This window comes from Salvelinus alpinus, chromosome 37 (assembly GCF_045679555.1).
Source record: "Salvelinus alpinus chromosome 37, SLU_Salpinus.1, whole genome shotgun sequence".
In the NCBI taxonomy this organism is placed as follows: Eukaryota; Metazoa; Chordata; class Actinopteri; order Salmoniformes; family Salmonidae; genus Salvelinus; species Salvelinus alpinus.
The window spans coordinates 11,203,771-11,275,859 of NC_092122.1; the positions used below are offsets into that span (position 1 = coordinate 11,203,771).

Sequence of the window (72,089 nt, forward strand, 5' to 3'; positions counted from 1 at the left end):
GTGTAGGGTTGTCTATCATACACTTTCCATCTCCAAGAGGAGAAAAACTCCTCAATCGGATTCAGGAAAGGCGAGTATGGAGGGAGGTACAAGTTCATAAACTGCCCATTGATGTTAAACCATTCCCTTACCTGAGCAGCTCAGTGGAAACTGACATTGTCCCACACTATCACATAGGTGGGAATGGGATTCTCATTTAGCTCTTGACCATGCTGCTCTTGAACCTGCTGCTCAAATAAAATATATCTTAGATATATTGGCAATAAATAAATCTTAGAAGGTGCTGGGTGTTATATGGCCCGAGTGTAACATGGTGATGTAGAACACCATGGTTGCTGATAGCAGCACAGATTGTGATTTTGCACCTCGTTGACCAGGGACTTCAACAATGGCCCGCTGTCCAATCATGTTTCGGCCTCTCCTTCTCCTCTTTGTTAGTTTGAAGCCTGCTTCATCGACAAAGATGAACTCGTGGGGTCTGTCCAAGGATTCCAAGTCAAATATTGTCTGTGTAGAAATACAATATACTGTATGTAGGATTGTGGAAGTCATACAGAGACAGTGCTATACTGTAGAGTACAATTAGGCTTCTGATTCACATACATTGTATGTACTGAAGAGTAATGTCATTCACATAGTATGTGTTAGTACTGTAGACAATCTGGATTACAGTAAATGTTTCTGAATGTACACTTACAGTCGTATTGCATTATCTTGAAGGACCATGCCAACTATAACGGCCTCTTGCTCCCGAGTGAATATAGCTGTCCTTCCACCTGCATGTGGCAGCCTTCCAATTCTACAAAAAGTAGTTGTGCAGTTACAAAACATATTCATGCAGTACAATACATACAGTGATTAACTTTACAAATGTCTATTGAAACAGCTGCATATAGTGTAGTACAGTAAATTTGCAATGACAAAAATACAGTAGTATACTGTACCTGTTCTCTTCTCTGAATGTCCTTACTATGGTGGACACAGAAAATTGTCTCAAATTGGGTTGCACTCTAAGTCCTGCTTCCCTCATTGTCAGTCCATGGACAAGAACATGGTCTATAACTGTTGCTCGAATTTCATCACATATTTCCACTCTTTGTCTTCCTCTTCCTCTTCGTCCTCCTCTTCCTTGCCCTCCTCCTACTCTTCCTCCTCGTAGCCCACCTCGCATACGTCCTCGTCCTCTCAAATTGTTTCTTCTATCCATTCTCAGACTTTCTCCTTCCCACCTTCAACAACCTCTTTGCTCTCTGAACTGGCTTATATTGGTTGTGTCGCATCATTTGAAACAGGTTAAATCAATTTTGAGTGGTTGTGTTCAATCAATGACATGTGTTCTCTATTTGTATTTGATTGTTGCCACTTGTGTTTACCAGTATGGATGACATGTGCATTAGAGTGCAGAATGTGTTTTGAGAATGAGAATGTGTTTAGAGTTTTGCTGAAAAGTCTAAGTGAGATCTGCAAATTGTGTTTTACCATGTGAAATGGTTTAAGGTATTGACAACAGACTGCATAATTAGCTAAATGAGTCCAGGCAACTGAGAACTTTGTTCAGCCAATGGGTTTTAGTGTTTTAGCAATTGAGGAAAACTGTAATCCCCATCTCTCTTCCTCCAACTTATTTTCTCTCTGTCAGTGCTGTCTCACCTGTTGCCTGTGCAGAGGTACAACGCAGTAGTTTGACACTGTTCTGAGGTGTGTCTGTGTTTCCTATCTGGTCCGAGTCAGTCCAGGTACTGACTGGGGATAGAGGCTCCCTACTGTCACACGGCACAGCCTGTTCCCCCATGGCCTAATTGGCTCAACCCTGCTTACAGCAACACTGTTACTAAGCTATTGCTCTCTCTGTGTGTGTGTGTGTGTGTGTGTGTGTGTGTGTGTGTGTGTGTGTGTGTGTGTGTGTGTGTGTGTGTGTGTGTGTGTGTGTGTGTGTGTGTGTGTGAGAGAGAGAGAGAGAGAGAGAGAGAGAGAGAGAGAGAGAGAGAGAGAGAGAGAGAGAGAGAGAGAGAGAGAGAGAGAGAGAGAGAGAGAGAGAGAGAGAGATTCATGTCTCCTCTAGCTGACACATCTTCTATGGTTAGAAGTACAAATTTTATGAAATGTCCAGCAAGTGTCACGCACTCACAATCATTGTGTGTGTATGTGTCCCTGTGTGAGAGGAGACAGAGCTTGAGAATGTTGTTCAGACAAAGTTCATATTTATACTGAACAAAAATATAAATGCAACATGCAACAATTTCATATAAGAAAATCAGTCAATTGAAATTATTTCTTTAGGCTCTAATCTCAAATCAAATTGTATTGGTCAGATACACATGGTTAGCAGATGTTGTTGTGAGTGTAGTGAAATGCTTATGCTTCTAGATCCGACAGTGCAGCAGTATCTAACAGGTAATATCTAACAATTCCACAACAACCTAATATCTAACAAATTCTACAACTAAACCTAATATCTAACAAATTCTACAACTAAACCTAATATCTAACAAATTCCACAACTAAACCTAATATCTAACAAATTCCACAACAAAACCTAATACACACAATAAGAATATATAAGTATAAAATATATGGATGGGCAGCGACAGAGTGGATAAGATGCAATAGATAGTAAAGAATAGATAGTGAAGGATACAGTATACAGTATATACAGTACATATGAGATGAGTAATGCGAGATATGTAAACATTATTATAGTGGCATTATTACTGCTGTCCCATCGATGTGGATAGGGGGGTGTTCCCTTTGCTGTTTCCTGAAGTCCACGATCATCTAATTTTTCTTGCTGACATTGAGTGAGAGGTTATTTTCCTGACACCACACTCCATGTAGGCTGTCTCGTTGTTGTTGGTAATCAATCCTTCCACTGTAGTGTCGTCTGCAAACTTGATGATTGAGTTGGAGGTGTGCATGGCCACGCAGTCGTGGGTGAACAGGGAGTACAGGAGAGGGCTGAGAATGCACTCTTGTGGGGCTCCAGTGTTGAGGATCAGCAGAGTGGAGATGTTGTTTCCTACCACCTGGGGGCGGCCCGACAGGAAGTCCAGGACCCAGTTGCACAGGGTGGGGTCGAGACCCAGGGTCTCAAGCTTAATGATGAGTTTGGAGGGTACTATGGTGTTGAATGCTGAGCTATAGTCAATGAACAGCATTCTTACATAGGTATTCCTCTTGTCCAGATGGGATAGGGCAGTGTGCAGTGCGATGGCGATTGCATCGTCTGTGGACCTATTTGGGTGGTAAGCAAATTTGAGTCTAGGGTAACAGGTAGGGTGGAGGTGATATGATCCTTGACTAGTCTCTCAAAGCACTTCATGATGACAGAAGTGAGTGCTACGGGGCGGTAGTCGTTTAGCTCAGTTACCTTGGCTTTCTTGGGAACAGGAACAATGGTGGCCATCTTGAAGCATGTGGGGACAGCAGACGGGGATAGGGATTGATTGAATATGTCCGTAAACACACCAGCCAGCTGGTCTGCGCGTGCTCTGAGGACGCGGCTAGGGATGCCGTCTGGGCCAGCAGCCTTGCGAGGGTTAACACGTTTAAACCTTTTACTCCAATCGGCCACGGAGAAGGAGAGCCCACAGTCTTTGGTAGCGGGCTGTGTTGTTGGCACTATATTGTCCTCAAAGCAAAAATAAGTTGTTTAATTTGTTTGGGAGTAAGACGTCGATGTCCGCGACAAGGCTGTTTATCTTTTTGTAATCCGTGATTGTCTGTAGACCCTGCCACATACGTCTCGTGTTTGAGCGGTTGAATTGCGACTCCACTTTGTCTCTATAATGACGCTTTGCTTGTTTGATTGCCTTAAGGAGGGAATAACTACACTGTTTGTATTCGGTCATGTTTAAATGCGGTGGTACGTGCTTTCAGTTTTGCGCGAATGCTGCCATCAATCCACGGTTTCTATTTGGGATGGTTTTAATAGTCACAGTAGGTACAACATCTCCTATACACTTCCTTATTACCTTGCTCACCGAGTCAGCGTATAAGTCAATGTTATTATCTGAGGCTTCCCGGAACATATCCCAGTCCACGTGATCGAAGCAATCTTGAAGCGTAGAATCCGATTGGTCAGACCAGCGTTGGATAGACCTAAGCATGGGTGCTTCCTGTTTTAGTTTCTGCCTATAGGAGGGGAGCAACAAGATGGAGACATGGTCAGATTTGCCAAAAGGAGGGCGGGGGAGGGCCTTGTATGCATCGCAGAAGTTAGAGTAGCTGTCACGCCCTGACCTGAGATATCTCTGTTTTCTTTATATTTTGGTTAGGTCAGGGTGTGACTAGGGTGGGTACGTTCGTTTTTGCATTGTCTAGTTGTTTTTGTATGTCTAGGGCTTTTGTAGGTCTAGGTGATTTGTATGTCTATGGTGGCCTGATATGGTTCCCAATCAGAGGCAGCTGTTTATCGTTGTCTCTGATTGGGGATCATATTTAGGTAGCCATTTTCCCTTTGGTGTTTGTGGGTTCTTGTTCTATGTTTAGTTGCCTGTCTGCACTACTCATATTAGCTTCACGGTTCGTTTTGTTATTTTGTTTGTTTGTTCAGTGTTCGTTCTTATAATAAAGAAGAATGTACGCTTACCACGCTGCGCCTTGGTCTCCTCCTTACAACGGCCGTGACAGTAGCAGTGGTCGAGGGTGTTACTCACTCGTGTACTGCAATCAATATACTGATAGAATTTAGGTAGTCTTTTTCTCAGATTAGCTTTGTTAAAATCCCCAGGTACAATAATTGCAGCCTCAGGATATATGGTTTCCAGTTTGCATAAAGTCCAGTGAAGTTCCTTGATGGCCGTCTTGGTATCCACTTGCGGGGGGGATATGCACGGCTGTGACGATAACCGAGGAGAGTTGTTTTGGGAGATAATACGTTCGGCATTCTAGGTCAGGTGAACAAAAGGACTTGAGTTCTTGTATGTTGATACAATTACACCATGAGTCGTTAATCATGAAACATACACCCCCGCCCTTCTTCTTACCAGAGAGATGTTTGTTCCTGTCGGCGCGATGCACTGAACATCCCAATGGCTGTACGGACTCCGACAGCATGTCCCCAGTTAGCCATGTCTCCGTGAAACGGAGTATGTCACAATCCCAGGTATCTCTTTGGAAAGCAACTCTTGCCCTAATTTCGTCAACTTTGTTAACTAGGGACTGGACATTAGCGAGTAATATACTCGGAAGCGGTGGGTTGTCTGCGCGCATCCGAAGCCTCAATAGAAGACCACTCCGGCACCCTCTCCTCCGACGGCGTTGTTTTGGGTCGGCCTCTGGAATCAGTTCAAATGCCCTGGGAGGTGCAGATTAAGGATCTGCTTTGGGAAAGTCGTATTCCTGGTCGTAGTGCTGGTTGTGCTGGTAAGTTGACGTCTCTCTGATATCCAATAGTTCTTCCCGGCTGTATGTAATAACACTTAAGGTTTTCTGGAATAACTATGTAAGAGATAATACATCAAAAAAACAAAATACTGCACAGTTTCCTAAGGACTTAAAGTGAAGCTGCCATCTCTATCGGTGCCTGCCGGAACTTCAACAATTTAAACTATGAACTATGGATATCACATGAATGAGCAGGGGTGCAGCAATGGGTGGGCCTGGGAGGGCATATGTCAACCCACTCAGGAGCCGGGCCCACCCACTGGGCAGCCAGGACCAGCCAATCAGAATTAGTTTTTCCCCACAAAAGGGCTTTATCAAAGACAGAAATACTCCTCAGCTCACTAACAGGGATGTAAACAAATCTGTGCAAAAACAATTGGAGAAATAAGCTTTTTGTGTGTATGGAGGATATCTGGGATGTTTTAAATCAGCTCATGATATATGGGACCAACACCTTACATGTTACGTTTATATTTTTCTTCAGTACATGTATGTTTTTCTCTGCTAAAGAATTCCTTTCAAATACTTAACAGAAGTATCACACAATATTTATAAGCTTATCCATTTCTCCAGCGTCCCACCTACTGGGTCTTAACTTTATTTATTTGACTTCATGCCAACAAGATTAAATAATATCTATTTGACTTTATGCCAACAAGATTAAACAACATCTATTTGACTTTATGCCAACAAGATTAAACAACATCTATTTGACTTTATGCCAACAAGATTAAACAACATCTATTTGACTTTATGCCAACAAGACTAAACAACATCTATTTGACGTCATATCAACAAGACTAAACAACATCTATTTGACTTTATGCCAACAAGATTAAACAACATGTATTTTACGTCATGCCAACAAGACTAAACAACATGTATTTTACGTCATGCCAATCTCACTAAACATAATCTATTTGACTTTAAGCCAAACTGCCAAAAAGCTAACCCCTTCAGTCTGCCCCTGCAGGACAGAAATCAGAAAACACCACTTATACCAGGCAGAATGGTGGGCGATGGCAGAGGTGAAGCGAGAAGTTTCACTCTGGCCACTCTTATTTTGGACCTAAGCGTGTCATCTGCCTCCCCGCCTTTTGGACAACGACTCCCATTGTTAGGGACATGAACATTTTGTCATTATATATAGATCTCTGGAGATTGGCATTGATGTTGAATGCCATGTTTGTGTGTGTGGGGGTGTTTAATTTATGTCTTATACACTGATTGAACAGGGTTTAAGCCTCTTGTCAGCACACTTAGAATGTTAAACATATGGTGGCGACCACTGGTCCTGATGACTCAACAAGATCTCTTAGTTTCCTTTCGAAATTCTACGTATTATGGATGAACGTCTATTTTTGACGCATTCATTCGTGGTTATAGTGGTTATAGGGTTGAAACCAAATCAAATCAAATCAAATCAAATTATATTTGTCACATACACATGGTTAGCAGATGTTAATGCAAGTGTAGCGAAATGCTTGTGCTTCTAGTTCCGACAATGCAGTAATAACCAACGAGTAATCTAACCTAACAATTCCACAACTACTACCTTATACACACAAGTGTAAAGGGATAAAGAATATGTACATAAAGATATATGAATGAGTGATGGTACAGAACAGCATAGGCAAGATGCAGTAGATGGTATAGAGTACAGTATATACATATGAGATGAGTAATGTAGGGTATATAAACATAAAGTGGCATAGTTTAAAGTGGCTAGTGATACAGGTATTACATAAAGATGGCAAGATGCAGTAGATGATATAGAGTACAGTATATACATATACATATGAGATGAGTAACGTAGGGTATGTAAACATTATATTAAGTGGCATTGTTTAAAGTGGCTAGTGATACATTTTTCCATCAATTTCCATTATTAAAGTGGCTGGAGTTGAGTCATTATGTTGGCAGCAGCCACTCAATGTTAGTGGTGGCTGTTTAACAGTCTGATGGCCTTGAGATAGAAGCTGTTTTTCAGTCTCTCGGTCCCTGCTTTGATGCACCTGTACTGACCTCGCCTTCTGGATGAGAGCGGGGTGAACAGGCAGTGGCTCGGGTGGTTGTTGTCCTTGATGATCTTTATGGCCTTCCTGTGACATCGGGTGGTGTAGGTGTCCTGGAGGGCAGGTAGTTTGCCCCCGGTGGTGCGTTGTGCAGACCTCACTACCCTCTGGAGAGCCTTACGGTTGTGGGCGGAGCAGTTGCCGTACCAGGCGGTGATACAGCCCGACAGGATGCTCTCGATTGTGCATCTGTAGAAGTTTGTGAGTGCTTTTGGTGACAAGCCGAATTTCTTCAGCCTCCTGAGGTTGAAGAGGCGCTATTGCGCCTTCTTCACAACGCTGTCTGTGTGGGTGGACCAATTCAGTTTGTCCGTGATGTGTACGCCGAGGACCTTAAAACTTACTACCCTCTCCAATACTGTCCCGTCGATGTGGATAGGGGGCTGCTCCCTCTGCTGTTTCCTGAAGTCCACGATCATCTCCTTTCTTTTGTTGATGTTGAGTGTGAGGTTATTTTCCTGACACCACACTCCGAGGGCCATCACCTCCTCCCTGTAGGCCGTCTCGTCGTTGTTGGTAATCAAGCCTACCACTGTAGTGTCGTCCGCAAACTTGATGATTGAGTTGGAGGCGTGCATGGCCACGCAGTCGTGGGTGAACAGGGAGTACAGGAGAGGGCTCAGAACGCACCCTTGTGGGGCCCCAGTGTTGAGGATCAGCGGGGTGGAGATGTTGTTACCTACCCTCACCACCTGGGGGCGGCCCGTCAGGAAGTCCAATACCCAGTTGCACAGGGCGAGGTCGAGACCCAGGGTCTCGAGCTTGATGACGAGTTTGGAGGGTACTATGGTGTTAAATGCTGAGTATTTAACCCGAAACAACCCGAAACAACTCAAAGATTAATCGTTTATGCATTCATTCTGAGTGGTTAAAGTTAGGGCTTTGGTTTGGGAAGGCTCAGCAAACCAACCGACCTCATACCATCAAGTATCATCAACTATTCTCATGTCTCGCCAGAGAATTGTGAACTGCAGTGGTACAGTGGTCTGGTGGACGTACGTAAGCATTGGCCTCTGATTCCAAAGGTTGCATATTTGAATCCGAAAGCAAGTTGTTTTTGATATTTTAGTTTTAAGCATATCCCAAACCTTAACCCTAACTTTAAGAATTCGGAGTTAATGCCTTAACTTAACCCTAAACAATTCAAAATTTGACGTTTGAGAAACATGGATGAACGTCTAAATCTGACATGAGACTGTGAGAGCTTGTAGCAGAAATCAGGGCTACCACTTCTAACAGGCTACCTGTTCCCCCAATCATTACTCCAATCAGCAGCCAAGTAGTGAAGGATTACTCCCCCAGTTCTAATTCTACTTCCTGTGTGTGGAGAATTGTTACATTAGTCATCAGCCAGTTTGTTTACAATGTAATGTAACCTCGCTTCTGGCATTGCTGTTTGAGCTCAGGCCCCAGACTAGATCAGCTCCTCCTAGCTATGCAGGGGGCCTGATTGGAGAACGGTAGGCTATAAGCATTGATTTAGTGTGTGTGTGTGTGTGTGTGTGTGTGTGTGTGTGTGTGTGTGTGTGTGTGTGTGTGTGTGTGTGTGTGTGTGTGTGTGTGTGTGTGTGTGTGTGTGTGTGTGTGTGTGTGTGTGTGTGTGTGTGTGTGTGTGTGTGTGTGTGTGTGTGTGTGTGTGTGTTTTAAAGCAGGTGCACAAGCCTCTTGTCAGAACACTTAGAATGATCTAATGTATGTCGGCAACCACTGGTCCTGATGACTACCCACTTAGAAATGGCCACTTCCCAGATATGTTTTTCTGAGTCTGTGTGCTCTACCATCTGAATACTACTTTACAATTTTGATGAAGTTTTTCACCCACTTTTTCCTGTCTGTCTGGTTCACATTAGATGGTTCCCTGTTTTTGTAGTATCTGTAGTGTTTTTCTCACCCAGCTTGTGCAGTAATGTTTGTTACCTCTTACGGTAGTAGGCCCATTGAAGCGTGTGATACATCCTATTCTGAGTGTGTCCCGCCACGTCCTCACAGGGCTGATTTCCCACAGGGTGCAGGCGTTTGGCATGTTTACATTTAGTTCCTGTTTCCAACGCTAGATCAAACGCCTCTCTCCTGCGATGCACAATACACAGTGCTCCAGAGGGAATACGTGATGACCTCGCCTGTTACTCCTAAAGAGAGGAAACACAAACACAAACACCTCAGGACACAGGGGAGATAAGCCACAGTATGTAGGCCAGTGTGTGTGTGTGTGCGTGCCTGTGTGTGTCTGTGTGCATATGTGTGTGTGTGTGTGTGTGCGTGCGTGCGTGCGTGCGTGCGTGTGTGTGTGTGCGTGTGTGTGTGTGTGTGTGTGCCTTCATATGTGCATGTGCCCCCTATGGTAGTAGAGGGCAACATGCACATTGGTAATAATGTAAGGAGTTTGTAATTCGATGGTGTCATGTGGTCTTTGGTCTCTCTTGGGATAGCTGTATGATAATGGTTCTATAGCTTGCCTATCAGCCTCACTCCATCAGGTTCAAACAGATGGAAATGAATTGGCTCTACAGCCTCTGAAATCAATTCCAGACTATGTAATGTTAAGGCTCCCGTGTCAATCGTGTGGGTGAAAGGGGTGAACCACTGACATGAAAAAAACAACATGTTCTCATCTCGAACATGGTTCCCTCTCTCTATCAACTAGCCGGGTGAGACATGTCTCCTGTCTCTCTCCTGTCTTCATGTTTTTATTTTTTACTTGCAAGTGTTCATTCAAATGCTCTATCTAACTCTTTCACCTTCCTCACGATCTCCTGTCCAGGTGTCTCTCCTCAAACAGTCTCTCTCTCTTTTTCTCTATTTCTGCCTACTCTCCTTCCTCTCCCTCCCTCATCTCATCCTCTCTCTCTCCTAGTTTAAACTGTCCCACAGCTCTCTCGCCTCTCTGTCATTTGATTCCCAGTCTGACAGGTACACAGTAGTATGCAGGCTAGTTTGGGTATAGGGTGTATGATTAGCCTTGGTGGTTGTGGTGCCCGGGGCCAGGCTCTGACATTTCCTGTCTGTCTGTGGGCCCTCGCAGGGCGAGTCACTCAGGTGGAGCGAGGGAGAGACCGGCCGCTGTCTGTCAGTTGGATGGGGCAGCGGGATTGGCTGAGCACTGGTCCGGAAGCATGGATATTGCACAGCAGAACTTATCTCAGGAGGACTTTAACCTCCAGCGTGACAGCCGATAGAAAAGTGTGTGTGTGTGTGTGTTTTCGTGTGAGTGCATGTGTTCTCTCTACCTCCCTCTATCTGACAGTCTATGTCTGTTACCTGCTTTTCATCTAATCCCTCCCAATCTCTATCCATCACTCTCTTTCCTCATCTCATCTCTTCTCTACTATATCCATCTTTCATTCTCCTCATGTCACTCTCTCTCCCTTTCTCCCACTCTCTGCTGTAGAAGTAGAATCCTCTCCCTCTACCACTCATTAGTGGTAAATTCCTGTGGATTTATTTCTCTCCTCCGCTCCGTCATTCCCCTTCTCTGCCACCTGTCTAATTTGAAGCGCAAAACTCTCCCTCTAGCGTGAAAATATTGCATCATTCATCGTCTTTCTAATTCCTAAAAAATATCCTTGCTGCAACACTTAAGCTGAAATATGGGGATATTGCTCAAAGTGAATGGCTTGCCCACTCTAAGAGGCATATCAATTTGAGGAAATATTTTTGTTACATTTCCAGGAACACAGGGAGACATTTTCTTAACTCTATTTCTTGGACTGCATTGTTGGTTAAGGGCTTGTAAGTAAGCATTTCACGGTAAGGTCTACACCTGTCGTATTCGGCGCATGTGACAAATACAATTTGATTTGATTTTGATTTGATTTTATATCCACAGACACGAAAATATCTTGGAGAAATGTGTATTTCTCCTATTGCTTGGGTTGGTCCCATCTCTCAATGTCTATCCTACCCTGTCAATAATACAGGGGGTCATATTCAACAACAATCTCTTCGACCCCCACTCCATCCCTGAAAACAGACAAAATATTGGTTGCTAGCTCATCTCATTCCTAGGTGACGGGTTTGGTGGCAGCCATTTTTCGCCTGGCTGCCCAGTGCTAAGCTGTTTTTGCGGTGGGTGGGCAGGGCTATATTCAGTTCAAATTGAACTGGGGGATGATTAGATGGCCACTTATTGATAAAGCCAGAGTAGTATTTTAGCTGTGGACAGGCATGATGTGCTGTGTGTCCTGTATCAGGATGGAGACTGTGTCTGACTGGCTGGTACTGTGAATATACCTGGGAACCTAATGTCTGCTCCTGTACACCTACAGTACACTGTATAATGTCTTTCTATAAACTACACTGGATAACTTGTTACAGCTGTTGACAAGTCATTGACAATAATCTGCCATTTTCTTTCATGTCATTACATTAAGGTATAACGGGGAACATATTGTAGCTATATTCAATCAAATTCACAAGTTGATTTAAAACCTATGTTTGTGCTCGCTGTCTTGATGGATTTGTCCAAAATCGTGTGACATAAAACATTACTTTTCTGTCCTTGCATTTATGGCAGCGTAAGTTGTCATTCTATCATAAGTTAAGCATTAATCAGTTCATGTAACGTAGGCGCAGCGAGGCAGGAAACAAGTGCCATTAGTGAGTTTAATAATAATGAACATGGAACAATACAAGAGAAGAGCAGCGTCTGATATGGAAACACAAGTAATACTACCTGATGACTACTAACAGAAGAGTACTATATAAAGGGTGAGTAATCAAGGTAGAAATGAAGTCCAGGCGTGACTGATGATGAGATGTGGTGTACGTAATGAGGGCTGCCAGGTGTGTGTAAAGATGGGTTGCCAGGACCGGTGGTCAGTAAACCGGCGAGGGAGTACACGTGACAGTTAAATTGGAACCCTGTAAGAATCCTGGAAGAATCCTGGATCTAGCCGTCTGACTGTTTTTCTGTATAGAGATCTCAGAAATGCAGTGTAACTACAACTCTTGTCTCCTTAAGTTACGGGGTAAAAACAGTTTTCATGGGCACACAAATCCCCTCCAAAAATGTACCTGATTGCTAAACCTTCTAGAACCTAAATCGATACTGTCATTAACATGGTTCTTCAATAATTTAGCCATTTGGCGTTGAGCTGTTTAATTACGCCTTGATGTTTTCAAACATCATCATCTGATCCAGGAAGGAATTTTCTGAATGACAGTCAAGTGATGAACGGCTGTTGTGATAGCCATGCCATGGATTAACAGCCCAAGTCCTGGGAAAGAGGTCCAGAATATTTACAAATGATACCACTTCCCAGATATGTTTTTCTGAGTCTGTGTGCTCTTCCATCTGAATCCTACTTTACAACTTTGATGAAGTTTTTCACCCACTTTTTTCTGTCTGTCTGGCTCACATTGGATCGTTCCCTGTTTTTGTAGTGTCTGTAGTGTTTTCCTCACCTGGGTTGTGCAGTAATGTTTGTTACCTCTTACGGTAGTAGGCCCAATGAAGCGTGTGATACATCCTATTCTGAATGTGTCCCGCCACATCTTCCCGCCACGTCTTCTGTCAAGTGACGAACAGCTGTTGTGATAGAGCACTCGATGCAACAACCGCCCAAGTGCTGGAAAGAAGGTGTTCGTGAGAAATGTCCTAAATATTTTGGTGTCTCATTCCTTACACCGGTGAAGACATTTGTGCCTGGATCCACGTTGGATCTAATATCTCTAGCAAACGATGTTGATCATTTGTTGTAGTCTGCTTGATTTACAGCAGGGTCTCATAAGATTCAACAGAGAATGCATCAAGGTAACGAGTTCATGTTCATGTTTTTGTGCACCCAACGCTATTCCTATGAATTATTCTACATAATGGGCTTCTTCACACTATGATCTGGTAATTAAATATCATGACATATACATTTTGGTTTCCATGTTGTACCAGCAACTTTAAACAATACAACATACACCACGTGTGGTTATGATGAGGACAACAACATCGAATGCTGGCTTCAACTTGGCTTTCTATACAAAGCCTTCCATTACAAAAGGAACCTGGTTTTTGTTCGCGGTCTCAGTATAAAAACAGCCATGGTGAGATTCAAATGGTGAGCCTAATGCTACTGCTATTCATGGCTTTATTATGTGTGCCTGCTTTGGCCACATGGGATTCAGAAAAAATCTCCATGCATCCAATTTATTTAGTTAGGCAAGTCCACGTTATTCTCACATATTTTAGAATGTAATAATCATTTGAATATCAATGAATTGGCAAGGCCTAAAAAAGATTTATTCTTACTGGTAATGGCCTACTATTTTTAAACACTTTTTGCATGCTTTTTCTGGGAGGGAGGGATGGTTCTACAGTATATTGGGCCCTATGTGTACAGTTATTAAAATTATACAATTGTATAACATTGAGGTCCTTAAAAATTGATATTCAGTGTTTGAAAAAGTCCCTGAAATTCCTTGAATTTGACTTGCCAATGTATGTCTGTATGAACCCTGCTTAAAGGATGTATAGTACTAGTCGTATTTTGTTGTATAGAGTGGAGTTATGGGTCATTTTGTATATACAGTATTCCTCTAAGTAGCCCTACATGTGGAAATGTTGAAAAATCATTTCAATTTAAAAACAATTGTTTATCACAATGTCACACATTGGCTCCATTATTTATAAAAAGACCCATATATACCTATTGTAGATCATTTTAGATCTGAGGATAGGTGTAAGCAATGTGGTTGAGTAGAATAGCATTTCTGAAAGTGTCTACAGTATGTGGGATTAATTGTGCACTGGATATCAGGCCTGTATTTTCTACACACCAACAGTGCTGTGTTATTGTACAGTACATACATGGAGGGGGAAATTGTCCACTGCTTGTTCTGTAACCAGATCAATGGTGGATGTTAAAGTCAGACATAACTAAAGGCTATATTGATTAGCCATTTGTTCCAAACTAACAGACTGAGCATGTTTTTATCTGCTCTATGATACCCCAGACTCTTATTGCTGGCTGTAGACAGAGAAAACAAAGACCTACAAGATGTAAGCAATGTAGTTTTGTTCTATTTGTATATATATATATATATCCCAGCCCCTGTCCCCATAGGAGGCCTTTTGCCTTTTGGTAGGTCGTCATTGTTAATAAGAATTTGTTCTTAACTGACTTGCCTAGTTAAATAAAGGGTCAATAAAAATAACAAACTAGGCCATTATTTAGGTGAAATCACTGCAGAGAAAAAGACACAAGGGGACACAGGGGGACACGGGGGACTACAGGGGAACACAGGGGGACACGGGGGACTACAGGGGAACACAGGGAAACACGGGGGACTACAGGGGACTACAGGGGAACACGGGGGAACATGGGGGACTACAGGGGACTACAGGGGACTACAGGGGAACACGGGGGAACACGGGGGACTACAGGGGACTACAGGGGAACACAGGGGAACACGGGGGAACACGGGGGAACACGGGGGACTACAGGGGACTACAGGGGAACACGGGGGAACACGGGGGACTACAGGGGACTACAGGGGAACACAGGGGAACACGGGGGAACACGGGGGACTACAGGGGACTACAGGGGAACACAGGGGGACACGGGGGACTACAGGGGAACACAGGGAAACACGGGGGACTACAGGGGACTACAGGGGAACACAGGGGACTACAGGGGACTACAGGGGAACACAGGGGAACACGGGGGAACATGGGGGACTACAGGGGACTACAGGGGAACACAGGGGGACACGGGGGACTACAGGGGAACACAGGGAAACACAGGGGACTACAGGGGACTACAGGGGAACACGGGGGAACACGGGGGACTACAGGGGACTACAGGGGACCACGGGGGACCACGGGGGAACACGGGGGAACACAGGGGAACACAGGGGAACACAGTGGACAATGACAGAACTAACAGCACGTGTACAACAGACATAAGATCCGTGTCTGCATGGTGTTACTCTGTTTCTCATGCCGTTCAATGTTAAAGGTGCAAGGTTTGTATGTGTGTGTCAGGGAGGTGGGGTGTTAAGTGTGTCATCATGTGAGGTTGTTTTCTCCTACTGTGTAGAGGCTCGGGGTTGTCCTGAGACAGCTCAGCCTGTTACAGCCATAATAGAGTAACGTGTATGTAATAAGTGTATTGACTGGTCAGTATGAGCAGCAGGCTGTGGACCAGTGGATATGTGTGATGTATAATAGTCTATGTTACATACTGTAAGGTGTTTGTGTTGATGGTTTTATTTAGTTTAGGAGATTAGATTAACTTCTCTGGGATATGTGGGACGGTAGTGTCCCACTTGGCCAAAAGCCAGAAAAAATGTAGCGCGCCAAATTCAAATATATTACTGTAAAAATCTATCTTTCATGAAATCACACATGAAAGACACCAAATTAAAGCTACACATGTTGTGAATCCAGCCAACATGTCTGATTTCAAAAAGGATTTACGGCGAAAGCACACCAAACGATTATGTTAGCTCAGTACATAGCCACAGAAAAACACAGCCATTTTCCCAGCAAAAGATAGTAGTCACAAAAAGCAGAAATAGAGATACAATTAATCACTAACCTTTGATGATCTTCATCAGATGACACTCATAGGACATCATGTTACACAATACATTTATGTTTTGTTCGATAATGTGCATATTTATATCCACAAATCTCGGTTTACATTGGCGCCATGTTCAGAAATGCCTCCAAAATATCCGGAGAAATTGCAGAGAGCCACGTCAAATAACAGAAATACTCATCATAAACTTTGATGAAAGATACATGTTTTACATAGAATTAAGGATACACTTGTTCTTAATGCAAATGCTGTGTCAGATTTCAAAAAAGCTTTACGTAAAAAGCACACCATGCAATAATCTGAGACGGCGCTAAAAAATAACAACATTTCTCCGCCATGTTGGAGTCAACAGAAATACAAAATTACATCATAAATATTCCCTTACCTTTGATCATCTTCATCAGAATGCACTCCAAGGAATCCTAGTTCCACAATAAATCGTTGTTTTGTTCGATAATGTCCATTACTTATGTCTAAGTAGCTACTTTTGCTAGGATGTTTAGTGCACATGTCCAAACGCTCGCGCAGATGCAGGCGAACTCGGACGAAAACTTCAAAAAGTTATATAACAGGTCGACTAAACTGGTCAAACTAAGTATAGAATCAATCTTCAGGATGTTGTTATCATAACTATCCAATAACGTTCGAACCGGAGAATTCCTTTGTGTCTCTAGAAGTTATGGAAAGCAAGACGATATCGTTTGGAACGCGCATGACCAGGAACTGGCATTCTGCCAGAACAATAACTGAAACACCTCCCATACGGCCCCACATCACACTAGAGTCTTCATTCCATGTTCTACAGACTGTTGACATCTAGTGGAAGGCGTAGGAAGTGCAAACAGATCCATATCTTACAGGGAATTGAATAGGCGATGAGTTGAACATTGACCAGTCTCAGAATTCTCACTTCCTGTTTGGAATTATTCTCAGGTTTTTGCCTGCCATATGAGTTCTGTTATACTCACAGACATCATTCAAACAGTTTTAGAAACTTCAGAGTGTTCTATATCCAATAGTAATAATAATATGCATATATTAGCATCTGGGACAGAGTAGGAGGCAGTTCACTATGGGCACGCAATTCATCCAAAAGTGAAAATGCTGCCCCCTATCATAAAGAAGTTAACTGAGGTTATTGACTGGCCCTTGACCACATCCTCTTATTGCTATGATCACTCATCTTCAGCATGCTAGCAGGGTTCCTGTGTGTGTATGGCAGTGGGCGTGTGGTTGTGTCTACTGTATGTGTACGGGTGTCTGTCTTCATTTTCTGTGTGTACAGTTTAAAATAATTTATGCAGAATTTATGTATGCATGCATTCTATTTCCTGTGTTTTAATGAGTATGTCTGCCGTCCTCTCTGACCGATGCTTTGTGTCAGTGTGGTAATGAAGGCTGGTTAGCGTGAGTGTGGGCATGTGTCAGGGCTAGGTTAACATGGCTATTTCCAGTCCATTCTACAGCACCTACACACACTGAGAAGTGCATGCTCACACACTCATACACGGATGCTTGACAGCGTGAGCACGTGAATGTGGAACACACACGCAAATGGATAAATGTTCTCCAAGTCATACAGGATCATGTCGTTTGTGATTTAACGGATACATTAGTTACTTTGCGGATTCTGTAGAGTTTTATATTTAAGCGGATCTACAGTACTTTAACGTGCTCACGTTCCTGATGTTTGTCTCTCTCTCTCTCTCTCTCTCTCTCTCTCTCTCTCTCTCTCTCTCTCTCTCTCTCTCTCTCTCTCTCTCTCTCTCTCTCTCTCTCTCTCTCTCTCTCTCTCTCTACATAGTCTAGACACTGTCACTTGTAAACATGTTCATGAAATACAATAGATGGCGGTAATCCCCCCTCAGACACACCTGGCTAATTTGATGGGTCATGTAATAATCCGTCCGAAGTGGATTCTTTTGTTTAGACATGTAGGTAGCTAGCTAAACAATGAACTGGCATAATCCCAATTCATACTACTACCAATACAAACATTGTCATAGATGTAGTATGAATCTGCAGGGAGCTAAAGCCAACAAACTAGGTTCAATGTTAGCTAGCTAACATAAGGCTACAACTAGCAATGCAAATGTTTGTGTTTCGAATAATATTAGCTAGAGAGCCAGCAAGCTAACGTTTGCTAGCTACTGTAACTAACAGTACAGTTTAACTTGCAATAAAAAGGACTTTCTGAAAAAAATTGAAATTTCCATCTGAAAATGCAGCTAGACTCTTACCATATACAGTTGAAGTCGGAAGTTTACATACACTTAGGTTGGAGTCATTAAAACTTGTTTTTCAACCACTCCACAAATTTCTTGTTTAGAAGCTATAGTTTTGGCAAGTCGGTTAGGACATCTACTTTGTGCATGACACAAGTAATTTTTCCAACAATTGTTTACAGACAGATTACTTCACTTATAATTCACTGTATCACAATTCCAGGGGGTCAGAAGTTTACATACATTAAGTTGACTGTGCTTTCAAACAGCTTGGAAAATTCCAGAAAATTATGTCATGGTTTTAGAAGCTTCTGATAGGCTAATTGACATCATTTGAGTCAATTGGAGGTGTACCTGTGGATGTATTTCAAGGCCTACCTTCAAACTCAGTGCCTCTTTGCTTGACATCATGGGAAAATCAAAAGAAATCAGCCAAGACCTCAGAAACAAATTGTAGACCACAAGTCTGGTTCATCCTTGGGAGCAATTTCCAAACACCTGAAGGTACCACGTTCATCTGTACAAACAATAGTATGCAAGTATAAACACCATGGGACCACGCAGCCGTCAAACCACTCAGGAAGGAGACGCGTTCTGTCTCCTAGAGATGAACGTACTTTGGTGCGAAAAGTGCAAATCAATCCCAGAACAACAGCAAAAGACCTTGTGAAGATGCTGGAGGAAACTGGTACAAAAGTATCTATATCCACAGTAAAACGAGTCCTATATCGACATAACCTGAAAGGCCGCTCAGCAAGGAAGAAGCCACTGCTCCAAAACCGCCATAAACAAGCCAGACTACGGTTTGCAACTGCACATGGGGACAAAGATTATACTTTTTGGAGAAATGTCCTCTGGTCTGATTAAACAAAAATATAACTGTTTGGCCATAATGACCATCGGTACGTTTGGAGGAAAAAGGGGGAGGCTTACAAGCTGAAGGACACCATCCCAAACGTGAAGCACGGGGGTGGCAGCATCATGTTGTGGGGGTGCTTTGCTGCAGGAGGGACTGGTGCACTTCACAAAATAGATGGCATCATGAGGCAGGAAAATTATGTGGATATATTGAAGCAACATCTCAGTCAGGAAGTTAAAGCTTGGTCACAAATGGGTCTTCTAAATGGACAATGACCCCAAGCATACTTCCAAAGTTGTGGCAAAATGGCTTAAGGACAACAAAGTCAAGGTATTGGAGTGGCCAACACAAAGCCCTGACCTCAATCCTCATAGAAAATGTGTGGGCAGAACTGAAGAACTGTGTGCGAGCAAAGAGGCCTACAATCCTGACTCAGTTACACCAGCTCTGTCAGGAGGAATGGGCCAAAATTCACCCAACTTACTGTGGGAAGCGTGTGGAAGGCTACCCGAAATGTTTGACCCAAGTTAAACAATTTAAAGGCAATGCTACCAAATACTAATTGAGTGTACGTAAACGTCTGACCCACTGGGAATGTGATGAAAGAAATAAAAGCTGAAATAAATCATTCTCTCTACTAGTACTCTGACATTCCACATTCTTAAAATAAAGTGGTGATCCAAACTGACCTTAGACAGGGAATTTTACTAGGATTAAATGTCAGGAATTGTGAAAAACTGAGTTTAAATGTATTTGGCTAAGTTGTCTGTAAACCTTTGACTTCAATTGTACATGGATGAACACTTCACGACAGACTGGAACCTTTTAGCTCTGTTTTGTTTGTAGCTGCATCTTTTTTGGCCAGCGTTGTGTCAAATCACTCCGGTTCACACTGACCGTGGCTTCACTTTTTCCAACTGTACTGTCGATAGTGCTTCCTGCTAAATTCAGGTCATCAATGTGGTTGAGAAGAGTAGCAAAACATTTGTAGTTCTTCAAAAACGTTGCAGTAGCAAAGGACTGTCAACACATACTGAACAGCTCATTTTATAGACAGAAACATGCTACATGGCAGACCAATTCAAACTCATCTCCCAGCATGTCCAGCCCATCCATTATCTCAGCCAATCACTGCTAGCGGGAAGGTTCCTGACTTTTTCCATAGCTAAACCAACTAGGCTCGTTATTTAACCATTTATGGATGGAATGCAAGTTTGTTATTAACGCACATGGATGTTCACATGTTCCAGAAGGTATTTTTGCCCCTAAAAATGATGTTCACATTCAAATACCGCTCGTGTGAAGTAGTGAAGTAGTGACGTGCGACATACGCCTAGTTTCCTGAAACGAGTCACGGTAGTGAGGTAAACAGGGTAGAAGGCTGATCTCTGTGGAGCCTTTGTGGAGGCTTTAAAGAAGAAGAGAAAAGTCCATTAATAAACACCTGATATACAGCTGAATGTGGAGAGAAAGGCTTGTTATCTCTGAACTTCACGTTTAGTGTAGAGACCTGAGTAACACACACACACACACACACACACACACACACACACACACACACACACACACACACACACACACACACACACACACACACACACACACACACACACACACACACACACACACACACACACACACACACACACACACACTTCAGTCTAGCTACAGTAAGATAAAAGGAATAATCCCACCAGGGTTTAAATTCCACTGTAAAACGAGCTAATTAAAATGATCACACACACACACACACACACACACACACACACACACACACACACACACACACACACACACACACACACACACACACACACACACACACACACACACACACACACACACACACACACACACACACACACTGCAGATTACAGGCGTCCACAGAGGCCCCGCTACTGTGATGGATCGGTCTACATGAGCCCCATAGAGAATTGGGGAGGAGGGAGGGCGCACAGTCCTCTCAGGGCAAACAAAACAAAATGTTTTTGATCACATTTTCAGTTAATTACCAGAGAACCCATGCATTTTATTGATGAGCAGTGTTGGGGTTGCGTTATGTAATCAGATTACTTTTATGAGTAACATGGTAAAGTAACATGTTACTTTTGCAAATTGTGTAATATTATTACAGTTACTTTGTCGAACAATGCGTGTGTTACTTTCAGAATCAATCTCTACTGGTCGTGTGTTTCCATGATCTGATCTTAACCTGTTTCCTCATTTAGTTCTTGAGCGAGCGGAGAAAGGCTGTTTGAGGAAATGTCATGACAACTGCTGTCCATAGAAATAAAGGGCGCACCTCTGATCTTTGATCGCTTCTGTGATAGCAAATCCCATAGAGGGCTTTCCCATCTAGTGGCACCTGTGCCCTCTATACATATCTATGGGTTCGCGTTAGGGGTGTGAACGTTTAAATGTTAAAACATTCAAATGAAATTGGAATCCTTACTGTTAAGAAAATAACTAACATGTTTTTTTTGTTCCGTTTTTTCCCCCCACAAAATGTGAATCATAGTGCAGCTGGCTGGCCTGCTTGTTCTCTTTGCTGATGTATGTTCAGTCTTCAGTCTTCAAGCCATAAGACTGCTAAATACTATAGTTAGTCTGGGTAGCTATTGGTTAACTATTTAACTATCTGTATTGACCCTTTTTGCACTAACTCTTTTGATTCACCACAAACACTTCAGCTACTGTTTAATATAGAACATCTGTACAGATCTGTGGCTTACAGTATACTGTACATGGCTAATGAAGCATCCCATATATAGCATAGCATTTGTAGACGAGCACAGGAAAGCAGCGCCACAGATGAAAGGAGAAACTCGTGATCAAACCTGAGTTAGTAAGTAGGCTATCTTTGGTAGAGCGTGACAGTCAAACAAACGGGTCAGATTGAGATTTTTTCATGAAAGTAACTCAAAGTAATATACAGTGCATTCGGAAAGTATTTAGACCCCTTGATTCTTTTCAACATTTTGTTACGTTACAACCTTATTCTAAAATGGATATAAAAATATATATCCTCAGCAATCTACACACAATACCCCATAATGACAAAGCGAAAACAAAAATGTCTAAAAAACTGTCACACCCTGTTCTGTTTCACCTGTCCTTGTGATTGTCTCCACCTCCCTTCAGGAGTATTTATACCCACCTCCCCTGAGTATTTATACCTCTGTTTTCTGTCTGTCTGTGCCAGTTCGTCTTGTTTGTCAAGTCAACCAGCGTTTTTCTCTCAGCTCCTTTTTCCCAGTCTCTCTTTTTCTCATCCTCCTGGTTTTGACCCTTGCCTGCCCTGACTCCGAGCCCGCCTGCCTGACCATTCTACCTGCCTGACCACTCTGCCTGTCCTGACTCTGAGCCCGCCTGCCTGACCACTCTGCCTGTCCTGACTCTGAGCCCGCCTGCCTGACCACTCTGCCTGTCCTGACTCTGAGCCCGCCTGCCTGACCACTCTGCCTGTCCTGACTCTGAGCCCGCCTGCCTGACCACTCTGCCTGCCCCTGACCTCGAACCTGCCTGCCGCCCTGTACCGTTTTGGACTCTGCCCTAGCTATGAACTCTTGCCTGTCCCCGACCTGCCTTCTGTCTATCCCTTGGATTATAATAAATACCAGAGCTCAAACCATCTGCCTCCTGTGTCTGCATCTGGGTCTCACCTTCATTCATTCATTCATCCGCTGCCGCCTGCTCACCTCCGAAGGCCAGTCGGAGCGAGCAAACCAAGACCTGGAAACAACCTTAAGATGCCTTGTCTCGACCAACCTCACTACCTAGAGCCAACAACTAGTCTGGGTGGAGTATGCCCGGAACACTCTTCCTTGTTCAGCCACGGGACTCTCCCCTTTCGAATGCTCCATGGGGTATCAGCCTCCGCTCCTCCCGGAACAAGAGCAGGAAGTCAACATACCCTCGGCCCAGATGTTCGTCCGCCACTGTCGGAGTACCAGGAGAAGAGCCCGGGCGACGCTTCTCAGGAGCAACTCCAGGTATCATCGACACGCGGACCGCCGCCGGACTCCAGCTCCTCTCTATCGTGTTGGGCAGAGGGTATGGCTATCCACACGGGACCTGCCCCTTCGGATGGAGTCCCGCAAACTTTCCCCTTGTTTCATTGGCCATTTCCCCATCTCTAGAGTCCTTAGTTCCACTGCTGTTCGTCTTTTGTTACCCCGTACCCTCAGTATTCACCCTACGTTCCATGTGTCTAGGATTAAGCCTGTGTCTCACAGCCCTTTGTCTTCTGTTTCCAGGCCCACCCCTCCGCCCGAGTCATCAATGATACCTGGTTGACTGGGAGGGTTATGGCTCGGAGGAGAGGTGCTGGATCCCCTCTAAAGACATCCTGGACCCAGCCCTCATCGCCGACTTCCACCGCAGGGCAGGTAGGATATCAGGTGGTGCCCCTAGAGAGGGGGAGGTACTGTCCCCGACCTGCCTTTTGTCTATCCCTTGGATTATAATAAATACCAGAGCTCAAACCATCTGCCTCCTGTGTCTGCATCTGGGTCTCGCCTTGTGTCGTGATAAAATCAGTTTTAACTTTGTCATTATGGGGTATTATGTGTAGTTTGATGAGGATATTTAAAAATATATATATTTACAATTTAATACATTTTAGAATAAGGCTGTAACGTAACAAAATGTGGAAAAAGTAAAGGGGTCTGAATACTTTCCAAATGCACTGTAACTAGTAGTATATAACGTGTTACTTTCCACACAAAGTAATATTGTAAAGTAACATGAAATACATGGTCTCTGTCTAACTTTATCTCTCACCCCCATCTCTCTCGCTATATCTCTCCCTCCTCTGTTCCTCCCTCCCTCTCGCCATCACACACACTAGAAACGATACGTTTCAGACAGGAACATTCGTAATTAATCGCCCCCCTCTTTCTGTTCTCACAGTTGATTGGACGCTGTGTCCCTTGGTGAGGCAATAGCCGACGCCCACGCTGCACCCGTCAATCTCCAGTGACGTCCCTTTGTCACACGCTCCGCCAGCCACCGCCCACCCGAGCCACACAGCCAATGAAAATACAGCTTAGGTGAGATGACAGGTAAGTCCCACACACACTTTCCCTCACACACATATAATGACACCACACACACATACACACACACACAGAACACATCCCACCCACTCTCACACAAATGCATCGCTATGGACCACTAACCAGTCGTCACCACCCACAGTCACCTGTCTAACATGCACACACACGCGCACGCACACACACACACACACACACATACACACACACACACACACACACACTCAAAGCTTCAGTCAGTTACTAGTCAGTTGATCTCCAAGAAACAGACATTTGGGGTTAGTTCTGTTCTTTAAAAGGCGGCCATTATGGTCTAATTAGAGGATAAATGCTGGAGATGTTGGCCTTTCTGCTCAGCTCTATTAGCCCTTAGAAAGAGTCTTCTACACCAAGAGGGGACTACGCACTCTGAGAAGAAGAAAGGTTTAGCTGGGGGAGTCTGGGAGAAAATAAGCTCTTCTAGCTCTCTCTCTCTGTACTTCAGGAGGAAAACTATTGTCTTTCAGAGCGGTCTTATCTGAACTGTAATGGCACGTAATTTAAAGGGAATTAACATTTTGACACTACTCGGGGCAGGGAAAATGCAGAAATCAGAGGATGAGGGGAGGAAAGGGAGATGCAGAGGGGGAGAGGAGAGGAAAGGGGGGGCGGAATTTGCATGTAATTCAGTTTCAGTAAATGAATGGCTGCGTCTTGGTTCAGGGTTAAGTGTGGTTGTGTTAAACCGTACGGAGCCATCACATTGACCTTACCCCCAGCCTTCTAATGGGTGACATCACTATGGACTAAAGACGTTGGACAAACCTGTAGAATTCCACTACAGAACACTGACTAACTGTCAAATAAAACTGTGAAAGACCATAACGCCTGACTTTAGCTAGTTTGAGGACCATTGTCATTATGGTCTGCCCACCTGCTCTGCCCACCTGCCCCCGGTCGCTGAGCGTGTTGCCGTGGGTTACAGACAAGGGAGTGACGTGTGTGTGTGACAGAGTGTGTGTGTAAGCGGTAGCGGGAGTATTTTTGGGGTTGAGGCGGAGAGGAGTGTGAAAAGCTGTCAGGTAGCGATGGCTAGGCAGCTAGGCCGTTCCCGTGGGAACGAATTACATTCAGAGAGGAAGACAAGCATCTCAGTCCTTCTGCTTCTCTCTCTCTCTCTTTCTCTCTCTGCCAGAATGACACCACCTTTAAGTCTTTCTTTCTCTTTCTTACCTTCTACCCTTTTCTACTATGCAGCTCTCCTCCTTCCCTGTCTTTCACAGTCCACCTCACCCTCCCTCCCTCCATACTGTCAATTTCTCTCTCTCTCTCTCTCTCTCTCTCCCTTTCTCTGTCTCTCTCTCTCTCTCTCTCTCTCTCTCTCTCCCTCTCTCGCTCTCTCTCTCGCTCCCTCTCTCGCTCTCTCTCTCGCTCCCTCTTTCTTTATCTCTGCCTACCTCACTCTCTCCATTTCCCTCCCTCTTTCTTCCTCTCTCTCTGTCCCCTCTCTATTTACCTTGTTCCTTCTCTCTCCCTCTGTCTTTCTATCCCCCCGTCTTTCTACCCCTCCAGGGCCAGGTGGATTAACGGTGAAAGCTCATTACATGAAATGTAATTACCGCCTGTGTCGATAAGAATCGATCGGCTTGGCCCCGCAGATCACTTCACATGAAGGCCCCTCAAGATAGGCCTCTGCAAAGACCGCGGCTGCCGTGGCACCAGCCCCGGCAACACTTTATTTCCTGTCTGGTTGCCCTGAGCGATGGGAGATAACATTGACACTGGTGTGTGAAGTGGAGTCAAACCTGTCGGAATGCTTTCAGTGTGGCCTCGCAGCAGAAATGAGATTCCTTATCAAATCAGCCGGATTAGGGAAAGTATCTGGGGAAAAAGTCGATCCGCAGGGTCGGGCTGTAGGAAGGAATGGGAGGGATAAGGTGTTTGTGGGGAGGGGGTTTGGGGGGGTCTGTGTATGTGTGTGTGCAAGCGTGTGTGTGTGTGTGCATGCGCGGGCCAGGACAGCTGCTGTCTGTGGGGTTGAGTTTTTCTGTTGTCTGTTCTTTGTTGAACGTGGCTTTTAAATGTCTTCCCTCTTCTCCTTCACTTCACTTTACCTCGTCTGATTGAGTAATTCATTGTGTTTTCTCCACTAGTATGTACTACAGTGCATGTGTTGTACAGTCTACAGGGTATGTTTGCGTTCAGAGTGAGTGTCAGTGTCATTGCAGTAGTACTGTCTGAAGCACTGTGCATCGTGATGATAATGATGACCCTGTAAGGGATGGAATAACTCTGAATTTCATCACACACACTGACTCTCAGCATCCCCTCTGAAGTCTCCAGGAGTTTACTGTGTCGTGGGGGGGTGGAGGTGGAGGTGTAAAGAGAGGGAGAGAGCGATCGATAGAGCAGTGACAGAGTGTTGTAAACCATGAAAAGAGACAAAAGCCTCCTGGATCAGACTGGGGCTGTTAGTCTGGGAGGAACAGCCAGTACACACACATACAAACACACACACACACACACACACACACACACACACACACACACACACACACACACACACACACACACACACACACACACACACACACACAGTGTCATACACACACACACACACACACATGCACACACACACACACACACACACACACACACACACACACACACACACACACACACACACACACACACACACACACACACACACACACACACACACACACACACACACACACACACACACACAGTGTCACACTCTTCAGCAAACACAGATACACACCCCTATACAATGGCAACTCACTGTCCATATGAAACATAAACCACGAGACAGGTCAAATATATACTGTCCTCATATACAATAGACGATTCCCTTTGAAATATTACTAACTCCAGACACTCATGGCCTGCAGAGAATTTATCACTTACAGTAGGTTATTCTTTTGATTTTGGTTTTCCTCAAATGCCCATTGTTGCTGTCTGTCTGATCACAAATTACTTCAGAAGTCCACCTGGGAATCTGAGTGTGTGGGGGGGTATGTGTGTGTGTCTCGTGTCTTTCTTCATTCCATGGTTCTGATAGTTATTTGGGAGGACGTTCTGAATGTCACTCATTCTAAATGAACTCTCATCAAACTGACAACTCCATCCGGTGACACACACAAAAACACACACACACACACGTACACACACACATACAACGTCCGGCCCACTTCAGTACAGGAGTGATATAAACACACACACACTCTCTTCTGTAAGCACACACAGGATCATAACAGCCAGCATGCTAATTCAGCTTATTAAACCATCAGGCCCGCACTCATATCAAAGATAATCTAATAATATCATAAACAAATACCTCTAGACCCTGTTCAAGCACAAACACAGTGCTATTAATACTCATGCAAATAGCAAGCTATTTTCAGACTGTTGTTTTGCTCACAGGGATTTTTGCTACATCAGATGACTTCTGAGAAGTGTTATAAATCATCGTTAATTTTATTGAACAGAGAAATGAGAGAGACAGTCAAAGGAGGAAAGTTTTGCGGACTCTTTTTAAGCTACTTTTTCTTTCTTCGCTGCAGGAAATGCAAGGAGACAGGAGGGTAAAGTGAATACATTAGTAGGTTACACAAAGAAATGAGCAGACTTCTAGACACACACAAACAAGAAAGCATGTTTGCGCCTGCATACGTACAAACGCACGCATGCACACACATGCACATACACCCACCCCACACACATACATATACACCCCCCACCCCCCTTAAACACTCACCCCCATTCTTCCCTCTCTCCTCTTGGTCCTCTTCTCAATCCTCTCCTGGTCCAGTCGTCTCATCCCGGCGCCCCTAAAAGAACAACAACAGTGTGAATAATGAAAATATCTTCAGGAGTCTATAGAGAAATGGAATAATGTCTTTAGGAATAAGACCTGCGCTGGGATGAGGAGGAGAGAGGAGAGGAAAAGAGAGGAGAGGAGGAGAGAGGAGAGGAAAAGAGAGGAGAGGAGAGAGGAGAGGGGGGACCAGGGCTAAAGCCCTCCAATTAAGACAGCCTACCGCCTGCACCAGCGTCTCCATGGCAACTGTCAGGTAGATTTCCTGGTGGCGTGTGGTGGCGGTGGAGACGGTTGGTTCGGGAGGCTGAAAGAGAGAGACCGAGCTCTTATTTCTCTGTATTGCGCTAGGTTTCTGTCTCGCTGTGTTCTTGTCTCTCCCTGGCTTTCACTCTCTGCCTTGTTGTCACAGGCCCTGTCCCAATACCCGTACTTGGGTTCTAAACGCTAGGCTTTTTGGGTATGTGAAAATAGAACGCTTCATATCATGCGAAATTGTTGTATGCTTTAAATGCCAGGAGGTCATACTAATTTCTGCTTTTCATCTAGTGGAATTCGCTGCAAACTATTGAAGAAGAGAATGGTCTTTTCACGCCCATGTGTGTTCGACAACAGCTGACAACAAATGGCAGGGAACACGAGCGGTTGTTGATATTAATTGCATACTGCATATGTTTCTACAAAACAGTATGTTCTAAATAGTATGTAGTATGTTTAGTACACTGTATGCAGTTTAAGTAGGTAGTAGCTTTCGTTCCCTCTTTTCTCACTTTGTCTCCTCTCTCTTCACATCTCTATCTCCCTCCCTCTCTCTGCAGAGCTGAAATTCCTGGTGAGACAGGAGGACTGGCATTTAGAAAAAAAATACATCTCCCGTAGCCGTCTCCACCAGGGTTAAGACAAAATACATTTCAGTAATTAGATCTGTCTAACAGTGTTATTTTCTCCCTGTGTGTGTGTGTGTGTGTGTGTGTGTGTGTGTGTGTGTGTGTGTGTGTGTGTGTGTGTGTGTGTGTGTGTGTGTGTGTGTGTGTGTGTGTGTGTGTGTGTGTGTGTGTGTGTGTGTGTGTGTGTGTGTGTGTGTGTGTGTGTGTGTGTGTGTGTGTGTGTGCATGCCCGGGTGTGCGTGCGTACATTTGTTTATGTCTGTGTGTGTGTCAGGTATGGCTGTGTATGCATGCATTTGTGTGTGTGCGTGCACACCCATGTGTGTGTGTGTTTGCGTGTATGTGAGTGTGCGTGTGTTTCACCATTCTAATCTATATTTAATGCTAGGAAGCAGGGCTTTAAAGAGCGCCACAGCTGGCCTGTTTGCTAATTAATGACATTTCCCCTTTAATCACCAATCACCAGTGGAAGCCTGATCTCTCCTCTCTCTAGTCTTTCTCTCTCACCTTTGTCTAATGTTCTTTCTCTCTATTCATTCCCCCCTCTGTTTTCTCATCCATTCTGTCAGACTTTTCTTTCTGTTATTTCATTCTATCCTTCTTCTTTCTCCTCTTTCACTTTCTCTCTATTTCTTCCTCTCTATCTCCTTCTCTCTTTTTATTGTCCTCGTCACTCTCTCACTCCTCTCCCCTCCCTCTCTCACTCCAATTCCCTCTCACTCTCTCTCCTCTGCCACTCATCCCCATTACTCTCTGTCTCTCTTTCACACCAGTCTTCATGATGCTCCAGACCCTTTGGAATTGGCAGTCTCGCTCAGATCTCAGCTCTGCTGTGTTTCTCCCTGGGGAGAGAGCGAGCTGCGTCTCCATCTGCCTCTCAGACTCATCCTCCTTCCATCCCTCCATCTCGCCATCCCTCCATCCCTCTATCCCCCCCTCTAATCCCCCCACAATCATGATCCGTCACCACATGTCAGATCATGCTTCTTTTTTCGCTCTCCCTCTCTCTGTCTCTCCATTTCTCTCTCTATTCCCCTCTCCCTCACTCACTGTATTTTTCTCACTCTCTATTGTCCCTTGCCGCCCTTAGTCACTCTCTAAATCTCTCCTTCTCTATTTACCCGTCCCCCTCTCCATTTCCCATTTATCTCCCCTTCCCCTCTCCCTCTCTTTTCCTTTATGAAAAGGATATTGCAGGAGGTCATTTCAGAAATGCAGCAGACCCTCTCCTCAAGCAATCTCCAGTGTGTTCCTCATCCAGCCGCTATTCTGCCCTGCAGCGTATCACTTGTTCAAAGGGTGAATGTTCATGTCATGACTGCAATAGCAAGGGGGCGAGCCCTTTGTCCTACAGAGTAGCAGGTGCTTTTCGTTAATACCTGTCAGAGTTGACTTAAAGTCGAACAGTTTCTTAGAGAACAACTTGGCTTCAAAGAGAACAGCCTCTTCCACCAAATCTGCTTCCTACTCCTTACTGACAAAATGACCGTTGCTAAGATACCTATGAGAATGTGCGGCGCGTACCATGCCTATAGACTATTTTAAGACGCTGACAATACAAAAGTTCACACCATTAAATATCATTGGACTGTGCAATTCATATTGTACACGCCGGGTGAATCTTTATTCATGTAGAAGCGCTGTAACAAAGTCCCGTTGGGTTAGTAGTCGGTTTGGGAGATATAAATTGTAGTCTTGGGTTGAGAGGTGGGGAGATCAATTTGCCATCAAATAATTAGCCTCAAAAATGCAGTGACTTGGCTGAACAAGATCAAGAAAGGCAGCAGACCACTAAAGTTATTGCTATTATCAGTACTAGTTCTAGTACATTAGTAGCAGCAGACCACTAAAGTTATTGCTATTATCAGTACTAGTTCTAGTACATTAGTAGCAGCAGCAGACTAGCAGTAGTAGTTATATTGGTTCTAAGCCAATAGAAAGACATGAAGCTTTTGCCTGCTCTGTTTCCATGTTGTGTTGTCTACACAGAGCAGGGTGATGAATGTGCGGTAGTTCCCTGTGTCTAGCCTCGCCGTGCGTATTCACCGTGGATCAATACTTGTAATTGTGCGCTTGACTGGTGACGGATATCTGACGGATAGCATGTAGCTCACTCGGCCCGTAGCCTTCTACTTAACTAACGAACCCTGTGCCACTCACAACTTTATTGCGCCGTCTGTCTGTCTGTGGGTCGGTCCGTCGGTCTGTCTGTCTGTGTGGCTGTCTACCTATCCCAATAAGAAAGATAAACAGACCAGCATATTGTTTTTAATAGCAAACCGTTGCTATCCCCCCTCACCTTCTGTCATTCCCTGTTCTATTGCATAGATAGCATTGTGTTGTTTATTAAGCTAGCCAACTGCTCCTTGGAGAGCAGTAATAGAGCACTTGAACAGAAGGATTGGATGTGCCATACTTCAACCTCCCCAACTAAATCAACCTCTCAAACCACTGAGCTCTTAGAGGACACACATATCTACACAAGCACACACACACACACATGTCAACACAAGCACACACACACACATGTCAACACAAGCACACACACACACACACAGAGTGCAGTAGATTGTTATGTGTAGTTATTAACGTGCTTGAGCATTGGGAGCACTGGGGCACATTTAGTATCCGTCTCACTGTGTTGGTGCTGTACTCTTCTGCCTGGTGTCTGACTCCTAACTGAGATGAAGATGTTCCTTAGCCTCCATAGAGATGCTTTATCTGGTTAATAACTGTGAATAACAGCTTCGATAGAGGAAGTGTTTTATTGTGATGGAATAGGGCTATGTTATTGTCCTCATTGATGATTGGTTGAATGACTGTGCATGTGCAGCAGAGGTGATTTAGCAAACGTAACAAGTAAACTTATCTGAGGCCTGGAGCGTCCGGAGTGAAGCTTTCAGAGTGAATACCTAGACTTTCGCTTGGTGGGCTAACACAGGCTAGATCCGGTCCGTCACACACACAGAAATTCTGTTTTTAGTCCTAATTCCATTCATCTCTTTAAAAAGCACCATTGCCAGGTTGTACATATTTAATCTGTTGATTGTGCACAGACGATGTAACGGAGGTTTTGGTCTCTAGTACTGCCTGTTCCTCTCCAGCTTTATTTACGCTCTCTGTCTCTGAATATAACCAATCAATATCCCTCGGCAACAAATGACATATCACCTCCCCCTTAAGCTTTTGTCCCTGACTAAATCCCTCCTCGCCACAATTCCATTCCAGGTAGATCGCCAGCCAGACAGACAGGGACCAGGGAACCATAACTACCCATCTAAACCCTGAGAAAATGGCCTCCTGCCTTGGATCAATGCCACTGCGTTTAAGTATCTGTAAATCAACTATATTGAGATTTAACCTGTCGGTGGAGGTTTATTCTACCCGGTTCCTTGATAGAGATCTAGTGGGTGGTTAAGACCCCTGTGAGCGCTAGTGTGAAGCAGTGTGTATAGAATGCACTGTCACATTTTAAAGCAGGAGGGAGACGAAAGAGAGAGGATGTTTGTAAAAAGGAGCCAACAGGTCTGTGGAACTACAGGGATTAACGTGGTAAAGTGGATTAGGGAATGCTGTTCGGATATTCCTCCCTGGCTCCAGAGAAGGTCTTTAGAAAAGGAGAGAAACATCTGCTGGAGCTTAGCAAGGCGATGAAGGCTCCTGAAAAAGCCAGAAATCAAAACGGTGCCGGTGCGGGCGGACACACATACACACACACCGGCGATTAGTTAGGAGCTCTTCTTCCTCTCATTATTACCCCTCCCATACACATAACACGTAGCCTGTGTGTATGCGTGCTATCAGTCTCTCTATACAAATGTTAGATATATTTGTATTTTAACTGAGCTTTGCATGAGTTGTGAATTAAATCCTGTGTGGTTGAAGCAGTTGGATTTGAAAGTTGCAGATTCTACAGAATGACATAATTATGCGCTCTCTCTCTCTCTCTCTCTCTCTCTCTCTCTCTCTCTCTCTCTCTCTCTCTCTCTCTCTCTCTCTCTCTCTCTCTCTCTCTCTCTCTCTCTCTCTGTATGTCGCTTGTTCTTTTGTATCTTTTCTTTGCCATTTATTTACATCTTCATCAGTTCTCTGACATAACGGGGACATGTGTTTCAAATTAGATTGAATCAAATAAAACAAGTGTTCAGTCAGCGTGGTTCGCTTCTGGACAGGTTTTTAAACAGACGCACGCCTTGCCTGGGCCGTTAACTATATGTATGTCTTCCGAGAATGTCACTTTCGCTGAACAAATAGTCCAAGAGGAATAGCATTTGCATTTGTGTAAAGAGCTCAGATCAAATAGACAGATGGGAGTTGTTCGCTAATGTTAGGTTAGGGTTCTAGGCACGTTGTATGAATGTATATGAGAGTGGAAGTACGTGATGCATTGGGAACAGGATGGTCCAACCATATTTTATAAAGGTCAACGTGGGTCACGTTTCTTACATTAAAATGCAGGGTCTCACCCTGACCTTTCACCAGTGTGTGTGTGTGTGTGTGTGTGTATATGTGTGCGTGTGTGCGTGTGCGTGTGCGTGCGTGCGTGCGTGCGTGTGTGTGTGTGTGTGTGTGTGTGTGTGTGTGTGTGTGTGTGTGTGTGTGTGTGTGTGTGTGTGCGTGCGTGAAAGTATGAAAATATATGCACTCACTACTGTAAGTCTGCTAAATGACTAAAATGTCAAATGTAAAATGAATGTGTGTGTGTGCGTGTGTGTGTGTGTGCGTGTGTGTGTGTGTCTCAGACTGGCTTTAACTCAAGTTAGGGCCCTGTAGTAAATATTAATGGCTACAACACACACAGCCCCATGGGAGAGTAATCTTAAAGGTTCAGGCTGCAGTGCTTTAGGGAGCAATCGCTACGGATTCCCTGAGGCAAATTCAACACAACTCAGACATAAAATGGGTTTTATGGCGTTCGTTATAGTCTCATGAACAGCAACGGTCATTCAATATTCACAGCACCACCATACAACACCATTACACTTTAAAAAGCGTAAGTTTTAAGGAACAATTACTACTGCGCCCACAACATATGATGCTGTTCTGTTTGAATTTGTACATAAAGCATGTTTTTTCTAAGGCAATGTTCTGTGTTGCTGCCATAATAACCATGCAGTATGTCTTCACTGCAGAGAGCAAATTGAATTCTCACTGTGGTACCTTATAGAACAATACATTTTCATAGATTTCTTATGGATTTTTCATGGAGTTCTATGACAATCTTAGTCAGGCACGTGCACTGATAGGGGTCTACCTGTGGCCGAGCACCTGCCTCTTTTCCCTCCCATTCGTCAAGTACCCTTCTGGGTGGTGGTATAATGAAAACATTTGTATACACTTTTTGTAGTTGATGTTCTGAACCCCGCCTGCATGTCTGCCCTGTACGGGGCTCGCGAGTGCATGTTTCCAGATGGTTACTAAAGGCAACAATTAAAGTAGGGTGGTTGGTCAGTTCAAATCTCATCACGGACAACTTTAGCATTTCAGCACTTAGCAACTTTTCAACTACTTATTACTTTTGAGTTACTTTGCAACTACTTAGCATGTTAGCTAACCCTTCCCCTAACCCTTACCTTAACCCTTTAACCTAACTCCTAAACTTAATCCTAACCCCTAGCCTAGCTAACTTTAGCCACCTAGCCATCTAGCTAGAATTCGTAACATATCATACGTTTTGAAAATTCTTAACATATTCTACATTTGGCAAATTCTTAACACATTGTCCATTTTGCAAATTCGCAACATAATTCACTTTTTTCATTTGAGCACCTGCCCCCTGAAAGGCACTGATCTCAGTCACGTCACATGTCTTCTCCATGGTCATGTGTGTTACCAATGTGTTCATCGAATCAGAGGAGACAGACATGACAGGCTGTGATGAGGTCTGTACGTGACAGTAAGACAGGGCTCATGTTACACATTACCATGAGATGTGTTCCCTAGAGCAGTGGCACTGGACTCATGTTACACATTACCATGAGATGTGTTCCCTAGAGCAGTGGCACTGGGCTCATGTTACACATTACCATGAGATGTGTTCCCTAGAGCAGTGGCACTGGGCTCATGTTACACATTACCATGAGATGTGTTCCCTAGAGCAGTGGCACTGGGCTCATGTTACACATTACCATGAGATGTGTTCCCTAGAGCAGTTGCACTGGACTCATGTTACACATTACCATGAGATGTGTTCCCTAGAGCAGTGGCACTGGACTCATGTTACACATTACCATGAGATGTGTTCCCTAGAGATGTGGCACTGGGCTCATGTTACACATTACCATGAGATGTGTTCCCTAGAGCAGTGGCACTGGGCTCATGTTACACATTACCATGAGATGTGTTCCCTAGAGCAGTGGCACTGGGCTCATGTTACACATTACCATGAGATGTGTTCCCTAGAGCAGTGGCACTGGACTCATGTTACACATTACCATGAGATGTGTTCCCTAGAACAGTGGCACTGGACTCATGTTACACATTACCATGAGATGTGTTCCCTAGAGCAGTGGCACTGGGCTCATGTTACACATTACCATGAGATGTGTTCCCTAGAGCAGTGGCACTGGGCTCATGTTACACATTACCATGAGATGTGTTCCCTAGAGCAGTGGCACTGGGCTCATGTTACACATTACCATGAGATGTGTTCCCTAGAGCAGTGGCACTGGGCTCATGTTACACATTACCATGAGATGTGTTCCCTAGAGCAGTGGGACTGGGCTCATGTTACACTTTACCATGAGATGTGTTCCCTAGAGCAGTGGCACTGGGCTCATGTTACACATTACCATGAGATGTGTTCCCTAGAGCAGTGGCACTGGGCTCATGTTACACATTACCATGAGATGTGTTCCCTAGAGCAGTGGGACTGGGCTCATGTTACACATTACCATGAGATGTGTTCCATAGAGCAGTGGCACTGGGCTCATGTTACACATTACCATGAGATGTGTTCCCTAGAGCAGTGGGACTGGGCTCATGTTACACTTTACCATGAGATGTGTTCCCTAGAGCAGTGGCACTGGGCTCATGTTACACATTACCATGAGATGTGTTCCCTAGAGCAGTGGCACTGGGCTCATGTTACACATTACCATGAGATGTGTTCCCTAGAGCAGTGGGACTGGGCTCATGTTACACATTACCATGAGATGTGTTCCCTAGAGCAGTGGCACTGGGCTCATGTTACACATTACCATGAGATGTGTTCCCTAGAGCAGTGGCACTGGGCTCATGTTACACATTACCATAAGATGTGTTCCCTAGAGCAGTGGCACTGGGCTCATGTTACACATTACCATGAGATGTGTTCCCTAGAGCAGTGGGACTGGGCTCATGTTACACATTACCATGAGATGTGTTCCCTAGAGCAGTGGCACTGGGCTCATGTTACACATTACCATGAGATGTGTTCCCTAGAGCAGTGGCACTGGGCTCATGTTACACATTACCATGAGATGTGTTCCCTAGAGCAGTGGCACTGGGCTCATGTTACACATTACCATGAGATGTGTTCCCTAGAGCAGTGGCACTGGGCTCATGTTACACATTACCATGAGATGTGTTCCCTAGAGCAGTGGCACTGGGCTCATGTCACACATTACCATGAGATGTGTTCCCTAGAGCAGTGGGACTGGGCTCATGTTACACTTTACCATGAGATGTGTTCCCTAGAGCAGTGGCACTGGGCTCATGTTACACATTACCATGAGATGTGTTCCCTAGAGCAGTGGCACTGGGCTCATGTTACACATTACCATGAGATGTGTTCCCTAGAGCAGTGGCACTGGGCTCATGTTACACATTACCATGAGATGTGTTCCCTAGAGCAGTGGGACTGGGCTCATGTTACACTTTACCATGAGATGTGTTCCCTAGAGCAGTGGCACTGGGCTCATGTTACACATTACCATGAGATGTGTTCCCTAGAGCAGTGGCACTGGGCTCATGTTACACATTACCATGAGATGTGTTCCCTAGAGCAGTGGGACTGGGCTCATGTTACACATTACCATGAGATGTGTTCCCTAGAGCAGTGGCACTGGGCTCATGTTACACATTACCATGAGATGTGTTCCCTAGAGCAGTGGCACTGGGCTCATGTTACACATTACCATGAGATGTGTTCCCTAGAGCAGTGGCACTGGGCTCATGTTACACATTACCATGAGATGTGTTCCCTAGAGCAGTGGCACTGGGCTCATGTTACACATTACCATGAGATGTGTTCCCTAGATATGTGGGACTGGGCTCATGTTACACATTACCATGAGATGTGTTCCCTAGAGCAGTGGCACGGGGCTCATGTTACACATTACCATGAGATGTGTTCCCTAGAGCAGTGGCACTGGGTTCATGTTACACATTACCATGAGATGTGTTCCCTAGAGCAGTGGCACTGGGCTCATGTTACACATTACCATGAGATGTGTTCCCTAGAGCAGTGGCACTGGGCTCATGTTACACATTACCATGAGATGTGTTCCCTAGAGCAGTGGCACTGGGCTCATGTTACACATTACCATGAGATGTGTTCCCTAGAGCAGTGGCACTGGGCTCATGTTACACATTACCATGAGATGTGTTCCCTAGAGCAGTGGGACTGGGCTCATGTTACACTTTACCATGAGATGTGTTCCCTAGAGCAGTGGCACTGGGCTCATGTTACACATTACCATGATATGTGTTCCCTAGAGCAGTGGCACTGGGCTCATGTTACACATTACCATGAGATGTGTTCCCTAGAGCAGTGGGACTGGGCTCATGTTACACATTACCATGAGATGTGTTCCCTAGAGCAGTGGCACTGGGCTCATGTTACACATTACCATAAGATGTGTTCCCTAGAGCAGTGGCACTGGGCTCATGTTACACATTACCATGAGATGTGTTCCCTAGAGATGTGGGACTGGGCTCATGTTACACATTACCATGAGATGTGTTCCCTAGAGCAGTGGCACTGGGCTCATGTTACACATTACCATGAGATGTGTTCCCTAGAGCAGTGGCACTGGGCTCATGTTACACATTACCATGAGATGTGTTCCCTAGAGCAGTTGGACTGGGCTCATGTTACACATTACCATGAGATGTGTTCCCTAGAGCAGTGGCACTGGACTCATGTTACACATTACCATGAGATGTGTTCCCTAGAGCAGTGGCACTGGGCTCATGTTACACATTACCATGAGATGTGTTCCCTAGAGATGTGGGACTGGGCTCATGTTACACATTACCATGAGATGTGTTCCCTAGAGCAGTGGCACTGGGCTCATGTTACACATTACCATGAGATGTGTTCCCTAGAGCAGTGGCACTGGGCTCATGTTACACATTACCATGAGATGTGTTCCCTAGAGCAGTGGGACTGGGCTCATGTTACACATTACCATGAGATGTGTTCCCTAGAGCAGTGGCACTGGGCTCATGTTACACATTACCATGAGATGTGTTCCCTAGAGCAGTGGCACTGGGATCATGTTACACATTACCATGAGATGTGTTCCCTAGAGCAGTGGCACTGGGCTCATGTTACACATTACCATGAGATGTGTTCCCTAGAGCAGTGGCACTGGGCTCATGTTACACATTACCATGAGATGTGTTCCCTAGAGCAGTGGCACTGGGCTCATGTTACACATTACCATGAGATGTGTTCCCTAGAGCAGTGGGACTGGGCTCATGTTACACTTTACCATGAGATGTGTTCCCTAGAGCAGTGGCACTGGGCTCATGTTACACATTACCATGAGATGTGTTCCCTAGAGCAGTGGCACTGGGCTCATGTTACACATTACCATGAGATGTGTTCCCTAGAGCAGTGGGACTGGGCTCATGTTACACATTACCATGAGATGTGTTCCCTAGAGCAGTGGCACTGGGCTCATGTTACACATTACCATGAGATGTGTTCCCTAGAGCAGTGGCACTGGGCTCATGTTACACATTACCATGAGATGTGTTCCCTAGAGCAGTGGCACTGCCAGATGCTCCTCTCCTCTCTAACCATCACTTCTTTTCTAATTCTCCCTTCTCTATACTGACCCTCCAGCCACACACACACACACACACACACACACTCGCACGCACACACACACACACACACACACACACACACACACACACACACACACACACACACACACACACACGCACGCACACACACGCACACACACACGCACACACACACGCACACACACACACACACACACACACACACACACACACACACACACACACACAGTCCAGATGTCCATCTCTCCAGGGTCTTCCACTTTATTCAGACAGTTCTGGAGGACAGCTTGTGTCTCCACTCTGCAGCTGTGTGGCAAGGGGGAAAGTGTTGAATACACAACCCTTCAAACATGGCAATGTGTGTGTGCAGGTGCAGTCTGGCCTTGTCACTAAGCCTACCTTCCCTTTCTCTCTTCATCCCACACTTTCCCCCTTCCATGGCTTTACCACTGTCTCTATCTCACGTGAAAACTGGGCTAGTGGTGTCTCTCTCTCTCTCAGGTGAAAACTGGGCTAGTGGTGTCTCTCTATCTCTCACATGAAAACGGGGCTAGTGGTGTCTCTCTCTCTCTCACATGAAAACTGGGCTAGTGGTGTCTCTCTATCTCTCATGTGAAAACTGGGCTAATGGTGTCTCTCTCTCTCTCACATGAAAATGGGGCTAGTGGTGTCTCTCTCTCTCTCACATGAAAACTGGGCTAATGGTGTCTCTCTCTCTCTCACATGAAAACGGGGCTAGTGGTGTCTCTCTCTCTCTCACATGAAAACTGGGCTAATGGTGTCTCTCTCTCTCTCACATGAAAACGGGGCTAGTGGTGTCTCTCTCACTCTCACATGAAAACTGGGCTAATGGTGTCTCTCTCTCTCTCACATGAAAACGGGGCTAGTGGTGTCTCTCTCTCTCACACATGAAAACTGGGCTAATGGTGTCTCTCTCTCTCTCACATGAAAACTGGGCTAGTGGTGTCTCTCTATCTATCAGGTGAAAACTGGGCTAGTGGTGTCTCTCTATCTATCAGGTGAAAACTGGGCTAGTGGTGTCTCTCTATCTTTCAGGTGAAAACTGGGCTAGTGGTGTCTCTCTATCTTTCAGGTGAAAACTGGGCTAGTGGTGTCTCTCTATCTCTCAGGTGAAAACTGGGCTAGTGGTGTCTCTCTATCTCTCAGGTGAAAACTGGGCTAGTGGTGTCTCTCTATCTTTCAGGTGAAAACTGGGCTAGTGGTGTCTCTCTATCTCTCAGGTGAAAACTGGGCTAGTGGTGTCTCTCTATCTCTCAGGTGAAAACTGGGCTAGTGGTGTCTCTCTATCTTTCAGGTGAAAACTGGGCTAGTGGTGTCTCTCTATCTCTCAGGTGAAAACTGGGCTAGTGGTGTCTCTCTATCTCTCAGGTGAAAACTGGGCTAGTGGTGTCTCTCTATCTCTCTCTCAGGTGAAAACTGGGATAGTGGTGTCTCTCTCTCTCTCATGTGAAAACTGGGCTAGTGGTGTCTCTCTATCTCTCAGGTGAAAACTGGGCTAGTAGTGTCTCTCTATCTCTCAGGTGAAAACTGGGCTAGTGGTGTCTCTCTATCTCTCAGGTGAAAACTGGGCTAGTGGTGTCTCTCTATCTCTCTCTCAGGTGAAAACTGGGCTAGTGGTGTCTCTCTATCTCTCTCTCAGGTGAAAACTGGGATAGTGGTGTCTCTCTCTCTCTCATGTGAAAACTGGGCTAGTGGTGTCTCTCTATCTCTCAGGTGAACACTGGGCTAGTGGTGTCTCTCTATCTCTCAGGTAAAAACTGGGCTAGTGGTGTCTCTCTATCTCTCAGGTGAAAACTGGGCTAGTGGTGTCTCTCTATCTCTCTCTCAGGTGAAAACTGGGCTAGTGGTGTCTCTCTATCTCTCTCTCAGGTGAAAACTGGGCTATTGGTGTATCTCTATCTCTCAGGTGAAAACTGGGCTAGTGGTGTCTCTCTATCTCTCTCTCAGGTGAAAACTGGGCTAGTGGTGTCTCTCTATCTCTCTCTCAGGTGAAAACTGGGCTATTGGTGTATCTCTATCTGTCAGGTGAACACTGGGCTAGTGGTGTCTCTCTCTCTCTCATGTGAAAACTGGGCTAGTGGTGTCTCTCTATCTCTCAGGTGAAAACTGGGCTAGTAGTGTCTCTCTATCTCTCAGGTGAAAACTGGGCTAGTGGTGTCTCTCTATCTCTCAGGTGAAAACTGGGCTAGTGGTGTCTCTCTATCTCTCAGGTGAAAACTGGGCTAGTGGTGTCTCTCTATCTCTCTCTCAGGTGAAAACTGGGATAGTGGTGTCTCTCTCTCTCTCATGTGAAAACTGGGCTAGTGGTGTCTCTCTATCTCTCAGGTGAACACTGGGCTAGTGGTGTCTCTCTATCTCTCAGGTAAAAACTGGGCTAGTGGTGTCTCTCTATCTCTCAGGTGAAAACTGGGCTAGTGGTGTCTCTCTATCTCTCTCTCAGGTGAAAACTGGGCTAGTGGTGTCTCTCTATCTCTCTCTCAGGTGAAAACTGGGCTATTGGTGTATCTCTATCTCTCAGGTGAAAACTGGGCTAGTGGTGTCTCTCTATCTCTCTCTCAGGTGAAAACTGGGCTAGTGGTGTCTCTCTATCTCTCTCTCAGGTGAAAACTGGGCTATTGGTGTATCTCTATCTGTCAGGTGAACACTGGGCTAGTGGTGTCTCTCTATCTGTCAGGTGAACACTGGGCTAGTGGTGTCTCTCTATCTCTCAGGTGAAAACTGGGCTAGTGGTGTCTCTCTATCTCTCAGGTGAAAACTGGGCTAGTGGTGTCTCTCTATCTCTCAGGTGAAAACTGGGATAGTGGTGTCTCTCTCTCTCTCAGGTGAAAACTGGGCTAGTGGTGTCTCTCTATCTGTCAGGTGAACACTGGGCTAGTGGTGTCTCTCTATCTGTCAGGTGAACACTGGGCTAGTGGTGTCTCTCTATCTCTCAGGTGAAAACTGGGCTATTGGTGTCTATCTCTCTCTCAGGTGAAAACTGGGCTATTGGTGTATCTCTATCTGTCAGGTGAACACTGGGCTAGTGGTGTCTCTCTATCTCTCAGGTGAAAACTGGGCTAGTGGTGTCTCTCTATCTATCAGGTGAAAACTGGGCTAGTGGTGTCTCTCTATCTCTCAGGTGAAAACTGGGCTAGTGGTGTCTCTCTATCTATCACGTGAAAACTGGGCTAGTGGTGTCTCTCTATCTCTCAGGTGAAAACTGGGCTAGTGGTGTCTCTCTATCTCTCAGGTGAAAACTGGGCTAGTGGTGTCTCTCTATCTGTCAGGTGAACACTGGGCTAGTGGTGTCTCTCTATCTCTCAGGTGAAAACTGGGCTAGTGGTGTCTCTCTATCTCTAAGGTGAAAACTGGGCTAGTGGTGTCTCTCTATCTCTCAGGTGAAAACTGGGCTAGTGGTGTCTCTCTATCTCTCAGGTGAAAACTGGGCTAGTGGTGTCTCTCTATCTCTCAGGTGAAAACTGGGCTAGTGGTGTCTCTCTATCTCTCAGGTGAAAACTGGGCTAGTGGTGTCTCTCTCTCTCTCATGTGAAAACTGGGCTAGTGGTGTCTCTCTATCTCTCAGGTGAAAACTGGGCTAGTGGTGTCTCTCTATCTCTCAGGTGAAAACTGGGCTAGTGGTGTCTCTCTATCTCTCAGGTGAAAACTGGGCTAGTGGTGTCTCTCTATCTCTCAGGTGAAAACTGGGCTATTGGTGTCTATCTCTCTCTCAGGTGAAAACTGGGCTATTGGTGTATCTCTATCTGTCAGGTGAACACTGGGCTAGTGGTGTCTCTCTATCTCTCAGGTGAAAACTGGGCTAGTGGTGTCTCTCTATCTCTCAGGTGAAAACTGGGCTAGTGGTGTCTCTCTATCTCTCAGGTGAAAACTGGGCTAGTGGTGTCTCTCTATCTCTCAGGTGAAAACTGGGCTAGTGGTGTCTCTCTATCTCTCAGGTGAAAACTGGGCTAGTGGTGTCTCTCTATCTCTCAGGTGAAAACTGGGCTAGTGGTGTCTCTCTATCTCTCAGGTGAAAACTGGGCTATTGGTGTCTATCTCTATCTCTCAGGTGAAAACTGGGCTATTGGTGTATCTCTCTCTGTCAGGTGAACACTGGGCTAGTGGTGTCTCTCTATCTCTCAGGTGAAAACTGGGCTAGTGGTGTCTCTCTATCTCTCAGGTGAAAACTGGGCTAGTGGTGTCTCTCTATCTCTCAGGTGAAAACTGGGCTAGTGGTGTCTCTCTATCTCTCAGGTGAAAACTGGGCTAGTGGTGTCTCTCTATCTCTCAGGTGAAAACTGGGCTAGTGGTGTCTCTCTATCTCTCAGGTGAAAACTGGGCTAGTGGTGTCTCTCTATCTCTCAGGTGAAAACTGGGCTAGTGGTTTGTGTGTTAGAGGTGCTTTGTCCTTCCCTGGTGGAACTGGGTGTAATGACATGACTGTCTTTGTGTCAGTAGCATTCACCACTCCACCCCCTTTCCCCTTCACTCTCACTTCTTTTTGAATCTACCTTTCTCTCTCCCTCCCTCTCTCCCCTCTGTCTGACAGCCTCTACAGGTCTGTTTTTCTTCCCTCTGCCCATCTTGTCACAACGCAGGTGAGACTCTCTCTCTCCATCTCTCACTCCCACTCCTACATGTCTCGCTCTTCTCCACCCATTCCCTCTCTCTGAATTATCTGGTACATTTTCTCTCTATTTCTTTTCAGTCTTTTCCTTTCCAAACCTTTACTTTTCCCTTTCTCTCTTTAGATTGTTGTCCCTCCTCCTTTCTTCTGGGAGTATGTTCCTTTCTTTTTACCTTAATTTAACCTGGCAAGTCAGTTAAGAACAAATTATTATTTACAATGATGGCCTACCGGGGAACAGTGGGTTAACTGCCTTGTTAGGGGTAGAACAACATATTTTTACCTTGTCATCTCAGGGATTTGATCCAGCAACCTGCCGGTTACTGGCCCAACGCTCTAACTGCTAGGCTACCTACCTGTCACTATTCCACGGTGTGTGTCTTATTCCGTCGGTGAGTATGTATATGAGAATTGATGTGTAAAGGTCAGGCTTAGTAAGTCTCATCTCAAGAGCAGCCAAATGGGAGACTGGACTTCCATTATAACACTGTTCCAAGACCTGCCAGTCTGTGGCCACTCTTCTGCTTCCCTGCTATCAATGAGCCATTAGCTGTTCACAAAACAGATCTGCAGCCTTTGTCCTCAATTTCCTGTCGATGGTTACGATGGCCATTGCTGTTTGGCTATTACAGAATGTCATCATTTGTCACATTCATAACTATAATCTTTGATATTCGTTTTTAGAAATGAGTGTGTTTGAATATGGATTTTTAAAAGTAATTTCACCGAAAGCAGAAAAATAATGGCCCCCATTATTAGCGGATCCAAAAAGAACTCAACAATTTTTATTTTTTTATTTCTTATTTTACAAAGGTAGATCACAGAGACGCAGTAATTTGGGTTTATGTTTTGCGTATGGCAGGGAGAGAACAGACTGGTATAATATAATCATTGATGAATGGCTTGAATGTAGTTAGGGAAGCGTGGCAGAGTTGGAGAGGGGACTGAGATTAACATAGAACAAAGCAAATTGGGTTTGCCATTATTACACAATCCTGACTGCAGAAAGCCCCTAACCATGAGAGACAAATGGGGCTGCAGATTCATAAAAGCTTCATTAACCAGCCAGGTCGCTCAAGATATACTTCGAAATTTGACGTCCATCCATGTCCCGAGGACGTCGGGAGATGCCTTCAAAACCCGCCACTAGGGGCAAAGGTGAATGGTATTACCATCCAGTGGGCTTGGGTTTTGGTAGGGCGTTGTGGACAGAAAGGAGGATAGGAATAAGCCGCAAGCTCCGGTTCCGAGGGTCCCGTATTCAATTTATTTTGTTGTTTTAACCCTATCCCAACCCTTAACTCTTAACTTAACCAGAATGAGACACGGCAGTGGTGCAACCCCAGATGCAGCTGCTGCAGGAGGAGCAACCCAGGATATCCAAAACACATCGAAATTTGACGTTTGGAGCAACTTCGACGTTTGACGAGTCAAGAAACATGGAAAAACATCCGAATCTGAAGTCAAATTTGTCAGACCATGAGATCTTGTTGCAATTAACACGAGCCAGGGAGAAAGATAGAGAAATAGAGAGAGAAAGAGAGACAAGGAGAGAGAAAGGGATAGAGATAAAGAGAGAGAGTAGGGGATGAGAGAGAGAGAGAGATAGCAAGAGAGAAAGGAGAACGAAAAGGAGAAAGGGAGAGAGATATGGCAAACGATCAATGTGCTCGTGTAAACAGCATTTTGAGATTTCTGTCCCAAGTCTGACAGGGTTTTGAAAACAATAAAGGAGACCTCTATGAACTCAAGTGATTGAAATGTAAGCCATTATGAACTATCACTGCAGAGAAGCCATTTTGGTAGACACAATCGTCATTTTAAACACATCACAGTCCTAGTGGATGTCCTTAATGACATCAACCATTCTACCATTTCCACCAATCTCCATCTATTTTAACATATTAGCGTTAGTCGGGGTTAGTCTTTAGCAATTAGCAGGTGGGTTGGGGGGATCATGGATATCATTGAAAGTCATTCCTGTCACCATTAAGTCATTCCCATAACCATAACACCAGCTACTCACTCTGCTTAGCTGACTGCGGACGCATCATCACCATCACCCATTCAGGCAAATACATCTTAATGTAATGTCATAATGTGATCATCGCAGCACCAGGACTCAATGGATGAAGCCCCCTGTAGCACATACCAGATTACCACAACTCCCTACCGCCCGTCTCTCTCACTCTCAAACGTCACCGCAGGGAAATAGGCGGTCGTCATTATCATCACACACTGATGGCAATCCACTAATCTCGAGTAAACGACGCCATAAGAGTGCCGCCGTTATTAGCATAGCCGCGGTGCACTAAAGGCCACTACGCTAACGGCTAGATTAGTGCATAAGTCACGCGCTTATCCCAGGTAGGTGTCACTGCTAGGGGAGAGGAGAGGACATCCGTCAAAGATACGGTCACACGGATGGTGCTAAGTGTCAAGTTTCAGAGAGAGACAGAGAAGCAGTGAGAGAGAGGGGGGAGACAGTCAGAGAAAAAGGGAAGAACAGAGAGGGAGAGGAAGAAAGAGAGGAGAGAGGGAGAGCAAGAGAGAGAGAGCGAGAGAGAGCGAGAGAGAGAGAGAGAGAGAGGGGGGAGACAGTCAGAGAAAAAGGGAGGAACAGAGAGAGAGAGAGAGGGGGGAGACAGTCAGAGAAAAAGGGAGGAACAGAGAGAGAGAGAGAGAGAGAGAGAGAGAGAGAGAGAGAGAGAGAGAGAGAAAGGAAACGGAGAGGGAGAGGAAGAAAGAGGGGAGAAAGAGAGAGGAAACGGAGAGGGAGGGGAAGAAAGAGGGGAGAAAGAGAGAGAGAGAGAGAGAGAGAGGCAGTGACACAGTCAGAGAAAAAGGGAGGAAACGGAGAGGGAGAGGAAGAAGGAGGGGAGAAAGAGAGAGAGAGAGAGAGAGAGAGAGAGAGAGGGAGAGGGAGAGGGAGAGAAAGAGGCAGTGACACAGTGAGAGAGAGGGGGGAGACAGTCAGAGAAAAAGGGAGGAAACGGAGAGGGAGAGGAAGAAAGAGGGGAGAAAGAGAGAGAGAGAGAGAGAGAGAGAGGGAGAGTGAGAGAGAGAGAGAGAGGCAGTGACACAGTGAGAGAGAGGGGGGAGACAGTCAGAGAAAAAGTGAGGAACAGAGAGGGAGAGAGAGAGAGAGAGAGAGGGGGGGGCAGTGAGGCAGTGAGAGAGAGGGGGGAGACAGTCAGAGAAAAAGGGAGGAACAGGGAGGGAGAGGAAAGAAGAGAGAGATGAATGGACCGATCAGGGAATAGAGGATTCTGGGATTGTTTATTGCTGCACTGTAACTGGATAAAGCAACCGACTAACCTCTTTAGGCCTGTCACTTTAGTTCATCCTCGGGAGGACCATCACAGACGGCTTGATTGAGTTTGCAGCCTATTGAAACTTTATCATTTTTTTAGAAGCGTGCTTGAACAAACGGTTTAAGTGTGATGTTTCAAATGATTTATGAAGGCAGGGAACGTGGTGGTCTGGGGAGATATGTCATCACTAAAGATACACAGTATACTTAGAGCTATGAGTTAGGATCACAAAGCTATGTCAACATTGGGCACATATTTGAACCCCTCTCCCTCTCTTTGCCAGTTATCATAGTTATCACACATATCATACTATAACTATATAACTATATAACTATATAACTATAACATAACTCTTTCTGACTTCCTCCCTGTCAGATCTTTCACTAAGGCCTAAATACAATTCTATTTGTATCAAGGAAGAGATGCAATTGAAATATGAAGGCCATGCTCACACGTTCGCGGATTGCATTCCCGGTAAACTTCTCACATGCCTGCTCAAGCAGAAATGATCTTTACATTTCAATCACGCTACAACACGGATCTTCTGCGATACGGACTAGATCAAGCCCTGACTCTTTGTCTGTGTCTGTTTACTAGTAGTTTACAATACGGACTGAATCTAGCCCTGACTCTTTGTCTGTGTCTGTTTACTAGTAGTTTACAATACGGACTGAATCTAGCCCTGACTCTTTGTCTGTGTCTGTTTACTAGTAGTTTACAATACGGACTGAATCTAGCACTGACTCTTTGTCTGTGTCTGTTTACTAGTAGTTTACAATACGGACTGAATCTAGCCCTGACTCTTTGTCTGTGTCTGTTTACTAGTAGTTTACAATACGGACTGAATCTAGCCCTGACTCTTTGTCTGTGTCTGTTTAGTAGTAGTTTACAATATGGACTGTATCTAGCCCTGACTCTTTGTCTGTGTCTGTTTACTAGTAGTTTACAATACGGACTGAATCTAGCCCTGACTCTTTGTCTGTGTCTGTTTACTAGTAGTTTACAATATGGACTGAATCTAGCCCTGACTCTTTGTCTGTGTCTGTTTACTAGTAGTTTACAATACGGACTGAATCTAGCCCTGACTCTTTGTCTGTGTCTGTTTACTAGTAGTTTACAATACGGACTGAATCTAGCCCTGACTCTTTGTCTGTGTCTGTTTACTAGTAGTTTACAATACGGACTGAACCTAGCCCTGATTCTTTGTCTGTGTCTGTTTACTAGTAGTTTACAATACGGACTGAATCTAGCCCTGACTCTTTGTCTGTGTCTGTTTACTAGTAGTTTACAATATGGACTGAATCTAGCCCTGACTCTTTGTCTGTGTCTGTTTACTAGTAGTTTACAATACGGACTGAATCTAGCCCTGACTCTTTGTCTGTGTCTGTTTACCACTAGTTTACAATTCAGACTGAATCTTGCCCTGACTCTTTGTCTGTGTCTGTTTACCACTAGTTTACAATACGGACTGAATCTTGCCCTGACTCTTTGTCTGTGTCATTGTAAACTACTAGTAAACAGACACAGTCAAAGAGTCAGGGCTAGATTCAGTCTGAATCTTGCCCTGACTCTTTGTCTGTGTCTGTTTACCACTAGGTTACAATACAGACTGAATCTAGCCCTGACTCTTTGTCTGTGTCTGTTTATTAGTGGTTTACAATATGGACTGAATCTAGCCCTGACTCTTTGTCTGTGTCTGTTTACTAGTAGTTTACAATTCAGACTGAATCTAGCCCTGACTCTTTGTCTGTGTCTGTTTATTAGTGGTTTACAATATGGACTGAATCTAGCCCTGACTCTTTGTCTGTGTCTGTTTACTAGTAGTTTACAATTCAGACTGAATCTAGCCCTGACTCTTTGTCTGTGTCTGTTTGCTAGTAGTTTACAATACGGACTGAATCTAGCCCTAACTCTTTGTCTGTTTCTGTTACCACTAGTTTACAATACGGACTGAATCTATTCCTGACTCTTTGTCTGTGTCTGTTTACCACTAGGTTACAATACGGACTGAATCTAGCCCTGACTCTTTGTCTGTGTCTGTTTACTAGTAGTTTACAATATGGACTGAATCTGGCCCTGACTCTTTGTCTGTGTCTGTTTACTAGTAGTTTACAATTCAGACTGAATCTAGCCCTGACTCTTTGTCTGTGTCTGTTTACTAGTAGTTTACATTACGGACTGAATCTAGTCCTAACTCTTTGTCTGTGTCTGTTACCACTAGTTTACAATATGGACTGAATCTATTCCTGACTCTTTGTCTGTGTCTGTTTACCACTAGTTTACAATACGGACTGAATCCTGCCCTGACTCTTTGTCTGTTTCTGTTTACCACTAGTTTACAATACGGACTGAATCTATTCCTGACTCTTTGTCTGTGTCTGTTTACTAGTAGTTTACAATTCAGACTGAATCTAGCCCTGACTCTTTGTCTGTGTCTGTTTACGAGTAGTTTACAATACGGAATGAATCTAGCCCTGACTCTTTGTCTGTGTCTGTTTACTAGTAGTTTACAATACGGACTGAATCTAGCCCTTACTCTTTGTCTGTGTCTGTTTACTAGTAGTTTACAATACGGACTGAATCTAGCCCTGACTCTTTGTCTGTGTCTGTTTACTACTAATTTACAATACAGACTGAATAAAGCCCTGACTCGTTGTCTGTGTCTGTTTACTCGTAGTTTACAATACGGACTGAATCTAGCCCTGACTCTTTGTCTGTGTCTGTTTACCACTAGTTTACAATACGGACTGAATCTAGTCCTAACTCCTTGTCTGTGTCTGTTTACTAGTAGTTTACAATACGGACTGAATCTAGCCCTGCCTCTTTGTTTGTGTCTGTTTACTAGTAGTTTACAATACGGACTGAATCTAGCCCTGACTCTTTGTCTGTGTCTGTTTACTAGTAGTTTACAATACGGACTGAATCGAGCCCTGACTCTTTGTCTGTGTCTGTTTACCACTAGTTTACAATACGGACTGAATCTAGCCCTGACTCTTTGTCTGTGTCTGTTTACTAGTAGTTTACAATACGGACTGAATCTAGCCCTAACTCTTTGTCTGTGTCTGTTACCACTAGTTTACAATACGGACTGAATCTATTCCTGACTCTTTGTCTGTGTCGGTTTACCACTAGTTTACAATACGGACTGAATCTTATCCTGACTCTTTGTCTGTGTCTGTTTACCACTAGTTTACAATACGGACTGAATCTATTCCTGACTCTTTGTCTGTGTCTGTTTACTAGTAGTTTACAATTCAGACTGAATCTAGCCCTGACTCTTTGTCTGTGTCTGTTTACTAGTAGTTTACAATATGGACTGAATCTAGCCCTGACTCTTTGTCTGTGTCTGTTTACCACTAGTTTACAATTCAGACTGAATCTAGCCCTAACTCTTTGTCTGTGTCATTGTAAACTACTAGTAAACAGACACAGACAAAGAGTCAGGGCTAGATTCAGTCTGAATCTTGCCCTGACTCTTTGTCTGTGTCTGTTTACCACTAGGTTACAATACGGACTGAATCTAGCCCTGACTCTTTGTCTGTGTCTGTTTACTAGTAGTTTACAATATGGACTGAATCTGGCCCTGACTCTTTGTCTGTGTCTGTTTAGTAGTAGTTTACAATTCAGACTGAATCTAGCCCTGACTCTTTGTCTGTGTCTGTTTACTAGTAGTTTACATTACGGACTGAATCTAGTCCTAACTCTTTGTCTGTGTCTGTTACCACTAGTTTACAATATGGACTGAATCTATTCCTGACTCTTTGTCTGTGTCTGTTTACCACTAGTTTACAATACGGACTGAATCCTGCCCTGACTCTTTGTCTGTTTCTGTTTACCACTAGTTTACAATACGGACTGAATCTATTCCTGACTCTTTGTCTGTGTCTGTTTACTAGTAGTTTACAATTCAGACTGAATCTAGCCCTGACTCTTTGTCTGTGTCTGTTTACTAGTAGTTTACAATACGGAATGAATTTAGCCCTGACTCTTTGTCTGTGTCTGTTTACTAGTAGTTTACAATACGGACTGAATCTAGCCCTTACTCTTTGTCTGTGTCTGTTTACTAGTAGTTTACAATACGGACTGAATCTAGCCCTGACTCTTTGTCTGTGTCTGTTTACTACTAATTTACAATACAGACTGAATAAAGCCCTGACTCGTTGTCTGTGTCTGTTTACTCGTAGTTTACAATACGGACTGAATCTAGCCCTGACTCTTTGTCTGTGTCTGTTTACCATTAGTTTACAATACGGACTGAATCTAGTCCTAACTCCTTGTCTGTGTCTGTTTACTAGTAGTTTACAATACGGACTGAATCTAGCCCTGCCTCTTTGTTTGTGTCTGTTTACTAGTAGTTTACAATACGGACTGAATCTAGCCCTGACTCTTTGTCTGTGTCTGTTTACTAGTAGTTTACAATACGGACTGAATCTAGCCCTAACTCTTTGTCTGTGTCTGTTTACTAGTAGTTTACAATACGGACTGAATCTAGCCCTGACTCTTTGTCTGTTTCTGTTTACCACTAGTTTACAATACGGACTGAATCTAGCCCTGACTCTTTGTCTGTGTCTGTTTACTAGTAGTTTACAATACGGACTGAATCTAGCCCTGACTCTTTGTCTGTTTCTGTTTACCACTAGTTTACAATACGGACTGAATCTAGTCCTGACTCTTTGTCTGTGTCTGTTTACCACTAGTTTACAATACGGACTGAATCTTGCCCTGACTCTTTGTCTGTGTCTGTTTACTAGTAGTTTACAATACGGACTGCATCTAGCCCTGACTCTTTGTCTGTGTCTGTTTACTAGTAGTTTACAATACGGACTGCATCTAGCCCTGACTCTTTGTCTGTGTCTGTTTACTAGTAGTTTACAATTCAGACTGAATCTAGCCCTGACTCGTTGTCTATGTCTGTTTACCACTAGTTTACAATACGGACTGAATCTAGCCCTGACTCTTTGTCTGTGTCTGTTTACTAGTAGTTTACAATACGGACTGAATCTTGCCCTAACTCTTTGGCTGTGTCTGTTTACCACTAGTTTACAATACGGACTGAATCTAGTCCTGACTCTTTGTCTGTGTCTGTTTACCACTAGTTTACAATTCAGACTGAATCTTGCGCTGACTCTTTGTCTGTGTCATTGTAAACTACTAGTAAACAGACACAGACAAAGAGTCAGGGCTAGATTCAGTCTGAATCTTGCCCTGACTCTTTGTCTGTGTCTGTTTACTAGTAGTTTACAATTCAGACTGAATCTTGCCCTGACTCTTTGTCTGTGTCTGTTTACTAGTAGTTTACAATTCAGACTGAATCTAGCCCTGACTCTTTGTCTGTGTCTGTTTACTAGTAGTTTACAATACGGACTGAATCTAGCCCTGACTCTTTGTCTGTTTCTGTTTACCACTAGTTTACAATACGGACTGAATCTAGCCCTGACTCTTTGTCTGTGTCTGTTTACTAGTAGTTTACAATACGGACTGAATCTAGCCCTGACTCTTTGTCTGTTTCTGTTTACCACTAGTTTACAATACGGACTGAATCTAGTCCTGACTCTTTGTCTGTGTCTGTTTACCACTAGTTTACAATTCAGACTGAATCTTGCGCTGACTCTTTGTCTGTGTCATTGTAAACTACTAGTAAACAGACACAGACAAAGAGTCAGGGCTAGATTCAGTCTGAATCTTGCCCTGACTCTTTGTCTGTGTCTGTTTACCACTAGGTTACAATACGGACTGAATCTAGCCCTGACTCTTTGTCTGTGTCTGTTTACTAGTAGTTTACAATATGGACTGAATCTAGCCCTGACTCTTTGTCTGTGTCTGTTTACTAGTAGTTTACAATGCAGACTGAATCTAGCCCTGACTCTTTGTCTGTGTCTGTTTACTAGTAGTTTACATTACGGACTGAATCTAGTCCTAACTCTTTGTCTGTGTCTGTTACCACTAGTTTACAATATGGACTGAATCTATTCCTGACTCTTTGTCTGTGTCTGTTTACCACTAGTTTACAATACGGACTGAATCCTGCCCTGACTCTTTGTCTGTTTCTGTTTACCACTAGTTTACAATACGGACTGAATCTATTCCTGACTCTTTGTCTGTGTCTGTTTACTAGTAGTTTACAATTCAGACTGAATCTAGCCCTGACTCTTTGTCTGTGTCTGTTTACTAGTAGTTTACAATACGGAATGAATCTAGCCCTGACTCTTTGTCTGTGTCTGTTTACTAGTAGTTTACAATACGGACTGAATCTAGCCCTTACTCTTTGTCTGTGTCTGTTTACTAGTAGTTTACAATACGGACTGAATCTAGCCCTGACTCTTTGTCTGTGTCTGTTTACTACTAATTTACAATACAGACTGAATAAAGCCCTGACTCGTTGTCTGTGTCTGTTTACTCGTAGTTTACAATACGGACTGAATCTAGCCCTGACTCTTTGTCTGTGTCTGTTTACCACTAGTTTACAATACGGACTGAATCTAGCCCTGACTCTTTGTCTGTGTCTGTTTACTAGTAGTTTACAATATGGACTGAATCTGGCCCTGACTCTTTGTCTGTGTCTGTTTACTAGTAGTTTACAATTCAGACTGAATCTAGCCCTGACTCTTTGTCTGTGTCTGTTTACTAGTAGTTTACATTACGGACTGAATCTAGTCCTAACTCTTTGTCTGTGTCTGTTACCACTAGTTTACAATATGGACTGAATCTATTCCTGACTCTTTGTCTGTGTCTGTTTACCACTAGTTTACAATACGGACTGAATCATGCCCTGACTCTTTGTCTGTTTCTGTTTACCACTAGTTTACAATACGGACTGAATCTATTCCTGACTCTTTGTCTGTGTCTGTTTACTAGTAGTTTACAATTCAGTCTGAATCTAGCCCTGACTCTTTGTCTGTGTCTGTTTACTAGTAGTTTACAATACGGAATGAATTTAGCCCTGACTCTTTGTCTGTGTCTGTTTACTAGTAGTTTACAATACGGACTGAATCTAGCCCTGCCTCTTTGTTTGTGTCTGTTTACTAGTAGTTTACAATACGGACTGAATCTAGCCCTGACTCTTTGTCTGTGTCTGTTTACTACTAATTTACAATACAGACTGAATAAAGCCCTGACTCGTTGTCTGTGTCTGTTTACTCGTAGTTTACAATACGGACTGAATCTAGCCCTGACTCTTTGTCTGTGTCTGTTTACCACTAGTTTACAATACGGACTGAATCTAGTCCTAACTCCTTGTCTGTGTCTGTTTACTAGTAGTTTACAATACGGACTGAATCTAGCCCTGCCTCTTTGTTTGTGTCTGTTTACTAGTAGTTTACAATACGGACTGAATCTAGCCCTGACTCTTTGTCTGTGTCTGTTTACTAGTAGTTTACAATACGGACTGAATCTAGCCCTAACTCTTTGTCTGTGTCTGTTTACTAGTAGTTTACAATACGGACTGAATCTAGCCCTGACTCTTTGTCTGTTTCTGTTTACCACTAGTTTACAATACGGACTGAATCTAGCCCTGACTCTTTGTCTGTGTCTGTTTACTAGTAGTTTACAATACGGACTGAATCTAGCCCTGACTCTTTGTCTGTTTCTGTTTACCACTAGTTTACAATACGGACTGAATCTAGTCCTGACTCTTTGTCTGTGTCTGTTTACCACTAGTTTACAATTCAGACTGAATCTTGCGCTGACTCTTTGTCTGTGTCATTGTAAACTACTAGTAAACAGACACAGACAAAGAGTCAGGGCTAGATTCAGTCTGAATCTTGCCCTGACTCTTTGTCTGTGTCTGTTTACCACTAGGTTACAATACGGACTGAATCTAGCCCTGCCTCTTTGTCTGTGTCTGTTTACTAGTAGTTTACAATACGGACTGAATCGAGCCCTGACTCTTTGTCTGTGTCTGTTTACCACTAGTTTACAATACGGACTGAATCTAGCCCTGACTCTTTGTCTGTGTCTGTTTACAAGTAGTTTACAATACGGACTGAATCTAGCCCTAACTCTTTGTCTGTGTCTGTTACCACTAGTTTACAATACGGACTGAATCTATTCCTGACTCTTTGTCTGTGTCGGTTTACCACTAGTTTACAATACGGACTGAATCTTATCCTGACTCTTTGTCTGTGTCTGTTTACCACTAGTTTACAATACGGACTGAATCTATTCCTGACTCTTTGTCTGTGTCTGTTTACTAGTAGTTTACAATTCAGACTGAATCTAGCCCTGACTCTTTGTCTGTGTCTGTTTACTAGTAGTTTACAATATGAACTGAATCTAGCCCTGACTCTTTGTCTGTGTCTGTTTACCACTAGTTTACAATTCAGACTGAATCTAGCCCTAACTCTTTGTCTGTGTCATTGTAAACTACTAGTAAACAGACACAGACAAAGAGTCAGGGCTAGATTCAGTCTGAATCTTGCCCTGACTCTTTGTCTGTGTCTGTTTACCACTAGGTTACAATACGGACTGAATCTAGCCCTGACTCTTTGTCTGTGTCTGTTTACTAGTAGTTTACAATATGGACTGAATCTGGCCCTGACTCTTTGTCTGTGTCTGTTTACTAGTAGTTTACAATTCAGACTGAATCTAGCCCTGACTCTTTGTCTGTGTCTGTTTACTAGTAGTTTACATTACGGACTGAATCTAGTCCTAACTCTTTGTCTGTGTCTGTTACCACTAGTTTACAATATGGACTGAATCTATTCCTGACTCTTTGTCTGTGTCTGTTTACCACTAGTTTACAATACGGACTGAATCATGCCCTGACTCTTTGTCTGTTTCTGTTTACCACTAGTTTACAATACGGACTGAATCTATTCCTGACTCTTTGTCTGTGTCTGTTTACTAGTAGTTTACAATTCAGTCTGAATCTAGCCCTGACTCTTTGTCTGTGTCTGTTTACTAGTAGTTTACAATACGGAATGAATTTAGCCCTGACTCTTTGTCTGTGTCTGTTTACTAGTAGTTTACAATACGGACTGAATCTAGCCCCGACTCTTTGTCTGTGTCTGTTTACTACTAATTTACAATACAGACTGAATAAAGCCCTGACTCGTTGTCTGTGTCTGTTTACTCGTAGTTTAAAATACGGACTGAATCTAGCCCTGACTCTTTGTCTGTGTCTGTTTACCACTAGTTTACAATACGGACTGAATCTAGTCCTAACTCCTTGTCTGTGTCTGTTTACTAGTAGTTTACAATACGGACTGAATCTAGCCCTGCCTCTTTGTTTGTGTCTGTTTACTAGTAGTTTACAATACGGACTGAATCTAGCCCTGACTCTTTGTCTGTGTCTGTTTACTAGTAGTTTACAATACGGACTGAATCTAGCCCTGACTCTTTGTCTGTGTCTGTTTACTAGTAGTTTACAATTCAGACTGAATCTAGCCCTGACTCTTTGTCTGTGTCTGTTTACTAGTAGTTTACATTACGGACTGAATCTAGTCCTAACTCTTTGTCTGTGTCTGTTACCACTAGTTTACAATATGGACTGAATCTATTCCTGACTCTTTGTCTGTGTCTGTTTACCACTAGTTTACAATACGGACTGAATCCTGCCCTGACTCTTTGTCTGTTTCTGTTTACCACTAGTTTACAATACGGACTGAATCTATTCCTGACTCTTTGTCTGTGTCTGTTTACTAGTAGTTTACAATTCAGTCTGAATCTAGCCCTGACTCTTTGTCTGTGTCTGTTTACTAGTAGTTTACAATACGGAATGAATTTAGCCCTGACTCTTTGTCTGTGTCTGTTTACTAGTAGTTTACAATACGGACTGAATCTAGCCCTTACTCTTTGTCTGTGTCTGTTTACTAGTAGTTTACAATACGGACTGAATCTAGCCCTGACTCTTTGTCTGTGTCTGTTTACTACTAATTTACAATACAGACTGAATAAAGCCCTGACTCGTTGTCTGTGTCTGTTTACTCGTAGTTTACAATACGGACTGAATCTACTCCTAACTCCTTGTCTGTGTCTGTTTACTAGTAGTTTACAATACGGACTGAATCTAGCCCTGCCTCTTTGTTTGTGTCTGTTTACTAGTAGTTTACAATACGGACTGAATCTAGCCCTGACTCTTTGTCTGTGTCTGTTTACTAGTAGTTTACAATACGGACTGAATCGAGCCCTGACTCTTTGTCTGTGTCTGTTTACCACTAGTTTACAATACGGACTGAATCTAGCCCTGACTCTTTGTCTGTGTCTGTTTACTAGTAGTTTACAATACGGACTGAATCTAGCCCTAACTCTTTGTCTGTGTCTGTTACCACTAGTTTACAATACGGACTGAATCTATTCCTGACTCTTTGTCTGTGTCGGTTTACCACTAGTTTACAATACGGACTGAATCTTATCCTGACTCTTTGTCTGTGTCTGTTTACCACTAGTTTACAATACGGACTGAATCTATTCCTGACTCTTTGTCTGTGTCTGTTTACTAGTAGTTTACAATTCAGACTGAATCTAGCCCTGACTCTGTCTGTGTCTGTTTACTCGTAGTTTACAATATGGACTGAATCTAGCCCTGACTCTTTGTCTGTGTCTGTTTACTAGTAGTTTACAATACGGACTGAATCTAGCCCTGACTCTTTGTCTGTTTCTGTTTACCACTAGTTTACAATACGGACTGAATCTAGCCCTGACTCTTTGTCTGTGTCTGTTTACTAGTAGTTTACAATACGGACTGAATCTAGCCCTGACTCTTTGTCTGTTTCTGTTTACCACTAGTTTACAATACGGACTGAATCTAGTCCTGACTCTTTGTCTGTGTCTGTTTACCACTAGTTTACAATTCAGACTGAATCTTGCGCTGACTTTTTGTCTGTGTCATTGTAAACTACTAGTAAACAGACACAGACAAAGAGTCAGGGCTAGATTCAGTCTGAATCTTGCCCTGACTCTTTGTCTGTGTCTGTTTACCACTAGGTTACAATACAGACTGAATCTAGCCCTGACTCTTTGTCTGTGTCTGTTTACTAGTAGTTTACAATATGGACTGAATCTGGCCCTGACTCTTTGTCTGTGTCTGTTTACTAGTAGTTTACAATTCAGACTGAATCTAGCCCTGACTCTTTGTCTGTGTCTGTTTACTAGTAGTTTACATTACGGACTGAATCTAGTCCTAACTCTTTGTCTGTGTCTGTTACCACTAGTTTACAATATGGACTGAATCTATTCCTGACTCTTTGTCTGTGTCTGTTTACCACTAGTTTACAATACGGACTGAATCCTGCCCTGACTCTTTGTCTGTTTCTGTTTACCACTAGTTTACAATACGGACTGAATCTATTCCTGACTCTTTGTCTGTGTCTGTTTACTAGTAGTTTACAATTCAGTCTGAATCTAGCCCTGACTCTTTGTCTGTGTCTGTTTACTAGTAGTTTACAATACGGAATGAATTTAGCCCTGACTCTTTGTCTGTGTCTGTTTACTAGTAGTTTACAATACGGACTGAATCTAGCCCTTACTCTTTGTCTGTGTCTGTTTACTAGTAGTTTACAATACGGACTGAATCTAGCCCTGACTCTTTGTCTGTGTCTGTTTACTACTAATTTACAATACAGACTGAATAAAGCCCTGACTCGTTGTCTGTGTCTGTTTACTCGTAGTTTACAATACGGACTGAATCTAGCCCTGACTCTTTGTCTGTGTCTGTTTACTAGTAGTTTACAATTCCGACTGAATCTAGCCCTGACTCTTTGTCTGTGTCTGTTTACTAGTAGTTTACAATACGGACTGAATCTAGCCCTTACTCTTTGTCTGTGTCTGTTTACTAGTAGTTTACAATACGGACTGAATCTAGCCCTGACTCTTTGTCTGTGTCTGTTTACTACTAATTTACAATACAGACTGAATAAAGCCCTGACTTGTTGTCTGTGTCTGTTTACTCGTAGTTTACAATACGGACTGAATCTAGCCCTGACTCTTTGTCTGTGTCTGTTTACCACTAGTTTACAATACGGACTGAATCTACTCCTAACTCCTTGTCTGTGTCTGTTTACTAGTAGTTTACAATACGGACTGAATCTAGCCCTGCCTCTTTGTTTGTGTCTGTTTACTAGTAGTTTACAATACGGACTGAATCTAGCCCTGACTCTTTGTCTGTGTCTGTTTACTAGTAGTTTACAATACGGACTGAATCGAGCCCTGACTCTTTGTCTGTGTCTGTTTACCACTAGTTTACAATACGGACTGAATCTAGCCCTGACTCTTTGTCTGTGTCTGTTTACTAGTAGTTTACAATACGGACTGAATCTAGCCCTAACTCTTTGTCTGTGTCTGTTACCACTAGTTTACAATACGGACTGAATCTATTCCTGACTCTTTGTCTGTGTCGGTTTACCACTAGTTTACAATACGGACTGAATCTTATCCTGACTCTTTGTCTGTGTCTGTTTACCACTAGTTTACAATACGGACTGAATCTATTCCTGACTCTTTGTCTGTGTCTGTTTACTAGTAGTTTACAATTCAGACTGAATCTAGCCCTGACTCTTTGTCTGTGTCTGTTTACTCGTAGTTTACAATATGGACTGAATCTAGCCCTGACTCTTTGTCTGTGTCTGTTTACCACTAGTTTACAATTCAGACTGAATCTAGCCCTAACTCTTTGTCTGTGTCATTGTAAACTACTAGTAAACAGACACAGACAAAGAGTCAGGGCTAGATTCAGTCTGAATCTTGCCCTGACTCTTTGTCTGTGTCTGTTTACCACTAGGTTACAATACGGACTGAATCTAGCCCTGACTCTTTGTCTGTGTCTGTTTACTAGTAGTTTACAATATGGACTGAATCTGGCCCTGACTCTTTGTCTGTGTCTGTTTACTAGTAGTTTACAATTCAGACTGAATCTAGCCCTGACTCTTTGTCTGTGTCTGTTTACTAGTAGTTTACATTACGGACTGAATCTAGTCCTAACTCTTTGTCTGTGTCTGTTACCACTAGTTTACAATATGGACTGAATCTATTCCTGACTCTTTGTCTGTGTCTGTTTACCACTAGTTTACAATACGGACTGAATCCTGCCCTGACTCTTTGTCTGTTTCTGTTTACCACTAGTTTACAATACGGACTGAATCTATTCCTGACTCTTTGTCTGTGTCTGTTTACTAGTAGTTTACAATTCAGTCTGAATCTAGCCCTGACTCTTTGTCTGTGTCTGTTTACTAGTAGTTTACAATACGGAATGAATTTAGCCCTGACTCTTTGTCTGTGTCTGTTTACTAGTAGTTTACAATACGGACTGAATCTAGCCCTTACTCTTTGTCTGTGTCTGTTTACTAGTAGTTTACAATACGGACTGAATCTAGCCCTGACTCTTTGTCTGTGTCTGTTTACTACTAATTTACAATACAGACTGAATAAAGCCCTGACTCGTTGTCTGTGTCTGTTTACTCGTAGTTTACAATACGGACTGAATCTAGCCCTGACTCTTTGTCTGTGTCTGTTTACCACTAGTTTACAATACGGACTGAATCTAGTCCTAACTCCTTGTCTGTGTCTGTTTACTAGTAGTTTACAATACGGACTGAATCTAGCCCTGCCTCTTTGTTTGTGTCTGTTTACTAGTAGTTTACAATACGGACTGAATCTAGCCCTGACTCTTTGTCTGTGTCTGTTTACTAGTAGTTTACAATACGGACTGAATCTAGCCCTTACTCTTTGTCTGTGTCTGTTTACTAGTAGTTTACAATACGGACTGAATCTAGCCCTGACTCTTTGTCTGTGTCTTTTTACTACTAATTTACAATACAGACTGAATAAAGCCCTGACTCGTTGTCTGTGTCTGTTTACTCGTAGTTTACAATACGGACTGAATCTAGCCCTGACTCTTTGTCTGTGTCTGTTTACCACTAGTTTACAATACGGACTGAATCTAGTCCTAACTCCTTGTCTGTGTCTGTTTACTAGTAGTTTACAATACGGACTGAATCTAGCCCTGCCTCTTTGTTTGTGTCTGTTTACTAGTAGTTTACAATACGGACTGAATCTAGCCCTGACTCTTTGTCTGTGTCTGTTTACTAGTAGTTTACAATACGGACTGAATCTACTCCTAACTCCTTGTCTGTGTCTGTTTACTAGTAGTTTACAATACGGACTGAATCTAGCCCTGACTCTTTGTCTGTTTCTGTTTACCACTAGTTTACAATACGGACTGAATCTAGCCCTGACTCTTTGTCTGTGTCTGTTTACTAGTAGTTTACAATACGGACTGAATCTAGCCCTGACTCTTTGTCTGTTTCTGTTTACCACTAGTTTACAATACGGACTGAATCTAGTCCTGACTCTTTGTCTGTGTCTGTTTACCACTAGTTTACAATTCAGACTGAATCTTGCGCTGACTTTTTGTCTGTGTCATTGTAAACTACTAGTAAACAGACACAGACAAAGAGGCAGGGCTAGATTCAGTCTGAATCTTGCCCTGACTCTTTGTCTGTGTCTGTTTACCACTAGGTTACAATACAGACTGAATCTAGCCCTGACTCTTTGTCTGTGTCTGTTTACTAGTAGTTTACAATATGGACTGAATCTGGCCCTGACTCTTTGTCTGTGTCTGTTTACTAGTAGTTTACAATTCAGACTGAATCTAGCCCTGACTCTTTGTCTGTGTCTGTTTACTAGTAGTTTACATTACGGACTGAATCTAGTCCTAACTCTTTGTCTGTGTCTGTTACCACTAGTTTACAATATGGACTGAATCTATTCCTGACTCTTTGTCTGTGTCTGTTTACCACTAGTTTACAATACGGACTGAATCCTGCCCTGACTCTTTGTCTGTTTCTGTTTACCACTAGTTTACAATACGGACTGAATCTATTCCTGACTCTTTGTCTGTGTCTGTTTACTAGTAGTTTACAATTCAGTCTGAATCTAGCCCTGACTCTTTGTCTGTGTCTGTTTACTAGTAGTTTACAATACGGAATGAATTTAGCCCTGACTCTTTGTCTGTGTCTGTTTACTAGTAGTTTACAATACGGACTGAATCTAGCCCTTACTCTTTGTCTGTGTCTGTTTACTAGTAGTTTACAATACGGACTGAATCTAGCCCTGACTCTTTGTCTGTGTCTGTTTACTACTAATTTACAATACAGACTGAATAAAGCCCTGACTCGTTGTCTGTGTCTGTTTACTCGTAGTTTACAATACGGACTGAATCTAGCCCTGACTCTTTGTCTGTGTCTGTTTACTAGTAGTTTACAATTCCGACTGAATCTAGCCCTGACTCTTTGTCTGTGTCTGTTTACTAGTAGTTTACAATACGGACTGAATCTAGCCCTTACTCTTTGTCTGTGTCTGTTTACTAGTAGTTTACAATACGGACTGAATCTAGCCCTGACTCTTTGTCTGTGTCTGTTTACTACTAATTTACAATACAGACTGAATAAAGCCCTGACTCGTTGTCTGTGTCTGTTTACTCGTAGTTTACAATACGGACTGAATCTAGCCCTGACTCTTTGTCTGTGTCTGTTTACCACTAGTTTACAATACGGACTGAATCTACTCCTAACTCCTTGTCTGTGTCTGTTTACTAGTAGTTTACAATACGGACTGAATCTAGCCCTGCCTCTTTGTTTGTGTCTGTTTACTAGTAGTTTACAATACGGACTGAATCTAGCCCTGACTCTTTGTCTGTGTCTGTTTACTAGTAGTTTACAATACGGACTGAATCGAGCCCTGACTCTTTGTCTGTGTCTGTTTACCACTAGTTTACAATACGGACTGAATCTAGCCCTGACTCTTTGTCTGTGTCTGTTTACTAGTAGTTTACAATACGGACTGAATCTAGCCCTAACTCTTTGTCTGTGTCTGTTACCACTAGTTTACAATACGGACTGAATCTATTCCTGACTCTTTGTCTGTGTCGGTTTACCACTAGTTTACAATACGGACTGAATCTTATCCTGACTCTTTGTCTGTGTCTGTTTACCACTAGTTTACAATACGGACTGAATCTATTCCTGACTCTTTGTCTGTGTCTGTTTACTAGTAGTTTACAATTCAGACTGAATCTAGCCCTGACTCTTTGTCTGTGTCTGTTTACTCGTAGTTTACAATATGGACTGAATCTAGCCCTGACTCTTTGTCTGTGTCTGTTTACCACTAGTTTACAATTCAGACTGAATCTAGCCCTAACTCTTTGTCTGTGTCATTGTAAACTACTAGTAAACAGACACAGACAAAGAGTCAGGGCTAGATTCAGTCTGAATCTTGCCCTGACTCTTTGTCTGTGTCTGTTTACCACTAGGTTACAATACGGACTGAATCTAGCCCTGACTCTTTGTCTGTGTCTGTTTACTAGTAGTTTACAATATGGACTGAATCTGGCCCTGACTCTTTGTCTGTGTCTGTTTACTAGTAGTTTACAATTCAGACTGAATCTAGCCCTGACTCTTTGTCTGTGTCTGTTTACTAGTAGTTTACATTACGGACTGAATCTAGTCCTAACTCTTTGTCTGTGTCTGTTACCACTAGTTTACAATATGGACTGAATCTATTCCTGACTCTTTGTCTGTGTCTGTTTACCACTAGTTTACAATACGGACTGAATCCTGCCCTGACTCTTTGTCTGTTTCTGTTTACCACTAGTTTACAATACGGACTGAATCTATTCCTGACTCTTTGTCTGTGTCTGTTTACTAGTAGTTTACAATTCAGTCTGAATCTAGCCCTGACTCTTTGTCTGTGTCTGTTTACTAGTAGTTTACAATACGGACTGAATCTTATCCTGACTCTTTGTCTGTGTCTGTTTACCACTAGTTTACAATACGGACTGAATCTATTCCTGTCTCTTTGTCTGTGTCTGTTTACTAGTAGTTTACAATTCAGACTGAATCTAGCCCTTACTCTTTGTCTGTGTCTGTTTACTAGTAGTTTACAATACGGACTGAATCTAGCCCTGACTCTTTGTCTGTGTCTGTTTACTACTAATTTACAATACAGACTGAATAAAGCCCTGACTCGTTGTCTGTGTCTGTTTACTCGTAGTTTACAATACGGACTGAATCTAGCCCTGACTCTTTGTCTGTGTCTGTTTACTAGTAGTTTACAATTCCGACTGAATCTAGCCCTGACTCTTTGTCTGTGTCTGTTTACTAGTAGTTTACAATACGGACTGAATCTAGCCCTTACTCTTTGTCTGTGTCTGTTTACTAGTAGTTTACAATACGGACTGAATCTAGCCCTGACTCTTTGTCTGTGTCTGTTTACTACTAATTTACAATACAGACTGAATAAAGCCCTGACTCGTTGTCTGTGTCTGTTTACTCGTAGTTTACAATACGGACTGAATCTAGCCCTGACTCTTTGTCTGTGTCTGTTTACCACTAGTTTACAATACGGACTGAATCTACTCCTAACTCCTTGTCTGTGTCTGTTTACTAGTAGTTTACAATACGGACTGAATCTAGCCCTGCCTCTTTGTTTGTGTCTGTTTACTAGTAGTTTACAATACGGACTGAATCTAGCCCTGACTCTTTGTCTGTGTCTGTTTACTAGTAGTTTACAATACGGACTGAATCTAGCCCTAACTCTTTGTCTGTGTCTGTTACCACTAGTTTACAATACGGACTGAATCTATTCCTGACTCTTTGTCTGTGTCGGTTTACCACTAGTTTACAATACGGACTGAATCTTATCCTGACTCTTTGTCTGTGTCTGTTTACCACTAGTTTACAATACGGACTGAATCTATTCCTGACTCTTTGTCTGTGTCTGTTTACTAGTAGTTTACAATTCAGACTGAATCTAGCCCTGACTCTTTGTCTGTGTCTGTTTACTAGTAGTTTACAATATGGACTGAATCTAGCCCTGACTCTTTGTCTGTGTCTGTTTACCACTAGTTTACAATTCAGACTGAATCTAGCCCTAACTCTTTGTCTGTGTCATTGTAAACTACTAGTAAACAGACACAGACAAAGAGTCAGGGCTAGATTCAGTCTGAATCTTGCCCTGACTCTTTGTCTGTGTCTGTTTACCACTAGGTTACAATACGGACTGAATCTAGCCCTGACTCTTTGTCTGTGTCTGTTTACTAGTAGTTTACAATATGGACTGAATCTGGCCCTGACTCTTTGTCTGTGTCTGTTTACTAGTAGTTTACATTACGGACTGAATCTAGTCCTAACTCTTTGTCTGTGTCTGTTACCACTAGTTTACAATACGGACTGAATCTAGCCCTGACTCTTTGTCTGTGTCTGTTTACTAGTAGTTTACAATTCAGACTGAATCTAGCCCTGACTCTTTGTCTGTGTCTGTTTACTAGTAGTTTACAATACGGACTGAATCTAGTCCTAACTCTTTGTCTGTGTCTGTCTACCACTAGTTTTCAATACGGACTGAATCTTGCCCTGACTCTTTGTCTGTGTCTGTTTACTAGTAGATTACAATACGGACTGAACCTAGCCCTGACTCTTTGTCTGTGTCTGTTTACCACTAGTTTACAATACGGACTGAATCTAGCCCTGACTCTTTGTCTGTGTCTGTTTACTAGTAGTTTACAATTCAGACTGAATCTTGCCCTGACTCTTTGTCTGTGTCTGTTTACTAGTAGTTTACAATTCAGACTGAATCTTGCCCTGACTCTTTGTCTGTGTCTGTTTACTAGTAGTTTACAATACGGACTGAATCTAGCCCTGACTCTTTGTCTGTGTCTGTTTACTAGTAGTTTACAATACGGACTGAATCTAGCCCTGACTCTTTGTCTGTGTCTGTTTACTAGTAGTTTACAATACGGACTGAATCTAGCCCTGACTCTTTGTCTGTGTCTGTTTACTAGTAGTTTACAATTCAGACTGAATCTAGCCCTGACTCTTTGTCTGTGTCTGTTTACTAGTAGTTTACAATACGGACTGAATCTAGTCCTAACTCTTTGTCTGTGTCTGTCTACCACTAGTTTTCAATACGGACTGAATCTTGCCCTGACTCTTTGTCTGTGTCTGTTTACTAGTAGATTACAATACGGACTGAACCTAGCCCTGACTCTTTGTCTGTGTCTGTTTACCACTAGTTTACAATACGGACTGAATCTAGCCCTGACTCTTTGTCTGTGTCTGTTTACTAGTAGTTTACAATTCAGACTGAATCTTGCCCTGACTCTTTGTCTGTGTCTGTTTACTAGTAGTTTACAATACGGACTGAATCTAGCCCTGACTCTTTGTCTGTGTCTGTTTACTAGTAGTTTACAATTCAGACTGAATCTAGCCCTGACCCTTTGTCTGTGTCTGTTTACTAGTAGTTTACAATACGGACTGAATCTAGTCCTAACTCTTTGTCTGGGTCTGTTACCACTAGTTTACAATATGGACTGAATCTTGCCCGGACTCTTTGTCTGTGTCTGTTTACAACTAGTTTACAATACGGTCTGAATCTATCCCTGACTCTTTGTCTGTGTCTGTTTACCACTAGTTTACAATACGGACTGAATCTATTCCTGACTCTTTGTCGGTGTCTGTTTACTAGTAGTTTACAATACGGACTGAACCTAGCCCTGACTCTTTGTCTGTGTCTGTTTACCACTAGTTTACAATTCAGACTGAATCTAGCCCTGACTCTTTGTCTGTGTCTGTTTACTAATAGTTTACAATACGGACTGAATCTAGCCCTGACTCTTTGTCTGTGTCTGTTTACTAGTAGTTTACAATTCAGACTGAATCTAGCCCTGACTCTTTGTCTGTGTCTGTTTACTAGTAGTTTACAATACGGACTGAATCTAGCCCTGACTCTTTGTCTGTGTCTGATTACCACTAGTTTACAATACGGACTGAATCTATTCCTGACTCTTTGTCGGTGTCTGTTTACTAGTAGTTTACAATTCAGACTGAATCTAGCCCTGACTCTTTGTCTGTGTCTGTTTACTAGTAGTTTTCAATACGGACTGAATCTTGCCCTGACTCTTTGTCTGTGTCTGTTTACTAGTAGTTTACAATATGGACTGAACCTAGCCCTGACTCTTTGTCTGTGTCTGTTTACCACTAGTTTACAATACGGACTGAATCTAGTTCTGACTCTTTGTCTGTGTCTGTTTACTAGTAGTTTACAATACGGACTGAATCTAGCCCTCACTCTTTGTCTGTGTCTGTTTACTAGTAGTTTACAATACGGACTGAATCTATTCCTGACTCTTTGTCTGTGTCTGTTTACTAGTAGTTTACAATACGGACTGAATCTAGCCCTGACTCTTTGTCTGTGTCTGTTTACTAGTAGTTTACAATACGGACTGAATCTAGCCCTGACTCTTTGTCTGTGTCTGTTTACTAGTAGTTTACAATACGGACTGAATCTATTCCTGACTCTTTGTCTGTGTCTGTTTACTAGTAGTTTACAATACGGACTGAATCTAGCCCTGACTCTTTGTCTGTGTCTGTTTACTAGTAGTTTACAATACGGACTGAATCTTGCCCTGACTCTTTGTCTGTGTCTGTTTACTAGTAGTTTACAATACGGACTGAATCTAGCCCTGACTCTTTGTCTGTGTCTGTTTACTAGTAGTTTACAATACGGACTGAATCTTGCCCTGACTCTTTGTCTGTGTCTGTTTACTAGTAGTTTACAATTCCGACTGAATCTATTCCTGACTCTTTGTCTGTGTCTGTTTACTAGTAGTTTACAATACGGACTGAATCTTGCCCTGACTCTTTGTCTGTGTCTGTTTACTAGTAGTTTACAATACGGACTGAATCTTGCCCTGACACTTTGTCTGTGTCTGTTTACTAGTAGTTTACAATTCCGACTGAATCTTGCCCTGACTCTTTGTCTGTGTCTGTTTACTAGTAGTTTACAATATGGACTGAATCTAGCCCTGACTCTTTGTCTATGTCTGTTTACTAGTAGTTTACAATACGGACTGAATCTATTCCTGACTCTTTGTCTGTGTCTGTTTACTAGTAGTTTACAATACGGACTGAATCTAGCCCTGACTCTTTGTCTGTGTCTGTTTACTAGTAGTTTACAATACGGACTGAATCTATTCCTGACTCTTTGTCTGTGTCTGTTTACTAGTAGTTTACAATACGGACTGAATCTAGCCCTGACTCTTTGTCTGTGTCTGTTTACTAGTAGTTTACAATACGGACTGAATCTAGCCCTGACTCTTTGTCTGTGTCTGTTTACTAGTAGTTTACAATACGGACTGAATCTATTCCTGACTCTTTGTCTGTGTCTGTTTACTAGTAGTTTACAATACGGACTGAATCTAGCCCTGACTCTTTGTCTGTGTCTGTTTTCTAGTAGTTTACAATACGGACTGAATCTATTCCTGACTCTTTGTCTGTGTCTGTTTACTAGTAGTTTACAATACGGACTGAATCTAGCCCTGACTCTTTGTCTGTGTCTGTTTACTAGTAGTTTACAATACGGACTGAATCTTGCCCTGACTCTTTGTCTGTGTCTGTTTACTAGTAGTTTACAATACGGACTGAATCTTGCCCTGACTCTTTGTCTGTGTCTGTTTACTAGTAGTTTACAATACGGACTGAATCTTGCCCTGACTCTTTGTCTGTGTCTGTTTACTAGTAGTTTACAATTCCGACTGAATCTATTCCTGACTCTTTGTCTGTGTCTGTTTACTAGTAGTTTACAATACGGACTGAATCTTGCCCTGACTCTTTGTCTGTGTCTGTTTACTAGTAGTTTACAATACGGACTGAATCTTGCCCTGACTCTTTGTCTGTGTCTGTTTACTAGTAGTTTACAATACGGACTGAATCTAGCCCTTACTCTTTGTCTGTGTCTGTTTACTAGTAGTTTACAATACGGACTGAATCTAGCCCTGACTCTTTGTCTGTGTCTGTTTACTACTAATTTACAATACAGACTGAATCTAGCCCTGACTCTTTGTCTGTGTCTGTTTACTAGTAGTTTACAATACGGACTGAATCTAGCCCTTACTCTTTGTCTGTGTCTGTTTACTAGTAGTTTACAATACGGACTGAATCTAGCCCTGACTCTTTGTCTGTGTCTGTTTACTACTAATTTACAATACAGACTGAATAAAGCCCTGACTCGTTGTCTGTGTCTGTTTACTCGTAGTTTACAATACGGACTGAATCTAGCCCTGACTCTTTGTCTGTGTCTGTTTACCACTAGTTTACAATACGGACTGAATCTACTCCTAACTCCTTGTCTGTGTCTGTTTACTAGTAGTTTACAATACGGACTGAATCTAGCCCTGCCTCTTTGTTTGTGTCTGTTTACTAGTAGTTTACAATACGGACTGAATCTAGCCCTGACTCTTTGTCTGTGTCTGTTTACTAGTAGTTTACAATACGGACTGAATCGAGCCCTGACTCTTTGTCTGTGTCTGTTTACCACTAGTTTACAATACGGACTGAATCTAGCCCTGACTCTTTGTCTGTGTCTGTTTACTAGTAGTTTACAATACGGACTGAATCTAGCCCTAACTCTTTGTCTGTGTCTGTTACCACTAGTTTACAATACGGACTGAATCTATTCCTGACTCTTTGTCTGTGTCGGTTTACCACTAGTTTACAATACGGACTGAATCTTATCCTGACTCTTTGTCTGTGTCTGTTTACCACTAGTTTACAATACGGACTGAAACTATTCCTGACTCTTTGTCTGTGTCTGTTTACTAGTAGTTTACAATTCAGACTGAATCTAGCCCTGACTCTTTGTCTGTGTCTGTTTACTAGTAGTTTACAATATGGACTGAATCTAGCCCTGACTCTTTGTCTGTGTCTGTTTACCACTAGTTTACAATTCAGACTGAATCTAGCCCTAACTCTTTGTCTGTGTCATTGTAAACTACTAGTAAACAGACACAGACAAAGAGTCAGGGCTAGATTCAGTCTGAATCTTGCCCTGACTCTTTGTCTGTGTCTGTTTACCACTAGGTTACAATACGGACTGAATCTAGCCCTGACTCTTTGTCTGTGTCTGTTTACTAGTAGTTTACAATATGGACTGAATCTGGCCCTGACTCTTTGTCTGTGTCTGTTTACTAGTAGTTTACATTACGGACTGAATCTAGTCCTAACTCTTTGTCTGTGTCTGTTACCACTAGTTTACAATACGGACTGAATCTAGCCCTGACTCTTTGTCTGTGTCTGTTTACTAGTAGTTTACAATTCAGACTGAATCTAGCCCTGACTCTTTGTCTGTGTCTGTTTACTAGTAGTTTACAATACGGACTGAATCTAGTCCTAACTCTTTGTCTGTGTCTGTCTACCACTAGTTTTCAATACGGACTGAATCTTGCCCTGACTCTTTGTCTGTGTCTGTTTACTAGTAGATTACAATACGGACTGAACCTAGCCCTGACTCTTTGTCTGTGTCTGTTTACCACTAGTTTACAATACGGACTGAATCTAGCCCTGACTCTTTGTCTGTGTCTGTTTACTAGTAGTTTACAATTCAGACTGAATCTTGCCCTGACTCTTTGTCTGTGTCTGTTTACTAGTAGTTTACAATTCAGACTGAATCTTGCCCTGACTCTTTGTCTGTGTCTGTTTACTAGTAGTTTACAATACGGACTGAATCTAGCCCTGACTCTTTGTCTGTGTCTGTTTACTAGTAGTTTACAATACGGACTGAATCTAGCCCTGACTCTTTGTCTGTGTCTGTTTACTAGTAGTTTACAATACGGACTGAATCTAGCCCTGACTCTTTGTCTGTGTCTGTTTACTAGTAGTTTACAATTCAGACTGAATCTAGCCCTGACTCTTTGTCTGTGTCTGTTTACTAGTAGTTTACAATACGGACTGAATCTAGTCCTAACTCTTTGTCTGTGTCTGTCTACCACTAGTTTTCAATACGGACTGAATCTTGCCCTGACTCTTTGTCTGTGTCTGTTTACTAGTAGATTACAATACGGACTGAACCTAGCCCTGACTCTTTGTCTGTGTCTGTTTACCACTAGTTTACAATACGGACTGAATCTAGCCCTGACTCTTTGTCTGTGTCTGTTTACTAGTAGTTTACAATTCAGACTGAATCTTGCCCTGACTCTTTGTCTGTGTCTGTTTACTAGTAGTTTACAATTCAGACTGAATCTTGCCCTGACTCTTTGTCTGTGTCTGTTTACTAGTAGTTTACAATACGGACTGAATCTAGCCCTGACTCTTTGTCTGTGTCTGTTTACTAGTAGTTTACAATTCAGACTGAATCTAGCCCTGACCCTTTGTCTGTGTCTGTTTACTAGTAGTTTACAATACGGACTGAATCTAGTCCTAATTCTTTGTCTGGGTCTGTTACCACTAGTTTACAATATGGACTGAATCTTGCCCGGACTCTTTGTCTGTGTCTGTTTACAACTAGTTTACAATACGGTCTGAATCTATCCCTGACTCTTTGTCTGTGTCTGTTTACCACTAGTTTACAATACGGACTGAATCTATTCCTGACTCTTTGTCGGTGTCTGTTTACTAGTAGTTTACAATACGGACTGAACCTAGCCCTGACTCTTTGTCTGTGTCTGTTTACCACTAGTTTACAATTCAGACTGAATCTAGCCCTGACTCTTTGTCTGTGTCTGTTTACTAATAGTTTACAATACGGACTGAATCTAGCCCTGACTCTTTGTCTGTGTCTGTTTACTAGTAGTTTACAATTCAGACTGAATCTAGCCCTGACTCTTTGTCTGTGTCTGTTTACTAGTAGTTTACAATACGGACTGAATCTAGCCCTGACTCTTTGTCTGTGTCTGATTACCACTAGTTTACAATACGGACTGAATCTATTCCTGACTCTTTGTCGGTGTCTGTTTACTAGTAGTTTACAATTCAGACTGAATCTAGCCCTGACTCTTTGTCTGTGTCTGTTTACTAGTAGTTTTCAATACGGACTGAATCTTGCCCTGACTCTTTGTCTGTGTCTGTTTACTAGTAGTTTACAATATGGACTGAACCTAGCCCTGACTCTTTGTCTGTGTCTGTTTACCACTAGTTTACAATACGGACTGAATCTAGTTCTGACTCTTTGTCTGTGTCTGTTTACTAGTAGTTTACAATACGGACTGAATCTAGCCCTCACTCTTTGTCTGTGTCTGTTTACTAGTAGTTTACAATACGGACTGAATCTATTCCTGACTCTTTGTCTGTGTCTGTTTACTAGTAGTTTACAATACGGACTGAATCTAGCCCTGACTCTTTGTCTGTGTCTGTTTACTAGTAGTTTACAATACGGACTGAATCTAGCCCTGACTCTTTGTCTGTGTCTGTTTACTAGTAGTTTACAATACGGACTGAATCTATTCCTGACTCTTTGTCTGTGTCTGTTTACTAGTAGTTTACAATACGGACTGAATCTAGCCCTGACTCTTTGTCTGTGTCTGTTTACTAGTAGTT

General features: G+C 43.2%; 1 long non-coding RNA gene across 1 annotated transcript; it reads right to left on the minus strand.

Moving 5' to 3' along the window:
- Positions 1–8,938: 8,938 nt before the first annotated feature.
- Positions 8,939–28,198, minus strand: LOC139565903 (uncharacterized). The gene is made up of 2 exons (XR_011673002.1): positions 27,890–28,198; positions 8,939–9,589 (listed from the first exon to the last, which is right to left on the minus strand). It is a non-coding gene; the product is annotated as an uncharacterized lncRNA (long non-coding RNA).
- Between the last annotated feature and the right edge of the window lie 43,891 nt (positions 28,199–72,089).